This window comes from Mustela nivalis, assembly GCF_964662115.1.
Source record: "Mustela nivalis genome assembly, chromosome: 2".
In the NCBI taxonomy this organism is placed as follows: Eukaryota; Metazoa; Chordata; class Mammalia; order Carnivora; family Mustelidae; genus Mustela; species Mustela nivalis.
Window position 1 is genome coordinate 174,149,093 of NC_139021.1, and position 70,717 is coordinate 174,219,809.

General features: G+C 50.4%; 1 protein-coding gene across 2 annotated transcripts; it reads left to right on the top strand.

The window, feature by feature from the left end:
* The first annotated feature begins 24,738 nt into the window (after nt 1-24,738).
* On the top strand, nt 24,739-31,895 carry EMX2 (empty spiracles homeobox 2). Of its 2 annotated transcripts, XM_082719571.1 has the most exons (3): nt 24,748-26,036; nt 27,964-28,148; nt 30,353-31,895. In XM_082719571.1, exons 1-3 carry the CDS (start codon nt 25,628-25,630, stop codon nt 30,518-30,520), a joined length of 762 nt encoding a protein of 253 aa, XP_082575697.1. In that variant the 5' UTR covers nt 24,748-25,627; the 3' UTR covers nt 30,521-31,895. The 2 variants fall into 2 exon arrangements, with proteins under 2 accessions (XP_082575698.1, XP_082575697.1); XM_082719572.1 differs by lacking the exon at nt 27,964-28,148 and having other exon boundaries at nt 24,739-26,036.
* Nucleotides 31,896-70,717: the final 38,822 nt, after the last annotated feature.

Here is a 70,717-nt window from a genome sequence, read left to right on the forward strand (position 1 = left end):
GGGCCACACCTGACTACCTGCACGACCCGCTCCCCCTCTCTCCCCACCCCTGCTGCAACTTCTCCCCGCCTGAAAGCCCACCGTTCCCCCGTTCCCCAGTGCCCAGCCCAGATGTCTCCTGGTCACCAGAAGGAAGAGCGAAAAAAGACAGGATGCTGAACCTGACGTTTTATCTTCTTTTTTAATAAAATAAATGAAGGATGAAGTGAGTTGGTGGGAAATACTCTCTCAGCCCACGTTGTTGTGCGGGAAGCCTTGGAGGGGAGCTCGGGGCAGGCGCTGAGCTGTATGTACGTTGCGTGTACAGACGGACCGACGTTCAGATGCGGCTCCACCCCGGCTGCAGGTGGCTGACAGAGAAGACGGGAGCATGGAGCCTGCCCTCCTTTTCGAATCCAGGTCTGCTCTGGGGGTGGGGAGTGAGGGCTGGAGTGGCCAATGGGTCTGCCTTCTCACCTCCTTCAGGTAAAGGAAATGCTTGGTCCAGCAGACATTTTGAAACAGACAGCCTTACCAAATCTGACTTACAACAAGGTCCATGGTCTTGTAGCTGCCCACTCAGTATGTCTTTATTGGGCACCCACTGGGTAGTGGGCTCTGTTCTAGATACTGGGGATTCCGTGAGCAAGAAAGACACGGTCTTGGCAAGGATATTAAACCACATCTGATCCTGGCGCTCCTTTAGTAGACTAACCCTGGACCGGGTCTCAAAAAACACTTTTCTTAAGGTTCTTAAGGACCATTAAATCTTTAGAATAGGGTTTCCAGATAAAACACAGAATGCTTAGCTAAATTTTAATTTCACATAAACAACAAATACTTATTGACCGTAAAGACATTCCAAATATTGCATGCGCCATGCTTTTACTAAATAATTGTTGCTTACCTGAAGTTCGAATTCAGCCAGGTACCCTGTATTTTTATTTGATAAATCTGACAACCCTACTTTAGAAAAAAAGATACAAATCGATGAGGGGTTAGCATCTCCTTCTTGCATGTTAAATACTGACTTTGGAGGAAGGTAATCAGCACATGACCTCGCACCAGGCCCCTTTACCTATGTTCTTTCATCTAGACCCCACCATGACTCCAGGAAATTGGTTCTGTTGTCATCCCCATTTTGCTTATGAATAGATGGTAGCTCAGAGTGGTTAAGTCACTTGGCTAAGGTTGCCCAGCCTGGGCTTTTTCCAGGGCACCCCAATTCCAAGCCGATGGTTATCTTTGCAGAGTTCTTATTTTCCTAGCTTGTCCTGGCTTCTCTCAACTTCTTCCTTTTTTTCCACAAACGTTCAAGGAAAGATTCACTCCCATCAGATCAATGTCAGTGCCCTAATGAAAACCACCGCCCAAGCCCATGAAGGACGAGATCTGTCGAACCCTAATGAGAATGGTTCCGATTATGCAAAAAGCAACCTCATGGTTATTCTAATGTTACAAGTAAATATAAAACATTTAGAAATACTTGGCTTGTGCTGTTTTTTTCAAGTACAGATGTCTGACTCCCTGCCAGTTTGTTATTAAAAATGCTATGGTGGTTTGGGTACAAAGATTGCTGTAAAAATAAAAGCCGATGCACTTCGAGCGCTTGTTTTGACTTTGCAGGGCAAGTTAGCAACGGCGGGGCTGGAGCAGATGGTGGCCAGTGGAGGCTCGATGGTGGGTCCCTCAACATTCACAGCCGGGCCGCTCTCCCGCTTAAAACCCTGCAAGAACTTCCCATGGCACCTCAAATCCTGGATCGACTCCTGCCGCACTCCAGTCCACCTGCTGCCTCACCCCTGGCTTGCTGGGTTCTTCTAGTTCCCGCACTTCCACTTGCTACGTCTGTCCTCTGCCTTTGTGTTTCTCCCGGGCTCCTCATCTCGCTGGTCTTTTTCAGCCTTCCTCCTTCTGGCCGGCTCTGGCCACCTTCGCTGACGTGGGGTGTGCTCCTTTAGCCTCCCAGGATTTGGCCGATTTCTTTTGTTTCCATCTCACTCTGAAGTTACTGTTCCCTGTCTGTCTTCCCCACCAGAAAGTAAGCCCCATGAAGACAGGGATCCTGTTGGGCTTCGTTGACTCACTTTGTGGCAGGCAGATAGAGCAATGTTGGGGCACACAGTAGTTGCTCAATAAATATTTGTGGAACAAAGTAATGAGTTTACTGAAGTACCTGACGCCTGCGTAGCTGAGCCCCCTGCTGGGTCCATGGGCCAGAAGGAAGGAAAAGGGGCAGCTTCTACACATTTTAATCAACTCATGGAAAACACCGAAACTTGGGAGAATCCTAGACCTCTGTGGGCAATGGTTTTGAGGCCGGCAGGGTTTTCCAGGACGGTTCTACCAGTCTCAGCAATGGAAAGCTTCAATTTTCTATAGCTGTTGCTTACATGTAGCAGGGGATGTGTAAAAGAGATGGAAGATGGAGGGGGTTCAAACGCACCAACATCAATATCGTCACCCCAATAATCTCACTATTCCTGGTAAATGCACCACGTGACGGGAAGGATTCTGAAGCACGCGAGAGGAAGCCCTCCCTGGAACCCTGGCACCCTAGCTTGACATTCAAGACCTCTCACGTGCTTGCTTTAAACTCCTCCTTCAAGTTCTTCTCCTGCCTCTCTCTGTGCAGCCTCTGTCCCATGGGTCCTGAATTATTTGTCATGCATCCCATTCCCTGCGTGTTTTCCCTACGCCTGTCCCTTGACTCCCAAGGAGCCCCTGACCTAGACTGCTCCTGACCCACCTTGTAGATCCAAAGCCTACTCACCGGTCAGGGTCTGGTTCAAAGATAATCCGCTTCTCAGACTTTTATTATGTCTACCCCACGTGGCACTGATCTCTCCCTCCTCTGAACAACCTGGGCCCCCCCCTTTTTTTTCTCCTTTTTCTCATCATGTTCAGCTCAATATCAAGCCTGACTTCATGCCCCATAAGGGCAGGAGCTTTGCTTTATTTTTTGCAATGAATGAGTTCATGACGTTTCCTGGGCACACAGCCTCACGTCATTAGCTCTGCATAAGAATGGGACAGTGTCAGGAAACTATGCTGAGCAAAATCCACAACTTAACTTCCTCTTAGACTGGGGAATCTAAACCAGTGCCCACAGGACCCTATGTGTCCCAGTCGAAAGGTCCGGAGAACAGACTGAACTTTCCCCTTTCCACTCAGATGTTTTCCTGTTGGGTGGCCAAAAGTCTGAAACAGCTGAATTCCTGGGCGCTCTACAAACCTCTCCCATCTCCAACTTTCCCAAATAGTTTATTCCAAAACTCTGTCCAAATAAAAAATCCCTAAAGAAACACAAGTGCTAACACTGAACACATGAGTCCGAGAACCAGAGATCCGAGTGGAAATAAATACCCTGTTTTTGCCAGGTACATGTTGTCAGATATAGGAACATGCAAATATATTTATCTCTGGTGGATCGTAAACAAAGCATGCACCTCCCGCGGGGTCCAAGTTCACTTACAAAAAGATGGTAACGGGTTTTGGAGAATCTCACACGCATAAAGCCAAGGATCCTCCCTTTCTGCGTGATCCAGGGGATTTGGCAATGTGCTGCGAGCAATGTGGTTTTAAAACGAAGCCCAGTACAAGCTTTTGATCTATACAGGACACTGTGTGCGTGTGGAACCTTCCTGAATCGACAGGCTGAATATAAACCTTCCTTTCGCACACAGAATCGGGGTTTATTAGTTTGCTTTGGGACACACACATCTCTTGCGTTTCCTACATAAGCGACACGTGGAGAGGTGAGGCAGCCGTCCCGTCCCGTCACTCACACCCATGGGTGGCCTTGGCAGTTTCAGGGTCACTGTCGTATTTTCCACAAGTGATTGCCATTAGAGGGTGAGCTCGTCGAAATGTTCCCCTGAACTCATCGTGAATTGTAGCAGGAGGAAACACTCCATCACTGAGAAGTGACACTAATGTATTCTATTAGATTTGCTTATCATGTTAAAGAGCATATTAAAAGGAAATGTTTGGAAAAGAGATGCCATAACGTGGTATGATGGATTGAGAATTCCTAATTTGGAAAAAATGTGCTAAGACAACATGATTGATGTGAGTGACCTACTTTATTTTATAAGAAAGTATGAGTTGCCTCAGGCTCATTGGTACACATATTTGGAAAAAGTTGTTTTTTTTCCACATTAAGTTTTTATTAACATTTTCAAAAGAGCAGAAACACCATAGAAGGATATAAGTTGTGACTTGTCAATGCAGATGTGTTTGTAGTCATTTGCTGCTTAGAAAAACTTATCCCCTGGCTGCAAGGGTTTCTGGATTAGGAGTTTCTTGCCAACTGAACACCTGATGGGGAGAAACAGGACACCTTTTTCATGGATTAAAAAAAAAAATGACAGGGAAGGGGCATTTTTATTTGCAGCACAAATGGATCTTCTGCTAAGTAGCTAGTGATCTTCTAGAATGATTAACATGTCATGGAGTCCCCTGGCCAGCTTCCATCAGCAGAGAGCGAAGGAAATCAAGGTGGAGTTAACCATTTTATTTCTCCTTTGTAAACTGGAGCCCAAAGCTGGGGTTCCTCATTGTCACACGAGGGGGCTTGGTGTGGAAATTGGGAACTTCTTGGGTTTATCTCAGAATCGGAAATGCAGGGACTCCGACAGAGGGCTGGTGGCTAACAAAACATTCTGTTACCATTGAAATGACGTTGCCAGCGAGATTAAGACTTGAGAAATGCCTATAGTACCATGTTTACTGAACAAAGGGGGATCTGAAGAAGAAAAAGGTATTGGAGAGTGGAAGTAGAAGAATCAATTGGTACAAGTTTTTGGAGGGCAGTTTGTCAACTTGTCACCAGAGCCTTAGAGTTCTGCACGTCTGTGGACCCAGAATTCCACTCTTAGAAAGTTCTTCTAAAGAAATAATCATGAAATTCACAGACCTTTAAGTAATGAGAGGTTCACTTTAGATTTCTAATATAAAAAAATTGACTCTAATTTTTTCTAATATAAAAAAATTGACTCTCTAAATGTCTGCCATTAGGGGTTGCTTAAATAAACTCATATCTTTAATGTAGTTGTTGATAATGTAGAATAGTAACATTGTGGGAAAAGGTTTGTGATGGTTTATTAAATAGGAAAAGTGGGTTAGAAAATATTATGCATGTATGAAGCTGTTTAAACAACTCTGTACACATGTATTGTCTTAATTCTTAGAGCTATGTATTATAACCCTCAGTAGATGTATGTCAATGTCATATAAATTACACTGTTTTATATGTTTGTGTATATATATACACGAAGGTATATAGCATGTACAGTATATGCATTTATCTTTTTTGGGGATGGGACATTCATCAAAGTGTTAAGAATAACTTTTTCTAAACTGGATTTTACAGGTACTGTTTGTCCCTTCTCTTTTGTGGGTTTTCATGTTCTATAATAGACATGTTTTCCTTTGGTAATAAGTAAAGCAGTTATTAAGTGGAAAATCCAAGAGACTCAACAGATTACTTAAGAAACAACAAGAGAGTTTGCAAGGATTCCCAGACACAAACTAGTTTTCTCATATAATAGAAATAGCAAGTTGAAAATATAAAAATTATTCCTTTCCTTACAGCAAAAACAGAACAAAACAAAGCATAAATCACCATAAAACTGAAAACACACTAACTTATGTAAGAAATATCTAAGACCTGTTTAGAAGCAAGTTTGATGACACTGAAGAAAACCTAAATAAAATAAAGAACTGTCTTTCTGCTTGGGATGTCTAAATATTGTTAAGATCTCAATTCTTCCCCCAAGTTAGTTTATAAATTGCAACTTCAATAAAATTTCTGATTAGAAGAACTGGCAAGTTGACTTCCAATATTATCCAGGAGGAAAGATCCACGAGGATAGACAATTTCTGTAAAAGAAGAAAAATGACATGGGGCTTGCCCCATTGAATTTGAAAAGATACTACAAAAGTCAGAATAATTAAGTGGTATGCTAATGTTATAAAAATATCAAACAGATAAACAAATAAAATAGAATGTAAGGGCACCTGGGTGGCTCAGTGGGTTCAGCCTGTCTTCACTCAGGTCATGATCTCAGGGTCCTGGGATCGAGCCCCACGTCGGGATTTCTGCTCAGTGGGGAGCCTGCTTCCCCCTCTCTCTGCCTGCCTCTCTGCCTACTTGTGATCTCTCTCTCTCTCTCTCTGTGTCAAATAAATAAATAAAATCTTTTTTAAAAAGTAGAATGTAGAATAGATTAAAATAGGCTAATGGAGTAAAGTGTAAGTTATGTGATAAAGATTGTAATTTGGGTTTGCCGAGAAAGGCTACACTGGTGCATCAGTGGTGCTAGAATCATCAGTTATTCCTTGAAGTGGGTCTGGACCTCATGCCACATTCACAGAAAAAGAAATTCCAGATGTATTCAAGATGCACACTTTTTTAAAGTGACAAAAGCTGCAAAAGAAACCAGATACAAATAATTGCATAATCTTGAGACTGTGAAGAGCCTTTCTTGACAACAGATAAGCCTCAGAATCCATAAAGGAAAAAAGCTAACAATCTGGGGTGCCTGGGTGGCTCAGTGGGTTAAAGCCTCTGCCTCTGGCTCAGGTCGTGATCCAGGGTCCTGGGATTGAGCCCCGCATCAGGCTCTCTGCCTAGCAGAGAGCGTGCTTCTTCCTCTTTCTCTGCCTGTCTCTCTGCCTACTTGTGATCTCTGTCTGTCAAATAAATAAATAAAATCTTTATTAAAAAAAAAAAGCTAACAATTTTACCTGCATAAATATTCAAATCTTTGGTATGGGAGATACACACTAAAAACACATGACAAACTAGGGAACTAACGTAACATATGACAAGCGTTGATTAAGAGCCTTGCTATATAAAGTGCTGCTTTCAGATAAGAAAATGATTATTGTGCCAATAGAAAAATTGGGAGATGTAAGAAAGATTTTTACAGAAGAAATACAAATAGCCACTAAATGTACAAAAGAAGATGCTCAGCCTCGCTAACGAGCAGTTTAAAATGTGAAGAAAATAGTATGTATTGAGGATGTGCAGAAATATTTTTGATCCAGTCATTTCATGCCGGGGAATTTATCCTATGGAAATGTCACAAAATAGCCCAAGAGATGCTGGAGCACACTGCAGGAGGTTAAAGGAAGGAGGCAGACCTACTTACAAAACCGTAGGGAAAAAAAAAGTCCAAGAGACAAGGTAATTTTGTGATTCCAGTTTCTGTTCAAGATACATAAGTACCTATTTCTGTGTTGAGAAGAATTTCTATAGCAGACGGTCATCGGGAAAGGAGTCGGGGAGGCATCTTTAGGGACGCTTTCCTCTTCTGTCACTTTTACATTTTTTATAATCATGTGTCACTTTTATAATAAAAAAAAATGCCCATCTGACAGCAGTGCCCAGAGAGGTGAGGCGACGTGCCCAAAGTTAGCAGCACGTGAGAACCAGAGGTGCTGGCTCCCTTGCTGCCCCCATAGTTCCTTGTTCCTGCTCAAAAAGAGCATCTCCCTCGGGGTGCCCATGAAGCACCCTGAAAACGCCACTTGTCGCCACCTGTCGGGCATCCATGGCATTGGTTTAATGGGTTTCAGGGTGGGGCCTGAGCCCGCAGTAGAAACGGGATGGCTCAGCCAGGGCCAGGGCCGGTTTGGCTTGTCTACTTGGCTTCTAAGGGAAATCCTGGGAGGGCATCTGTGGGTTCTAGAAAGACCCCTTGAGCCAATAGCAGGAGCCTGCTAGGGATTCCTGCTGCCGCCCACATGAATGTTCCTGCATTCGCTACATGGGAAAACCTCACACAGCTGGTGGCCGAGGGCCTTCCTGATGGGGTGGTGGAGGGGGCTGGGGGAAGCCTCAAAGAGGATGGCAACACCTGCTTGTATGGTGAAGTGCTTTGTAATTTCCTTTTCCATCCATGACCTCATTTGATCTCCAGAATCATCTGAAAGAAGAAGAATCAGCAGGACTCTTATCATTCCCATTTCACAGAAGAAACAACTGAGACTTGAGAGGTTGAGCCCCCCGGCCAGGTCACACAGCTGGGAGGAGGGAAGAAGGAATGAGAGAGGTCCTGCCCATTCTCAGCTCCTGCCACACGTCTGGGAAAACACCATCCGCCCTCAGTGCAGGGAAGCAAGTTCCGCTTGCAGGAGACTGGCCTCGATCAAGGGCACTGCGGAGTTTTCCGCACAGCCTAGGATGACTTCTGACCCCTAGCCCCTTTTAGACCCAGTGTCTAGCATGCCTCCTCATGGTCTCCTCTGGCAGCTTTTTGCTCCTTGGCAGCTAAGACGGTTAAGCTGACTGTTTGTGGGGGGTGAGGGCTGCAGAAGGGCACGGACCTGAATGTTCTCCAACAGAGGATGTCAGCCTGCCAGGAAAGACTTCTAACCATAGAGCTTGGTCTGGAAGCTCCAAGTGCCCTTGATTCATACCTGTGCTCCTACAATCTAGCACAGTGCCAGGCACACAGCGAGTGCGCACTAAAGATTTGCTGAGCCAACAGACTAGCTGTAAGGTCCTGGGTCCCTGCTCCAGTTTTTTGGATCTCACCCTGACCTCCGGCTATCCCTGTCCCCACACTGAGACTCTTGTTCCCCCGCTGTAACACAGGTGTGGGCCAGTCTCAGGGATCTGAAGCAATGCCTCCTGGCTAGGGGTGCGGCCAGCTGCCTTTCAGAACAAAGGGATTGGAGGAGCAGAGGCCAGCTTAATGCAAGAGATTTAGAGCCAGAGGCTGGACAGAAGTGCCGGAGGGTCTCCAAAGGGCTAATTGGAGTCCACCTCTCCAGTGGTTTCATTGGCTTCAACTTCCCAAAGCCTTTGAGTCCACCAACAGCAACCCCTTAAAACCAGAATCCTTGCTTTTCTGCTTCTGTTTGTCCCCAGCACAGGGCAGGTGCATGTGAATGAACTGTGTAACAGTCTCTTGTAACAATTTGCCCCCATAGAAATGAGAAGTGTGGGAGTATAAATAACATTATAGACCACACAGGCCAGCTGCCTCCTTTAGAGACCCTGAAGATCTGCCCACGGTCCCCGGTTGGGTGGAGTGTGTGGGGGTGGCAATGGAAGAGATCTGGATGGCATGAATGGGCTGGGTTTCAGAGATCCGCCAAAGCCAAGGCCAACTCATGTGGCTTGGGTTGGGAGCCAGCGGAACCTAATTGGGAGTCACCCAGCACATACCAGAACCCCCACATTGGCTCCAGCCAAAGCTCAATTGTTGCTGGGACAGGCGTGATGCTTTCACAATGAGGACATATCTATCAAAAAGATCCTTGAGGCTACTTACCTGTGAAATAATTACAGGTGTCTCAGAACTAGGAGATCAAGCATTTTTATCCAACATCTCATGATGCTCTTAAAAAAGGGTTTCACTATAAACTGCAGGTGGGATGGGGAGAGGCAAGACGTCCGAGCCAGGGCACCATGTTTTCATTCCACCTTTTATGTTTTGGCTTCCTCTCATCTATGTGTATATATCTCTCTATAGATACATTAAAACATTAAGGGAGATTAAAAGAGCAACATCTGTCATACATAATCCTATTGCTCTAACTCAGGTGTACCCACATGCATACACCTTGTTTAATTACACAAGCCACACACCAATGCGCTTATTGCCAGAACTGGAAGAAGCAAGAAGTATACATTGTATACTTGTATACTGGTCTACACCATTCCCCGACCAGCTCCCTCTGCTCCCTTGAATGTGCATTTGAAGTAGCACTGTTGTCACTTTGTATCTTTTCAGAATTTTTCTCTAAGACCTCATTTAAGTATATACACATCACTGTATGTTAGCCTGTGAATAAAACAAACAGGCAAGTGTTTGTGATCATATTGTGTATTGTTCTGGAACTTGCTTTATCTCCCTTTAAAAGGTCTTAGAGATCTTCTTGTCATATTATAGAGAGATAGCTCCTCCTATCTTTTTATAGTGATACAATTTTCTCTGTACAGAAGTAACCCATTTTTTTACCAGTTCCCCATTAAAGGACACATGGGTTGTTTCCAGTTTTTTCAATATTCTACACAGTGAATATATATCTTTGTTCAGCTTTATATATAAAGCTTTGTTATAATATTAAGCTTTGTTCAGCTTTAAGCTTCCTGCCTCTCTCACATGGCTGATGGGATTTTTTTATTCGTGTCAGCAGACTGTCCTCTTGGGGAACGTCAGCTCCATGAGGGCAGAGATCTTGTCTGTTTTCTTTACTGTCATGTTCCCAGTACCCCTAACAGTGCCTGCTCAGCAGAAACGCACAGTATATATTTGTTGAATGAAAAATTGACTGGCAAGGGGAGCGCACAGCTGAAAACCATTTTAACGATTAATGCTTGTCTAATGCCAGAACTTGACAAACACATGTTTACTTCCTAATCACATTCTGTCCTCAGAACAACTGTGTGAGGTCAGTAGATCTTGCATTGTTATTACCCCCAACTTGCTGATAGAGAGGTGTCAGGAGGAAAAAAACATAGGGGATTTTATGTCTGGGCACATTAAATAATACTTACCCAGTTCCCCAAATAATCCTTGAGGGCAAGGATCATGATCCACTAGATCTTTTAACCCTGTTAATTGCTGGTCAGTTGCAAATTTCCTCATAAATGGTAAAGGCTCTGTGTTGGTTGAATGACTACGTGATCCCCCAAATACTATATGTGATTTTAAGTGGTGCCCTACTTCTGAGGGCACAGTCTACTAACCCAGTCTGCTTTTCAGAAGGCAACCAAGCTATCCTGTCCCAACTTCACCATCCGGTGACTGGTGTGGGCAATGGCCTTTCTCTCTTCCTCAGTGTTGGGGGTTATGGTTTTTCCTCTCACCACTAGGTCAAATTTACCTCTGACAAGACTTGTCCAAGGTTTATATACCTCCTAAATTTTTGTTCCTTTGCTCTTTGGAATTTTAAGTACCTCTACTCTACTCCCTTCAAATAATTTGAAAGTCAAAGCCAACCAACCCCAAACATGACTGAGAAGTCCAACTGTCATTTCCAATTCCATTTCCTGGGTGGCTCAGTCAGCTAAGTGTCTGCCTTTGGCTCAAGTCATGATCTCAGATTCCGGAGATCAAGGCCAAATTTAGACCTCCTGCTCAGCCGGGGGTCTGCTTCTCCCTCTCCAACCTCTTCCCCTTTCTCATGCTCTCCGTCTCAAATAAATAAATAATATCTTGGGGCACCTGGATGACTCAGTCGTTAAGTGTCTGCCTTCAGCTCGGGTCATGATCCTAGGGCGCTGGGATCGAGCCCATGTCAGGTTTCCTGCTCAGGAGGGAGACTGCTTCTCCTTCTCCCTCTACCTGCTATTCTGCCTGCTTGTGTGTGCTCTCTCTCTCTGTCAAATAAATAAATAAATAAATAAAATCTTTTTTTTTTTTTTTTTAAATGGAGGAAGGGGTGGAGGAAGATATACATTTTATAGTAACATCAGATCTAGGACCACTGCCATTCAAAGTGCCCCAGGACGTTAGAGTCTCTCCATAGTTTCACCTAATTCCTTGGCCCAACAACTCGCCCCACCTCAAAATGTATACATTCTCCCCTGCCAACTAACATTCACTTCTATTTTTCTGTTTTCTTTAATTACGACAACCTCTATCACAATGCCTATGAATCTTAGTGCACTTACATATTTACAAGGTCTTCCTCTACTAGACAGTGAGTTGCTTGGGGGAAAAGATCACGAGATTTTGTCGTTTCTGAATCCCAAATGCTAACACAGTGTCTGGCAGATAGCAGGTACATTTTAGAGGCGGGGAGGGGAGGAATTTGCTTTTTGTGGCACATAGCCAGTATAACCCTTATATTCCTATCAAGCCTATAATTCTTTATCTTAGGAGTAGACATTTAATAGATTTTGGGGGGAGGAGAAACTGGAAGCCTTGAACATTTTTAACGTTGTCACTGTGAGAGACAACATTCTGAGTCCTAGACAGCGATGAAGACAGAAATTCTTGGAACCGAACCTATTTGAAACGTAAGGCTTTCCAGCTTCCTTCCTGACTCAGCACAGATTTTTGTTAGGTTCTGAGGGACACCCCGCCCCTACCAGGAAATGCAGAGTCTGACTAATGGGGAGGAGTCACAGCATCGGAGAAGAGAGTTTGGTAGTCGGTGAGCCCCAGCAGGCTCTCAGGACTGCATTGGCCTTTTAAGGATCCAGTCCTCTTGGACTTAAGTACAGGCCTGCCACAGGGAGGTGCTGGGGGAGGCCAGTATACGGAGCCAAGCCTGTATCCCTCTCTGTAAAGCCCTGGGTCTGTGTGTCCTTGTCTTAGTTGAGCATCTTATGCTTTTTTTTTCCCCCCCTTCATCCCCCTGCCCGGCTTGGTCTTTGGCTATAATATTTGCCCAAGATTCTCCCTTTTCCTTCTTTTTCTTTATTGAAGTATAAAAATTTACAGTCAAACCCACAAGTCTTAAGTTCAATGAGTTTTTGCAATTGTATACCTACGTGTTACCCTAGTCAAGATAGAGGACATTTCTAGCTTTTCTAGTTATCTTGCCCTCCATTGTAGCCAACACTCTGCCGGAGGCAACCACTGTTTCAACTTCTATAACTACTTATGAATTTCATATAAACAGAACTACAGAGCAGGTTTCTTTCTTTCTTTACTAGAACAACAATAACGAACATGTGTAGACATAATAGAATTTCTTTTCTTTTCCAAGGTGTCAAAAGTTAACATTCCCAAATGTTTGACAGTGGTGGTCTCTGGCTAGGAGAAATTCAAGTGACTGTTACTTACTTCTTCACACATTCTGGTCTAGTATGAAAATATACATATAATTTTATAATTGTATGAAAATATACATATAATTTTATAATACGAAATAAAGCTTTCCTTGGACTGGAAAGACATGGCTCTTGTGGAGCAGTGAAGAAGTGGGGTTCAGTTGGGCACAGAGATGGAGCTCGGGCTGTCTGAAGGCTCTTCTCGATGATAGGTGTTTGGTACATCCCCTCCAGTTAGAGACCTCTCTAGCCAGTCTCGGTCTGGATTCCTGATGATGCTTTTGGATATGGGGCCATTTGAGCAAAGAATTCCTCCTACCTCACACTCTCCCCCTTGGAACTTAGCAAACAGAAAACATTGTCTAAAGCAAGGGTTAAAAATTCCATTAAAATCATAAAAAACACATAAAACTTCAAATCCTTGATGACACATTTGCATTTTAGTGATGACCATAAAGCAAATGGCTACAGGGCCACATATACAATCGTAGGTAAAATCTCTACACTCTGGTCTCTGAGTATCACTGAACACAGAAGAGGGGTAACTCCTTGTTTTGTTTCCCTGAAATCCCTGCGACACAGAAGAGCGTGTGGTGAAGAAGGAATGAGTACAAGAGGGGCATACGTGAAGAGAAAGTTTTGAATCCCCAAATAAAATTTGCAGGAACACTTAAAGGGAAAACAACCTAGCAATTTCACAACAGAGTGCAAGGCCTGACTCTGTTGGTTAAATGGTCCCATATGTGGTGTGCGGAGCCGGGAGGCTTGGAACCGGCTGGCCCAGGCCAGTGCCAGGGCTCTGCGTGGACTGGCTGGGCAGTGAACAAGTTGTTCAGCCTTGCTGAGCCCATCTCTGCCTCTCTAATGGGGTAACAACAGCACTGGCCACCTCACTGGGTGTGTGGGAACAGGCTCTGTGTGACCCACACCTTCTATCCACATGCTGGCTCTCGTCTCTTCCAGACCTAGAGAACGTGGGATCCAGGCTCTGAATTCTGCAGTCATTGACTTTGGGGGAACTCAGAGCTGAGTGTTGTCTCTTTCCTTACACTATGGGCCCTGACTTCCTCACTGGGGGGAAGGGGAGCGTTCTGATAGGATGCAGGAGTTGGGGGGGAAGAGGACAAGTGGTTGGGTCAGACACATGTGGGTTGGAAGCCAGACTCCTTCACTTACTAGCCATGCGTGAGTGACCTTGGGGTGAAACCCTTTACTTCAGAGTCTCATTTTTCACATTTGGAAGGTGGAAATAGATTGAGTACTTCCATGGATTTCTGAGAAGATGGGATAAGCTAGAACCTGGTAATAGACGCTTTGCCCAGGTGCCATCAGAGATAGAAATGAACTGTCTCTCACACAAGATGCCCAGCAGCAAGTGAGCGATGAAACAGACCCTATCTTCTTCCCAGCACACCTGAGCAGCCGCCCCTTAACCATCAGCGGGGCTCAGAGCAAGGGGCAAAAATAGAGAACTCTCATGCTTCCACAATGAGAATCAAGTTTTGCAACTGCGCTGGGCAGAAGCAAGATGGATCACCTGGATGGAGGCAGCACTACAGATGGGCCAGATGTGCCAACGCCCATCTGGGGAAGATCCACGGCCACATGGTTGGCACTGGGATCCCTTCTTCATCTGGAAGGCTTGGCATCCTGTGCGCGTTCAGACGCCTGGCCCTGCAGCCAGGCCTGCTGACGGCAACCGCTGGGGAGGGGGGAAGTTGGCTGATTTTATTTTTAGCAACAGAAGACTTTCTCCCACTTTCCAGTGGCCAGCTCACCCTAGGACTCCCCTCAGGGTCAGAACAGGGAGGCCCCTGCGGTCCCCACCCCTGTGATGTCGGAACCGTTCCCCAAGGCTGGCAATTGGACGCAGATCGGAGGTGAGCTCGGTCTCGCAGAGCTCAGAGTTTTTGCTGGAAGTGGGAAACCCAAACCTCTTGGTGAGGGGTTGTTTTTTTGGTTTGGGGGTTTTATTTTTCCCTTGCAACTTTCACTGTTTTGTCCCACAAGACCAGGTAGGCAGTGAGGGGAGGAGTTCTTTTTAAGAAATAGCCCACCGCCCCGTGGCAGTCTCTGAACCGCCCCCCTTCGCTAGGGCTTCCGGGACCCCCTTTCCCCCCAGCCCCTCTTCCCGACTCCCAGGCCTCAGAGGGGGAAGGAGCCGCGCGTCCCGTCTCCCGGGCTGAAAGCGAGGGCGTTTCTCATTTCTGACGCTGTCTCCGGCCGTACCTGACTTCGACCGTCAATTCCTTTTCCCTCCTCCGCCCTGCCCCCACTCCTCCGCCCCCGCCATCAACTGGATCTCTCGCGCGGTTCTTGGTTTTGAAAGGGACGAACACGTGCGTCCTGGGAGATCCCGATTTGCTTTTCTTCGGGCCACACCGCCCCGGCCTTCCTGCGGGAGCCGGCGAATACCTGCTCATTTCAGCCCTCGACCCGCAGTAGAAGCGGACTGCAGTCGACAGCACCCGATCTGCGAGCGCTCCGAGCCCCGGGCCGCTTCCCCGAGCGCGGGGAGGAGAGGCCGGCGGCGGCTGGAGCCCGGAGCGCGGCTACGCGGCCGCATCGAACGGCGAGGCCCGAGCCCGCCGCCCCAGCGTCTGGAGCCCAGAGCCTCCGAAAGGCCTCCGCTGCCCGGCCAGACGCCTTAGCCGAGCAGATGCTGCACTCCCCAAATTCATTTTTAATTCATGACATCAGTTTAGGGACCGTCAGAGCCTCTAAACAGCCTCTCTCAAAACCAACACAACCACCGCAACGCGAAAGAAAAAGGAGGCGGCCTCCAGGTCCAGAACGTGGGCTCCTCTGTTCCGGGGAAGGGCCATTTGGAAAAGCACTTTCCAGAGAGGGACCTGCTGTCCCTCCCGTCAGAGTTACCCCCGCCCCGCCTTTCCCTGGGGCCAACATTGGACACCAGGGTTATTTGTCATAAAGACAGAGCTGGTGCCAACGTGGTTTCGATCAGGACTTTATAATGTGTTAAGCAATCAAATATATACTTTCAGGGAGATTATAGGCTCCCCCAAATACTTCTGCACACACAACACGTACGTGACAAATATATGTATATGTACACATACATCCAGAACTGTATGCAGCATACAATATGTAGTGCATAATTAATTAAACATGTTATGTGTTAATAAGTAATATAATACTGTAATATAGGAACTAGATGTTAAATATGTCAAACAGCATATAATATGATAAAACTATATAATACATGCTATATGTTAAATAATATATAATACCTAATTATATATAGTATACAGCAAATTATATAAATAATACCAGCAGGCCATACATAATATGATACATTATAGGTCATTATATTAAACAGCATGTGCTCCTCTGAAATATCCAAGGGGCCGGGTAGCACACAGCCCCAGGGAGCCTGAGAAGGAGGCAGGCACACAAGGGTCCCCAGGTGCTGGTGGCACCACCCCAGTCCTTGCCCCACCCCAGCTCCCCACGGGCCCACGTGTCTTGGGACAGACATAAATATTCCAAATGACTAGCTAGCTCCTCACTGGAGTCATGAAGTTAACCGACTATCTCTTACAGAGGTCAGTCTCCAATGAGGGACGTGGGGAGACACAAATTTCCTCAATGAGACCCTAGGGCATCCTTCCCCACGTCCACTGCAAGCCCTGAACATTTGACGTTTGGTCCCCCCCCCCCTCAGTGTAAACCTAAGTGTTATGTCTCAGACATATAAGACAACTTAAAGTGCCATTTTCCAATGTGGGCATTTAGAGGCAATTTGGAAATTGAAACGAATCTTTATATGCAAGACCTGACGTTTCAGAGGCCCTTTAAAGCTGCGGTTAGAAGAGCAGTTAAGAAACCCGTGCATGGGCTGCGAGGAGACGACTCAAAGCAAAGCAAAATGCACAGCTCGAAATTCGATATTAACCGCGTCCTTCCAAGTCATGCAGTTTCATGATAATTGCGGCGTTTACTCTTCTCGTGCTGGAGTAGTAGGAGAAACGCTTTGACAGAGAAGTTACCCTGAAGAGTTTCATCTTTTTTAAAAGGGGAAAATATCCCAAAGGCCGCCGTTGGCTTCCTGGCAAGCTAAAACAGGGTGTAGGGGAGTCAGTTTTGCTCCAGTTACCTAGAAGCGGGACCTCAAAACCAGCCGTCTGGAAGAAGGGAGTGTGTGTGTTAAGCGAGGGCTGTTTCCGATGGGAACGCGCGGGGCCCCCTGCTCAGGGCGGGCTCCGGACACGGAGACCCTGCCCCGAAGCCCGCTTCCCCCGCCGCACGCCCGGGCGCACTCGGCGGAGAGCGCACTGCTGCGGGGCCGTCCGCGGCCCGGGGGCGCGCCGCCGCGCCCGCCGCTTCTGTTTGCCGTCCCTTTAACTTTCCATTTCTGGTTCTCTTGCCTCCCGAGCGCCCTGCCGCCGAGTGTCAGACAAGCTCTGTCGTCTGTGGGCTCTCACCTCAGAGTCAATATTATCTCAGATGGGCACAATAGACTGGAATGAAAAGCTAATATTGAACCAATGAGGTCCCTGCCCGCGCCGCCGCGATGCCACCCTTTGTGGCGCTGCTCCGGGTGAGCCGCGGGCGGCCGGCTAAGCGGAGGGCGGCTGCGGTCGGGCCTCTCCGAGTGGGGGAGACGGGAGGATCCGGCGCGGAGGCCTCGGAGGCCCGATCCGAAGGTCCCCTCGGGCCCCGCTCGGCCTCTCTGCCGGCCGCGGAAGCTGGGCGCTCGGCGTGTCCACGCGCCCAGGAGCGGAAGGGACTCAAACAGGGGAGCGGGGCCTGGCGCGTCCAAACCCCAGACGCTAGGAGCCCCGGACTGTGCGTGTGGTGGGCAGGGGTGCAGCTGCGTGGCCCCCACTGGTGGGGCTCCCCTCAACCCCCCGGTTGCCCTGGAGGCAGCCTGGCCGCTGTCTTTAATTAAAGGCCGCCGGGCTCCAGGCTCTGAGAGGAGGTCTCATCAGGACGGGGGCCGGGGGAAGACCACGTCTGCGTGCCTCCTCGGAAGCTCCCTGTCCCTGTGCACTCTCCGTCTCCAGCTAGGTCCCCGCAGGGTGGCCGAGCCAGGGACGCACAAGTAGCTGCACGAGGGGCCTTCGGGCCGCCCTGCTGCCGGGGAAGGGAGCTCGGACCCCCTCCACTTGTTCCGTCCGCAGGCGCAGGCGCTGCTCTGCGGGTTCAGGGTCGCTCTGAGTCACCCACGAGAGCAACGCCGGGTTGCGGGGCCACCGAGTCTCGGCCGGGGCTTCCGAGTACCCAAGCCACCGAGTGTTGCCCCGCCGGCTCTTCAGCTCCCTAGCCGAAGTTAGGATGGCCCTCTTGTCCTAAACCCCGGGCTTGAATCCGCGGGAGGGGCGCGGGGAAAGAGAAAAGGGGTGTGGGGCGAGGCCTGTGGACGGAAAAGGTGGCCTGGAGAAAGACCGTGGGCAAGTGGACTCCAGGCTAGCGCCAGAGTTCCACTATGCGGGGCCGCCTGGATGAACCTCGATGCTAGCGACGGTTTGGGCGCCCCCGTCCGCCTGCGGGGGCTCTTCCCTTTCTTTTCTCATTGGCTCAAAAGTAGGCGTTTGGCAATACTGGAGGGGGGGCGGGGCCGTCCCAGGGCCCCTCGTGGGATGCCCACAGCAGGCACAGCCAGTAGGTGAGAGTGCGTTGTGTTACCTCTTTGAGCCTCAGTTTTCTTATCTGGAAAATGGGTATTATGTATGACTCCTTCGACATCAGATTCTGAATTTCACTGGCATCAGGAGTGTGAGCAAACGGGCTTTTAAATCCCACAGTTTCTTCTAAACCTTCCAGTCATCCTCTCCAGGTTTCAAGGAGACCTGCAGCCTCTACGAGAAAGTCTCCAGTTTCTTTCTTTCTTCAAGTGGCCAGGATCCACTTCTAAGCCCTAGCCTGGCCCCCAGCCACCCCCCCCACACACACAAAAAAGAAAACAAAAGGAAAAGTACTGAAAGAAGAAACAATTCAGTTCTTGAAAGAGGGGCTGGTGGGGCACCAGTGTTTCCGAAGCCATCACCAGGTTTGATGGCTCCTTAGTGAAGACAATCCCAAGGAGCTCCTAAAAGGACTGAACCCCAATTTACAAAGTTGCTCACAGGTGGCAAGAGCAGAGTCTCTAACGAAAAGATGCTAAAGAAGGTAGTAGGGGAATCAGAAGGTGTGTCCCCCATCCTTCATGCTGGTTCTGTGGCTTGCTAGACATCTTGCCCAGCCTCTCCGAGCACCTGGCAACAGTCACTGCTCTTGGGGCCCAATGGAGCTATAGTTTTAGGGGTGGGTGTGGGAGAGTGTGACAACACTGCCTAGGCTGGGAGGGGCGAGTGCAGGAGAGACAGAACTCTCTCCACCTGTGGAGCCGTTGCCTGAGCAAGGCCAGTGGTTCCTAATTCCTGCTTGCCTGTGTCCATCAGTCTGTCCCTCACTGATCTTTGCTTTGCCTTAGACTCACCTGAAGGCAGCTGAGGGAGAAAGAAACAGAGGCCTGCTCTGATTCTGTGTCTTTGCTTTCAGTAGTGAATCCAGACAGCCTGTGTGTTGAGGGACTGATGCGTTTCAACGTGATGAAGGAGTTAAAACTCTAGGGTCACTTCCTGCCTATAGCTCGAACGGGTCAGTGCCAGTTCCTGGCTCTGATATGTTAGGTATAAAATCAGACTGATCTCGGAAGCCCCAGGAATTCACAAGCTCCTGCTAACATCCAGAGAAGGACAGGACCAGTTTCCTGCAGTCACCTGGGAAAGCAAAGACTCAGACTAGGGTCCAGACACTCCTGGGAGGGCTTGGCCCGCAGGTGGACGCTTTGAACAGTTACCTGGAGGATGCCACCGCATTTCCAGCAAACCTCGAGAGGATTCCACGGCCTCACTTCAAGGGAGAGGCTAGCCTGCCTTGAGGCAGATGGGGTCTGTGGGCTCCAAGAGGAAGGGGACAGTCACCGGCAGTGGCTGCCCAATACCCAGCTCAGCAATAACCACTAGAACATTGGCTGCTCAGGAGGGGGCCCAAAGCTGGGAGAGCTGGGCTTGATCCCCAGCTCCTCTGACTCCATCCCACGCGGGGCAACTGGGGTCCATTCCTTGAACTACCGTGGCTGGAAAGAGGGATCTGGGACCTCAGGCATGGATCTGTGGTTGCATTTGCGCGGTAGCTGGCCATCGCCCTGGCACAGGTGATCACAGGGCCACCTAGTCATTTTTAGAACTGAACTCCTTCCTCATTCCTTGCACTCCGGAGAAAGGAGCCCGACTCCTACTGGGGCTGGGATTCCAAGAACTGATGGGAGTGGGGGTGGGGAGGAACGCATTTCCAAGTCGTCCTCTCTACTCTGTAGTCAGTGAGCCTCCATAGACTTCCTCTTCTCGCCCAGATTGCGGTCACCACAAGAGTTTGGCTCTGGGGACACCACCCCAGCCCTGCGTACCGAGCTCAGGGACTCCGCGGCTATGCCGCCGGCTCCCGCCCTCGCCACTAGGCGCCGCTGCGCGCACGCGGATCCGGGCCCAGGGAGCTGCCTCCAGGGAGCACGCCAGGAAGGGATTTTGCTCTAATAACAATTAAAAAAAAAAAAAAAAAAAAACATGTTTTAAAGATAAGATTTTTTAATTTTGTTTTCCCATCCTCTCCCTGCGCGTTCGGAGAGGCCGGGTGACTAGAAATCACAGTGAGTTGGAGGAATTCTTAACAGACACCCCGGTCTTCCCATCCCCAAACACCTTTCCTCCTTTCCTCGTCTTGGGCCGCAGAAAGAGCTCCCTCTTTGCTGACGTCCACGCTCCCCACGCTTCCCGGAGGGCTCACAGTTCGGGCTCACGGTACCTGCTCACCAGAAGGGGCCTGGATGTGGCGGAGTGCACCAGGGAAACGGGACCACTGTAATATTTGATGAACAGGGACTATGCCAAACATGAGCTCAGTCGCTGCTCTCGACAACTGTTAAGATATTGATATTTCTTTTCCACCGATAAGAAAACCGAGACTCAAGAAGGTGGCGGCAAAGGTAGTGACCCCAGGGAGCGCCTAGGCATCTAACCTGAGTTGCAGGAGGCTGTGAATGTGCCCCAGGCAGGAAACTCAGAGCAGAGAGTTATGAGAGATCCTGCCACATTTCTGCCCTTCGATGCCTCCCACTAGCCAGGAATCCATGCTTCTCTCCCCTCAGCACCTGCCCAGGAAGTCCTGGGCCTTTGCGGGGAGCACGGAGAAGCTAGTGGCAGAACTGTCAGACAAGGAATAGCTTACGATCTCTGTTGTTCAGTTTTGAAGCCCAGCAATGAGCCCTGGAAGTGGGCAGATAATAACAACAGGAACATGGGAAACAGGAGCTAACCTTTATTACAGTTCATTATGTGCTAATCTAACAGTCTAAGCACTTTTCTTGGCGTATCTCCTTAAACAACCCCAAGGGCCAAGATATTATTATTGATCTCCAGTTCACAGAAGAGAAAGGCACGGAGAGGTCAGGCAATTTGCTCAAGGTCATCCAGATCTCCAGATCTAACCGGCATTTTTGGGGTGGGGCAGGTTCATTACCATAGAATATACAGTGAAATTCACCCGTCTCAGTGCACAGTTCTGTGAGTTTGGAAAAACGTTCATAGAGGTGTAATTACTGCCATAACCAAGAAATAGAAGAGTTCTATCACTCCTCAAAAAACAGGCCTGACTTCTGCCCTCCACTGCCTCATGGGCAGCATTGGCCAGATTTTTACAAATGACAAGATGAGGTGAGGAGAGGTTGTGGCATTTGCCTAAGATCGCTCAGCCAGTAAATGACAGATCCCAGATTCAAACCTTCATCTTGGGTCTCCAAGGCCAGCTGCCTGTTCAATGCAGATTCCTGAACCTACAGAGCCCAAAGAGAGGTGATTTGGGGTGTGTAGGAGGGAGGGCCCTTGCTGTAAGTTGGAGCTCCAGAAACCCCCTCGCAGCTCACTGCCTGCTCCCCTATTTAACTAAACACCCATCCTTCTAGGGCAGCTCAGGAACAAAGAGGGGCCAGATTCTGCAAAGGCCTAAGACACAAATAAAGTGAGGGGCAGCTCTAAGGCACAAGGAGCAGGGGTAGAGTTGGCCCAGGGTCTGAGTCCAGACCAGAGTGCCCAGTACCCAGAGCCTCATGCACCAGTCTGGTTAATGAGTTACTGTCCTAGTTAATTCTCCTGCATGTAAGGGGCCCAGTTCGAACCTTCCCGAGTTCCTCAGGTCCCTGGCCACATGAATTAGCATAGATTATCTGGCTTCCAGAGCTTCTGCGTGGCCCAAGCCCGTTTCTTTCTGTCATGGGCCTGAGCGAGACTTGGGGCTGGCAGCACTTGGGGCAGAGGAAACCGACCCTGGCGATCCCTCACCCTTGCCCACCTGCCAGCCACAAGGCGCTTTGCAAGGGGCGGATGGGCTGCAGACGATCTTGCAGGAAGGGAGACAAGGCTCTGAGCAATCTGGGCCCTTTGCCCCGGCCAGACTTTCCGGCCTCTGGCAGGAAGAGGAGGGGATCTGGGCTCCAGACTGTTGCTCACCCCCTTGGGCACTCTGGACACTCCCAGCCAAAGGCAGGAAAGGATTTAAGGGCGTACCAACAACACTTTAGCGCCCAGCCTCTGACTTTTAAAAAAGGTTGAACTCTGTTATGTTCTAGACACCATGGCGGGGTTCACTACACCTCCCAGACGCTAACTGGATCTCTTTGCCCTCAAGGTCATCTGCTCTCATGTTCCCGGCCAAGATCACTCATACTGGGAAATAAATGGTCATTGCCCACCCTACAGCCAGGGCAGGGGTTCTAGTACCCCTAGTTTTGACCATCCATCCATCCATCCATCCTGGAGAGCCTTTCAAGGAGAAGAACCTTTCCCTCTGGTTCCAGGATCCAGGATCCATGATCTAAGCCCACCTAAATTGGGTGCTTCTTTTTGGCTTTGGAAATGAAGGTCTGCCCTGCACCACCTCCCCAGGCTGGCCGATAAGCAACAGCCAACCCCTTACCGGGTGGCCTCAGGTTCCCTGCCAGCCGGGGCACCATGGGGCTTGTGTCCCTACAGCTTAATGGAGGGAGGGATTTCTGAACAGGAGCCAGTGTTTCTGGAAGTCAGCGGTTCAGGCCACTGGGAGGTACATCTCTAAAGCCACCCCACCACAAGAGGCTGGACTAAACACCCTGCATCCTTAGGCCTGGGAGAAAGGATGGGGGGAGGGGGGATTGCTACAAAGCAAGACCACAAGAACCTGGGAAGGGTGAAAACCCAGCCACCACCCAAGCCCAGAGCTGGCGTCAGAGGTCTGAAGCTTGAGACAGGGTCAGGTTTCTCCGGGCATGACTGCAAGGCCAAGGCCCACACCTGTCTTGTGTGTGAATGTGTATAGGTGTGCACGCTCTGGGAAAGTTGAGGGGGGCGGTGTGGAGCTCAGCTGATCTCTGTTAGCTCAGATGATCTCTGTTAGCTAGGGTCAGGTGCCCAGACAACCCCAGAAAACACATTTCTAACCTTTCTTGCCTGGAGGGTTTTCCTAAAGGGTTTCTCCTCTCCACCCCCAAACAAATTATGCCTGGAATAAAGAAGTTGAGAAATTGATGTGTACAGAAAAATACATCAAATGAAACCAGAGAAGGTCAGGGGAGACCCCCAGGGCAAGAAGGTGGGCAGCTGGGCAAGCCGGGGCATATGTCCAAAGACCCAGACCGTCCACTGAGGAAGCTAGTGGGGGAAGCAGTCTGGCTCTCAGACTTCGCTCTTCTCCCCCCTCCCAATCGACTTTTCTCGGGTCTCACGGCAACCTAGTCACCAAACACAGGCATTTCTTCCTCCTTAAGAGAAATGGCATGGACCTCTAAGTAATAGATTTAAAGGATGCCAGATTTTTTCCCTCATTAATTGTAAACGTGCAAAATACCTGCTGGTACTTCACTTTAGAAGAATGCAATTGGCAAGAAGAAAAAAAAAAAGGAGAAAAAGAAGCGGCTGATGAATAGATAATAGATCTTTAACCACCAATAAACAGAGAGCAGCGCCAGCAGCCTGGGGGACGTGATCATAATTATGCTGCTGCGTGAGCCAATAGGGACGAGGGAACTGGGCCCTAAAATCATCCCAAAACCGAAGGCGAGCTCGAAAATGCGGACACGGCCTGGGACCGGAGACGCGATCTGCAGTCCCTAGTTGCAAGCCCTGCACAGCAACCCGCCCCTGGGACGACAGATGGCGGAATAATAATAGAAATAATAATAATAACAACAACAGCAATAATAATAATAATAATAATAATAATAATAATAATAATAATGACAAAATCAACGCAAGTCCTAAGGACAGTGTAACGGTAATAGGAACACCACAGCTACCTTTCCCCTGACCTTGGACACCACTTATCCCAGATTCTACCCTTAGGAACAGTTTGGGGGAAGGAGGTGAGCGCCCTCCCAGAGAGAAAAAGCCCGGAGCCTGTGGGTCTGGTGGGAAGCCCGTGGCCTGGGCAGGGTCGTTTACTCGTGCCTCAACTTGCAAACGAACAAACTGGGCCAAGAATCGCGAATGCAGCAACCCTGGAACCTCGACGCTACGCGTGGTTGGATGACCCCCCCCCCACCCAACCCCAACCTCCAGCCCAGGCTCCATCCTCACCTGGGAAACCGCCGGGAGTTCTGCCGGGGGGTGGGGGTGGGGACTCATGAAACCGAGCGGCTCCGTTAGCCCACGCCCGGAATCCACTTACCCTCGCGGTGCTCGGGGGGCGATCCCAGCTTCCCGGACGCAGGGCCACAGGGGCAGCAGCGGCCGAGAGCTAGGCGCGAGGGATCTGCGGGTCCGTCTGTCCGTCTGTCCCTCCAGCTCGGGATGCGGGGGGCCGCAGCAGAGGCGGCGCGGGCCGGGGACTCTGCAGGGACCCGGGTGCCCCGGAGGGAGTGGTGGTGGTGAAGGAGGAGGCGGTGGCAGAGGGGGAGGAGGTGGGGAAAGAGGAGGAGGAAGAAGAAGAGGAGGAGGAGAAGAAGGAGGAAGAGGAGGAGGAGGAGGAAGAGGAGGAGGAAGAAGAGGAGGAGGAGGAGAAGGAGGAGGAAAGGAGGCCGAAGGAAGAGGAGGAGGCGAAAGAGGAGGAGGAGAAGCCGCGGCGGGCGACGCGGGAGCGAGGGAGCTAGGAGCGCGGGGCGAAGGCGCGGCGAGGCCAGCGGCCCGGCGGGCACGGGAGGCTCGGCCGAGGCCGCGGCGCCGACTCCGTTCCACACTCGGCCGGGATCCAGGCCTCCGGGTTCCCAGGCGCTCGCCTCCCTCTGACGCACTTTAAAGAGTCTCCCCCCTTCCACCTCAGGGCGAGTAATAGCGACCAATCATCAAGCCATTTACCAGGCTTCGGAGGAAGCTGTTTATGTGATCCCCGCACTAATTAGGCTCATGAACTAACAAATCGTTTGCACAACTTGTGAAGAAGCGAACACTTCCATGGATTGTCCTTGGACTTAGGGCGCCCTGCCCGCCTTTTGCAGAGGAGAGAAAACTTTTTTTTGCCTCCCCCGAGAAACTCCCCCCCCCCCGCCTCTAACTCCGATCCCCCCACGCCATCTCGCCAAAAAAAAAAAAAAAAAAAAAAAAAAGAAAAGAAAAAAAAAAAAGAAAGAAAAAAAAAAAGAAAAAAAATTACCCCAATCCAAGCCTGCAAATTCTTCTGGAAGGATTTTTCCCCCTCTCTCCAGGTTGGGCGCGTTTGGTGCAAGATTCTCGGGATCCTCGGCGTTGTCTCTCCCTCCCCCCTCCCCCCTCCTTTCCTTTTCCTTTCCTTTCTTTCTTCCTTTCCTCCCCCCACCCCCACCCCAAACAAACAAGTCCCCAATTCTCGTCCGTCCTCGCCGCGGGCTGCGGGCGGCGGAGGCAGCGTGCCGCGGTCGCCGGGAGCCGGGAGCCTCGGGCGCCCGCTCCTCGGCGCAGCATGTTCCAGCCGGCGCCCAAGCGCTGCTTCACCATCGAGTCGCTGGTGGCCAAGGACAGTCCCCTGCCCGCCTCGCGCTCTGAGGACCCCATCCGTCCCGCGGCGCTCAGCTACGCCAACTCCAGCCCCATAAACCCGTTCCTCAACGGCTTCCACTCGGCCGCCGCTGCCGCCGCCGCCGGCAGGGGCGTCTACTCCAACCCGGACTTGGTGTTCGCCGAGGCGGTCTCGCACCCGCCCAACCCCGCGGTGCCCGTGCACCCGGTGCCGCCGCCGCACGCCCTGGCCGCCCACCCCCTGCCCTCCTCGCACTCGCCACACCCCCTCTTCGCCTCGCAGCAGCGGGACCCGTCCACCTTCTACCCCTGGCTCATCCACCGCTACCGATATCTGGGCCACCGCTTCCAAGGTACGTGCCACGTCGCGGGGCTGCAGCGCGCCGCGTCCCGCACTGCCCTCGGCCTGCGTGCCGGGTGGGCGCTTGGCAAGGCCTGGGAGGAGGTTCCTCCAGCTCGCGGGCCCGCGAGTCCCGTTCGGAAACTGGGCGGCGAAGGGCCGGGCATGGTGCTGGTCCCCAGTCTTTGAAGCTGCGGCCGCTTTGGGGGCTGGTCTGGGGCCGCTGGACCCCTTAAAGAGGGACGCAAAGGGAGAAGTTGTCCCCGAAGGCTGGGTGGAGACAGGCTGGGACAGCCTTCTCTGAGCGCCAGCCGCCAAGGAGTCCCGGAGCCCGCGGGGTACCCAGGCTCTCCGTCTCCTCCGCGGTGCCCTGGTTGCCCTAGCTCCGAGGGGCCACGGCCAGGCCACCAGGTTCGCCTTTGCATAAGACCCTGTTCGCCACCCACTCTTCGTCCCTTCAAGCCTAGCCCCGCGACTTCTCAGTTACCGACCCTCTTCGGGCGGCGAGGAGACCCTCACGTCCCCAGAGCGTAGCCTAGGGGCTTGTTTTCCCTTTTTTTGGAGGCCTGGGGAGGGGCCTGGAACCCTCGCGGGTAGTAACCTCCGAGGCTCGGCACGCTCGCTAAGACCTGCTCAAATGCGGGCAGAGTGTTCGCGGCGGGAAGGCAGGTTCTGTCTGGTTTTTGTTTTTGTTTTTGTTTTTGTTTTAAAAGAAATGAACCCTATCGGGAGACGGGCTGGACGAAAAGATCTAAGTGTTTTCCCTTGCCATTAAAAAAAAAATGTGTTTGCTTTTTTTTTCTCTGAGTGGGGGTAGGAAGAAAGTTAAAAATCCAGAAAAGCGGACGAGTAATTAGTTTAGTGGTCGGAGTTTGGGGGAAAAGACCTACCTCCCTCGACAGCCGATCAATACTCAGCGGCTTGTCCATTCATTAACCCTTTGCGTTCCTATCAGGACCTAAAATCCGGTAGATACCTCCACCCTCCCCAATTACAAACAAAACAAAACAAAAACAGCCTTTCATCCTAATTCTGGGACCGGATTTACCTCCATTCTCTCCTAAACACTCGGTTTGTTTTTCTTTGTTTGGGTTTTTAGTGAATCGACTTCCCACCCTCCTGAGTGAACCCGAAACTATTCTGGCTTTGCTCACAAAGTTTATGGCTCCTTTCCTCATTCTCTGTCAGCTACGCCCTTGGTGCCCCCACCAGGCCCGAAGTAGCCGGGATCTTCTGGGCCCGCGGACAGCCCAACAGGGCGCCGGCAACTCGGCAGCCCCTGCGTTTCGATCCTTTCGTTCCCGTCTTCTAGTTCTCTGGAGCGGGGCAGTGCGGAAGCCGCGTCCTCGGGAGGCAGTGGCTGCGGAAACCCTGGGCACCCGGCGGCGAAATTTCGACCCCGGCCGGGCCGCAACCACACACCCAGACTCTGTACTTTCCCGGAGGGGAAGAGACTTAATACAAAATGAAGTTCCCGAGAAAACTGTGCAGAGCGGCCCGCCGCCTCTCCAGCCCGGGGGTTAATGTTCCCGTTCCCTGAGGTCAGAAAAAAAGAGAAAGTTTCTCTGGATCTTGGGCGCCAATCCCGGGGCCTGGCTCTGCTGCCCCTCTGCCCCGGGGGCCCGGGCGAGGGGGTGGTGAGGCCCGTGGGTGCAGGGCGGCTGCGAAGCCCGCCGAGGTCAGAAGCCTGGGGACTTGTCCCACCCGGGCAGCGTCTGGGTGGGTTCTGCACGGGTACGGGCTCCGTGTTCCCGGGCGGACAGCTGGGTCGGCGTCCTCTTCGCCCACCTCCGGAGGGCCCCGCGTTCCCACGGGCCCAACCGCACAGGCAGCGCGAAGGCCATGAACGATGAGCCCCGCCAGCCCGGCTCGGGAGAAGCGCGCGGCCCCGCGGGCCAGAGCGGTCTCCTCTAACGGGACTTCCGCTATGTCCCTGGCAGGGAACGACACAAGCCCAGAGAGCTTCCTTTTGCACAACGCGTTGGCCCGAAAGCCGAAGCGGATCCGAACCGCCTTTTCCCCATCCCAGCTTCTGAGGCTGGAACACGCCTTTGAGAAGAACCACTACGTGGTGGGCGCCGAGAGGAAGCAGCTGGCGCACAGCCTCAGCCTCACGGAAACTCAGGTGAGGACTGCGTGCACCCCGCGGTCCCATCTCTGGCCCCGTGCAGGCGGCACGCAAGTGCGGAGCTCCGAGAGGGCCTTTGGCAAAGAGCCCGGGAGCTGGTTCCACGCTTGGGTTCAGAATGAATCAGTTTTGAGGTGGTTGGCTTCCTTGGGTTCCAGCAAGGGATTGTAGGAGCCCACCCACCCTAGGCTCTGGGAGACCCGCTGAGTAGCTCCCTCTTGTCCGGCTGGGCATGACCTAGAGTTCCCGGTTAAGACACCTGTGTGCTTTTGGTTAGAGTCTGGGGACTCGGGGCTGGGTGCCTGGAGAAGGAGAGCACAGAAGGGTGAGGGACAAGGTGTTGGATGCTCGAGGCTCGAGTCTGGAGATGTCTGGGAGTGGGTTAAACTGGAGTTCTGTGCCACGGCAGACCCAAGGTTCACACCGACAGCTCTAGTTACTTCCCTTGAGGGGATCAGAGAATCAGAAGGCTGAGAGGCCTGACATCCTAGGTGTGTCTCTAAATCAGCAAAACAGAGCTGGAAGGCTGCAGGGAAGGGCTGCCACGGGGGACAGACCCCTGCGGCGCAGCGGGGCTCCGGAGGCGGGTCTGGCTCCCGCTTGCTGGGGTCGGGGAGGGGGCTTAGGGCTACAGTAGGCGCTACTGTACGCAGAGCCACAGGGCGGGGTCAAAGTTCCCAGCGAACAGTAACGTTTTGGGGCAGATTAAGTTGTAACACTTTTTCTGGGAGGCGCAAAGAGGTCGAGGCTTTTGTTTTAAAACGTCCCCCTGGACAAAACCGAGGAGGGCCTCGCGGGTTGGTGCGGGGGCCCGACACAAGGCGCGGCCCGGCTGATTTCTCCTGGATAGCGGAGGCCGCGGTGGTCTTTGTCCGCCTCGCTGCCCACGCTGCCTGGAGTCTTTGTGTGCGTGTCAAGCCCCGAGCGCACCGACGCGCGCCTTGGGCGAGCGCCGGGGAGAAATGAACCGTCCTCCCCCTCAATTAGCAAACTCAAAGCAAATTAAACTCAGCCTTGTTCCAGCTCGGCTTTTTCATGGGGCACTTTGGGGGACTGGGGCATTGGGGAGAGCAAGCCGGGACCTGGGCCGGCCTTAGAAAAGGAGGGAGTGGGGAGGGCTTCAGGGGCCTGGGCTGCTGCTTTCAGGAAGGGACAGGCCTGGGGACAGGGGAGGTGCTGTCACCCGCATTTCCCTCACTGTACAGCACTGCGGAGAAGCTGGGACAGTGTTGGTGTCTCCTATGGTGGCTGAATGGGGACCCACTGCCCAGCACCCCCAGAGGATGATGGGGATGGCAGCCCAGCCCCACATCATTGCTCCCTGGACCTCTAGCAGCTGCTCTGGGGAGATGAGGCCTCCAGTCCAGCTCTGATGGGAAATGGTGTGACCAGCGTGTGAGCCTGGGCCTGGTGGGTCCTGGGGCTGGTCCGCAGGAGGGAAGGAAGGGAGCTTCACTCTTTCCTCTTTCTTAGTTTCTCTCTCACTTCCTCTTTATCCCGTGGTTCTTTCAGAAGCTTTCACTTTTGAGCTTCATTTCCCAGCTGGAAAGGTACAGGTGGGCTGGTCCCCAGGCCTAGGCGTCCTACCATCCCGCAGGTTTCCTCCAGTACTCCCCCGCCCCCCAACTCCTCACCTGCAGGAGTCCTGGGCGAGGAAGAGGAAGCTCAGGCAGATCCTGACTGCCTACCCAGGGCCGAGGCCTGGCAGAGGAGGCGCTATATTTAGGCAAGGCTGCGGAAACAGACAAAATAGAAAGCACATTGGGCCTTGCACCAGAAAGCTGCCACAGCCGACGGCAGTAAGGTCTCCCCTGCACTGACGAGGTAGAGGGAGTCAGGGACTTGTCTCTTTTTATTTTACTTTACTTATGATTGTTGTAGTGGTTTTCCAGGGTTTGCAAGGCTTTTGCTCTCAGCAGGAGGTGGCTGTCCCTTCCAGGGCCAGGCGGGGCAGGGGCACTGTGCCCTCTGGGCCACTTGGTCTGGGGGAAACACCCCACCAGGGCCCAGAAGGGTAGGGAGCCAGGCTTCCTAGCTGACAGCACTAGGAGCTCGGCCCCAAGAAGGGAGGCCTGGGGGAGCCCAGCCCTTTTGCTGTGCCACTGGGGGACTGGGCTCTCTCGAAGGCACCGCCTGGAGGAGGAAGCAATAGGAGGGCGCTGTGGAGGGACTAACACGCCCCATCCGCCTCTTGTCCACAGGTAAAAGTATGGTTTCAGAACCGAAGGACGAAGTTCAAAAGACAGAAGCTGGAGGAAGAAGGCTCAGATTCGCAACAAAAGAAAAAAGGGACGCACCATATTAACCGGTGGAGAATTGCCACCAAGCAGGCGAGTCCCGAGGAAATAGACGTGACCTCAGACGATTAAAAACACAAACCGAACCCCACAGAAACGGACACCACGGAGCAAAACAGACAGGGAGAGGAGGGGTAGAAGAAAAACAAAAACAAGCTACAAAACAAAAACAAACCGCACACACACACACATACACACACACAGTCACCGAGAAGAGGAAGAGGGAGTCAGAGAAAGTGTCGGCGCTTCGCGGACTTTGGGCAGCGAGGGCGCGGGGTCCTGATCCCAGGCTGCACGGAGATGGCAGAGGACGCAGGCTACTTGATCAACAGGCACCCCTTGTCTAAAGAGGCAGCTGAGAAAGAGAGAGCGAGAGAGAGAAAGAGTGAGACAGAGAAAGAGAGAGAGAGGGAGAGGGAGAGAGATCCAAATGTGGCACCGTGGAAGGCGCTCTGAACAAGGGAAGCTGTCAGTCAACGCCAGCCCAGCGAGACAAGATGATTGGCAGGTATTCCATTTATCGCAGTCCTGATTTTTTTTTTAAATAATAATGGTAATAATAATGATGGTAAAAGAAAACCCCAACCAGGCACAGGACTTTTTCTTTTGCACTTCGCAGAGTCTCCCCCCCCACCAATCTTTAAAAAATAATTAGTAATACTAGCAATCGAAATTCCGTATCTAGCCCCAACCCACACCTGTTCAAAAACTTAAATTGCATGTTGCAGTTGTTGGGCGAATGGTGTCTAAAGACAGAAAATGAATTGTAATTTTCTTTTCCTTTGAAAGACAGGTTCTGTGTGCTTTTTATTTTGATTTTTTTTTTCGAGAAATGTGCAGTCTGTAAACACTTCTTGATACCTTCTGATGTCAAAGTGATTGTGAAAGGTAAATGAAGTAGGCTCCGCGATAGTGGTCCTCTTACGGAGAAATGGGGAGCAGGATGGGGGGCTGGGGGTGGTGGGGGAGGGTGCCCACAAGAGGAGTCAGGACTTGTGCTGGGAAAAACAAAAAACAAAAAAACAAAAAAACCCTAAATTAATTCTATTTCTTGAACATTCCCTTTCCTAACATCCCAAAGGCTTAAAACCCCGAAGTAAACTCCTTTTGGTGGTTGGAGAGGTTGGCCAAATTCAACCATTCACTGTAAAGGCCATTCCCAAACTTTAAATCTATCTGTTGCAAAAACTAAAGGACTGTAGTTAGCGGGGAGGATGTTAAGTGTGGCCAAGGACATGGCGGCAAGTTTTCAAGCACTGAGTTTCTATTCCAAGATCATAGACTTACTAAAGAGAGTGACAAACGCTTCCTTAATGTCTTCTATACCAGAATGTAAATATTTTTGTGTTTTGTGTTAATTTGTTAGAATTCTAACACACTATATACTTCCAAGAAGTATGTCAATGTCAATATTTTGTCAATAAAGATTTATCAATATGCCCTCAGAGTAGTCGTTTTGAGAAACTGAAGTGAGTTTTTTTTTTTTTTTTTAAAGTATCTATAATTTGAGTGTGGTCCTTCTCCAAGGAGGCTCAAGAGACCCAGGCTCCTCACCCACAAAAGGGCCAGACGGATGGATTCTTGGGCATTTTAAAGAGAGATGAGCGTGGAAAAGGGAGAGGATTAGGAAAACTTAAGTCCTGCAGAAAAGGGGTGGGAGGAAAGTTTTCCAACCAGACCTTGGCCATTGCAAGGCTCCCTGAGGGAGTTTAGTTTGAATTTCAGGTTAAAAAATGCTTACTTCTCTTAATTTCTAGTTGTTGTTGTTGTTGTTGTTGTTGTTTTAATCTGGGCACATAGTTAGACATTGAAGAATATTCCCCTAGGATTGGAGGAAACACTTAGCGGAATCCGAATCCTAAGACTTTTAAACTGTGCTGCTGACTTCAAACCCAGAAGTACAGGCTCCTCCCCCCCACCACCAGTTTTTTCTTTCCTTTCCTTCCTTCCTTCCCTCTCTCCCTGCCTCCCCCCTCCCCCCTTCCTTCCTTCCTTCCTTCTTCCTTCCTCTCCCCCTCCAGAGCTTGCTTGCTTCCTTCCTTCCTTCCTGTCGGGACCCAGTCTGAGGGCAAGCACAAGGCCCTCAGCAGCCTTATAAGGCAAGCTTTCCGAGAAACCTTCAACTCTTAATTTTAACGTTAAAGAAAAAGTTGTAACCAGTCTTGGAGGAAACTTAGCTTTTTTTCCCCTCCTCCTTCCCCCTTCTGGGGGTACGAGGTTGTTTTTGCATGCTTCATTTGCTTCTTATCCTGATAGGCTGCATTAATCAGTTTTATTTCCATTGATAGAGAAACCTCGTCTGTTCTGTTCGAGCTACAAAGCGTCCTGCGAGCTTTTGTGAAAGTGCAAATCAGTTTAAGCAATTATCATACCAGGAATATGAAGGGGAAAGAGGAGGCCTTGCCCAGTGGTCTCCTTTAATCTCTTAATCCACGGATCCAGGGGGGCCGCCTGGACATAATTTAGGACAATCTCCCCACCCTTTACACTGTGATAAGGCCAAGTTACAATGCAGGGCAAAAATACAAGCTTTGTTAACACCCTGCCTTGAAAAGTTAAGATTAGACATTCCGTGCACGTGTGGGGACTATAGGGCACTATGGAAATTTTTCTTTCTTTCTTTTTTTTTTTTCCCTTCCCCTCTTCTCTTCTAAAGTAGAATTCATTCTTGGTTTCTCTCCCTCTCTCTCTCTCTTTTTTCTTTCTTCTTTATCTCTGCCTGTCTCTCCTTTTTTCCTCCGTCTCAGTTCCTCTGGAGAACCCTGGCTGTCCATGGCACGTTTTCACGCAGGCTGCCCTAGGAAGGTGTACGTTATTTGGGGGGACACTTGCCTGCAGGACGATGCTGGGGGGAAGCAAGCTGCCGGGAGAGTTCCAGGCTTTCTTCTCAAAGGGACAGGTGCTCTCTTGGGTATCCTGGAAACTGAAGTTGGCTTTCCAGCTGCTTTGACAGAGAGACCTCCCTGTCGGATGGCTGTCCCGAGTGCGCCGCAGTCGCCGCTACAGAACCACAGAACCTCGTCCCTTTTAAACAAGTTACCTTTTCCTTCCACTCATTCCCCCAAACGGAGAATGCCTCAAACACGGAGCACAGCCATGTCGAAATTCCAACTGGCCTTTCCAGAAAAAAAAAAAAAAATCCCCATCTTAATAAAAGGCTTATTTCTGCAGAAACTATGTACTTTTTTTAAGTACAAGAAAAGGGAGAGGGTGACCAAGATTTTTTTTTCTTTTTTTCTTTTTTGGTAAACGTCCTATGTAGTGTAACAGCAATAAAATCATCAGAGAATACTATTAGCTTTGAAAAAAAAAAACTAAAAGCTTTATTACAAACCAAGCTTTGAAAATAGGGGGGATTAGGCGGCTGAAAGGGTCCCACAATGGTAAGAAGAAAAGGTTTCATGCTAATGAGGTTAATGCCCTTTGTATCTCAGGCCTCCACATCTTCATTACGCGCTATCTCCGGCTGCACGGAGCGGCTCAGAGAGCCGCAATCCACTCCAACGCCCCCCTTCCCGGCCCAAAGAAGGATTTGATAGCAGCTCTGTTCAAACTAGATAATTATATCTTTTCAAGTCGGAATTAAGATAAAGAAAGTGAAGCAGAGGCGGCTCGCCTTGATCCACTGCAAACAAATTTGGCGCACTTTCGAGTCCTTCCCCCGCCTCAAAAAGGCAGGACAGTCAGCTTATTAGCCGCTCGTTTGCTTTATTAATTCATCTATTTAAAGTGGCAGGATTAGAGCGTCTAATGTGGACGCGGGCTGCCGTGGCGTTGAGGAATATAAATATTTGCGAGATGCCATCCCACGATGACTATCTGGGCGCGGGGCGCAGGGCGCGGGGCAGGGTGCGGGGCGCGTGGCCCTCGCGGCTGCAGTGAGCACTCCGCAGTGGGCGCACACGGGACTGGAGCCTTTTGGGCTGGGGTACGTGGAAGCTGTGTGCCTCAGGTCTGCGTACGCCTGCGTGGTATATGGGTGCCAGGCCTAGATGCCCCTGGAAGGGCTCTACGGACATCGAGGGGCAGGTCCTGCATTCTTCCCTGCACATGGCGGAAGTGCACGAGTGTTGCCTTGTGTCCCGCCTGTTACCCCGAAGGAGGATATTGGTTACGTTTGCATCCTGCTCCCTTGTTGATTACTGGTGGGCCTTTCCCGTGTAGCCCCCCTGTGCCAAGTGGATTTGGGGTGGGTTGCGTTACCCTGAGAAAGTCAAGTGGAGTGTACGGTGCCAGTGTGCGCCCTAGTTTCTCCCGCCAGGTATCCGTGGACTCCATGTGCGTTTCTTGCTAGGGGTCCTACTCCTCCGCAGCCAAGGGTCCCATATGCAGGCGCGGGGCGGGAGGGGACGGGGTCGGGCTTGGGCTATTTCAAGGCACCAGAAATTCCTGGGGTGGGGGAAGCTTTGGGACCTCCGGAAGGTTCCCCCTTTCTGCTTTTGCTTCTGGGTGTCCGGTGCTCCCATCTCCCTCCGTCGCTGCTCCTGGCAGCCGAGCCGAGCCGGAGCGGGAGCGTTGGCGGCGGCCCGGAACCTGCCGAGCCACTTTTGTGCTAGGGGCGGATTGTGGCAGGCAGACAGCCACGCCAAGTGGGCCTGGCAGAAAGGGGGCTCGGGCCTGCGTTCGGCTCTGGAAACCTCGGCTCCTCCCCGTCCCCGCCTCAGAGTCGCAGGAAACAAAGTCTCCGGTCGCGCAGGCCGGCTGGGGAGGGACCCTGGCGGCTCGGCCCCGGGCCCCGCTCCGCGGTGGGGGCATCTGGGCTAGGCTGCCCGCCCGTGCGCAGTTTCAAGTCGGAATAAGCGGGTGGAAGTCCCTAGAATGAGAGGCGAGGCTCGTGTGTTTGTGTAGGTGGAGCGCCTGAGTTAGGTCCGTGGAACAGTTGTGTTCGTGCGGAGATGTGATTGAGTGTCTCTGAGCCAGGACTTAAGTCAGGATATGATGTGTAGGTGCTGAAGGTGCTAAGGGCATGTTCGAGGCCGAAGAGCTCAGCGCTGCCCATTGTGGGTTGTGTGAGCGTGTCAAGGTGTCCGGCTTGCCCTGGGCATCGAGTTTATATCGAGGTGGGCCGAGGACGGGCAGCTGCGTGGCTCTCTAGTCTACCGAGGTGGAGAAATGCACTTTCTGTAGGGAGCTTGTGTGCCAGCGTCCGCTGGCAGAGTGCGCATCTGGGAGTTCCGCTCTAGTTGTGGATCGCAGGCAACGGGAAGGCCCCCGGCCTGTGTGTGACCCGCGGGAACATTTCTGTGTGTTTGGATGGAGGTCCCCGAGCGCTGGCGTCCCTATCCGGCACCGGGGCAGTTTTTGTACGCCTCGCAATCTAGGCGCGTGTGTCCCGCAGAAGCCTGGGTTCACGTACTGTTCCCACAGCGCACCCCTCGCTCCAGAGTTTGGTAAAAAAACAGCCGGTTTTTTGGGATACCTGCACATTTTTCTAGGCCGGCCTTTATTATTATTCCCGCAATCAGCCTTAGATGTCCTTGGGTGCCGCCTCGGGGCGGCGGCAGGCGGTGGCAAGGGGCCTGTGAAGTCGGGGTGCGGCGAGGCCCGGCTGCGGAGGCCGCTGGTGTAGGCCAAGGCTCGGCCGCCGGATTTACCTCCCCCAACCAAACCCGCAGCGAGGGGAAAGTGGGAGTTTTGAGAACCCGCTGACCCCAGCAGTGACCCCGCTCCGGGAGGCAGCTTCTCCTGGAGCGACCCTGTACGCCGGGAAACCCGAGGCGGTGCCACGCTTGAAAGCGAAAGGTCCATTCATCAGCCGCGTCCCGGCGTCTAATTGGCCTTTTGTTCATTAGTGCCTATTGCCCAGCGGGAGTGGGAAGGGGGTTTAGGAGGGCCCCGGGGGCTGCGAGCAGGGGTGCTTGGCGCCCCGGGCCCGGGGTCGGGGGAGGGCAGGGCGCGTCGCACTCCTCCGAGGGGGCGCCAGAGCGCGCCAAAGATCGCGCGCACGTGCGAGGATGCTCGGCGGGAAGCGGGTCTTCTAGACTCGCGGCGGGGTCCTCCAAGTTGCCGGAGGCCCACCGTCCCTTCCTTGCCCTCAACTCCACCCGCAGACCCAGCCCACATCTTTCCTCCGCACCCTCGGGATTTCAGACAGGCCTTCCTGCCTCTCGAGATTTCCCAACTCAGGCACTGACTGGCCTTGGCGCTGGGCTGGGCTCACGTCCTGCCTTTCTTCAGGCTTCTAGAGTTCTTTCGCCCTGGTCTTGCTGCCTACCCAGAGCGACTCTGGGTTCCCCTCCCTCGGCACCACCAACAACACAGCCCTGTCGGGCGTGCCCCGCTTCTCTGGATGGGAAATTGAGAGAAAATTTTGGCCAGGCAGGGAGTTAAGAGTAACAATGCCCCGGTCTTCTGGGATCAGATGGAAGAGGAACCCCAAGCCTCCAGCGCTCCAAATTCTAGCTCTTTCTCCAAATCACACCTTACCTCTCGCTTCCCATCTCCTACCCAGTGTCCACATCAAGCCTTAGACATCCTCCTCTCTACCCCACACCTACTATCCCTCCGCACACCTTAGGGATCCGAGAGGAAGCGCAGAGGTAAGGGCTCCTCCCAGCATGAGCCCAGAGGTCCAGACGCACCTGAAGGACCCGGGAAGAGCCTGGAGGGGGGATGGGGTAGCGCTTGGAAAAGGGTCCAGGGCCCCCAGCCCCATGTCTTTCCTCTTTCTCTGGGAAGACTGGGTTTCCTGGCAGGGTTCTGGCTGCCTGGTACCTCCCAGCTCCCGGCCTCAGCCTGGTCCCAGGCCACCCCTGCCCCCAGCCCACTTCAGGCCCTATATATAGCGTGGGTCTCCATAGCCCTCTGCTGGACCTGACGTCAGGAAGAACTTGATCTTTCTGCTTCGCTCCTGCTTCTGAAACTGATCCTTGAAATGAGAGAACAGACTCTACACAATTCCCATGGCCTTGACATAAGGTACAGCGATAAATATACACCACTAATGAGCAATTACCATATAATCACCTTCCAATTAGCTCGCATAATGATGAATTAAACATTCTAGCAGGCGGGATTAGGTTTCTTACTTTGTATATTATTTACGAAGGCTATAGCTTCTGCAAAGAACCAAATATCAAATTAGATGGGGAATTTTCACTTGGGGGTAATTATGCATTCAGGCCAGCGGCTGTGTTCTGGTCACTTGTCAAATGAGGCCTGCAAGGTACTGACCACTTCGTTTGGGCATTTATTTCCTCCCCTTCCTCTTCTCTCTTTAGGTGCAATCGCCTTTCCTTTCCCTTTTACCACCCTGGCCCGCAGGGTGGGAGGATGGGGGCTTGGGGGAGGGGGAGGCGGGGTTTGGGGAGGGACCTCGGGCTCGCAGGGATGATACGGCGCAGGCTTGCAGGCCCCCTCCGTGCCCGTCCCTCGTGTCTTGCCCCTTCTGGTCCCGGGTCCCCTTCGTCTCCGGCGGGAAAGGACTCTTGGGGCCTCGCAGCCGTCCGAGCTTTCGGAGATGAAATCGCACCGGTTCGGCGCTACTGCGGAGCTCAGGTCCGGGTTGCTGCCCTCCCAACCCCACGCGGGCGACCTGCTGCTCCCGGGGGCGCCGCGGCCGGACCTCCCGCAGCCCCCCTCGGGCTCTCAGTGCGGGGCCCCCGGCCTCCACCCGCGCCGCAGCCCAGCAGCCGCGGAGAAAGAATGTGCGCGGCTGCCTGTGTCGGGCGGGGTGGGGGGGGGAGGGGTACCGAAACAAACAACAAACCTCCACCCGCCCGCCCGCAGCCACCTCTCTTGTTCGGAAATGAATTTTGGCAAGAGATTAGCTCCTAATCTGATCTAACGCAGCTGACATTTGGGAAGAAGATGAAAATGGCAGCTCAATTTCATTCAGAAACGGGGTCACTTCGCGGGGCTCCGCTGTGCTCCCCAGAGAGTGTGGATGCTCCTCCCCCTCCCCCCTAAACCCGAGGAGCCAGCCTGGAGCTGGGGGGCCGGCAGGCGGCCAGGACCGCCCCCACCCGCCCCCCCCAGCAGTCAGCGGGTGGTTCTGGGCGGGACCCTGCCCGGTAGAGTGTTGAAGGTACGGGGCGGTGTCGCCTGGGGCAGCACCTTCCCCCCTCCCCCTGCCTCTCTTCAGGGTGCAGTGCTTGGACAGTGGCGGGGGGGCTCCGGGCCCCCATAAGGTCTCTTTAGGTCTGAGAGCCTCTGTCTTGCAGGGAGGCCCGTGGAAAGTAAGAAGTCAGGAGTCACCGTACAGTGAGGTCATTAAAGCCAGGCATCTCAAGGCCACCTCCTGTCCTTCCCCTGGGTTTCCTGGGCACACCTAGGGGCTGGGGGTGGGGGGGGGGCAGGGTTTGGTCAGACTCTGCAGCCTGGACAGAAGGCCTGGTTTATTTAGAAATGATGGACCTGGACGTAGCTTCCCCTCTGTTTGGCTCCAAGAGGCTGCAAGGTCTCAGGCGGTGGGAGTCAAGGCTTCCTGGAGACAGCTCCTCCCTTCCCCCCCAGATACCCCCCATGCACCTGCTGCAGGCCTACTCAGAAGGTGGATGGGGATGTCCTTGGCCACCTAGAGGGCCCCACAAGGCCCAGCCTCTCCCCTCAGCAAGGACTGTGCAGGCAGTGGCCTCATCCTAGTGCCAGGTAGCGGGGGACAGGTGGAGTCACTTGTGGGAGACCCTGCTCATTGGATCCTGTTCTCAAGCCAGGGTTCCTGGGGGCCTGCCTGGGGGTGCCAGGCCCGGGACAGGGGGTTGAGGGTATCGGCAGCAGCGGCACAGGACAAGGAAGGGGGGAAGGCTCTGGGCTTGGATCCCTTGGAGTGAACATAATAAGGAAGAGAGTTTTGTGCCCCAGTTTGACTGTGTACCCAGCAGGCCAGAGTGTCTGTACCTGAATGTGCTCACAGCACGTGGTGCACACACATGGATGTGTAAGTGGGCACGAGGCCTTGGGGGACAGGGGCTGTTGCAACCCACACTGTGTCTGCAAACTGAGGGAAGAGGCATCCCTCCTGTGCCTTGGAGAATGAGGTGTAAGCTGGATGTCAGGGAGAATTTCCCCACGGCCCCCGTCTTTCAGGCAGTGCACACTCTGTGTTCCATACACTTGAGTTTGGGCAGAGTTTCTGTGTGTTGGCTCAATATTATTGAGGGTGACTTTATTATTAAGAATCAGCTTTGTTCTGAGCTGTCCTCGCATCACTGCTGTGCACTTATCGGGGGACTGCCCCCCCCGCCCTCCGCCCTCCGCCCTTTTCCCAGCCTGGGGTTCCGGGTGCCTCAGCCTTGGGTCTCAACCACGATGGAGGTACTGCTCGCCACGCAGAGGGATGGTGACCACAAGCATGTTGTGTGGTGGGGCTGCTGAGTAATGAACTACAAAGGCACATGTGTGTGTGACTGCTTGGAAGTATAAGAGTGTGAACACTTTGTGGGTGAGAGCCTGCGAGAGTGTGTGTGTGTGTGTGTGTAGATGAGCACGGGGTTACCATGGCACGAAGGCATGACTAAGTGTGTGGGTGGGGACTGTGTGAGGGGTTGGGGGTGCAGCGGTCTTCACTGCCCTGGCTCTCCTGGCCTCACTAGACCCCCCGCTTTGGTCTGCCTTGCAGAGGGCTCACCCCGCACCACTTGTGTCCTGCTCGAAATGACCGCACTTAGGTTTTCATGGGAAACAGAAGGGGTCCGTTCAAGTGGAAGACCACTGCTGTGCAAACGGCACCCTGTTGACTGAGAGGTCACCTTTGGCACCTGTCATCTGGGGCAGTGCAGAGGGGACTTACTCAGTTCCAAGGACCTCCTGGCTGTGTGTGGGGGCTGGTCAGTGCTGAAATTGATGGAAGATCAGAGCACTTTCAAGGCCCTTCTCTGCCCACCCCCTGCCACCCAACACAAGCTGTTCCTGTTCCCCCTCCCCCGGCTTGAGTTTTCCCAGCTGAGAAGATTTTCTTTAGCATGAACTACAGGCCAGACCCAGTGGGCAGCCTCAGGAGGGCAGGAGTGGCTAGACCAGCCTGCACATGCGGGATCTGTGTGTGTAGACCCAGGAGCGAGGTCCTCACTTGGTCACCATCCATCAACTGTCTGGATAGGATTCTTCTGGGCGAGTTCAGTGTAAACCTCAGAAGAACAGCCCAGAGAAATTACTGGATTCTAGGTCCCAGGGAACAGGTAAGGCCAGGAGCCTCTGGGAGTTTGCAACTGGCCTTGATGCTTATCTCAGGATCCCTGACCCCTTCCGTGGCCAAAGGGCTGGATCGTAGGCCAAGTGTGAGCAGGGAGTGAGTAGCCATTGTTTTTGCTTCAAGTACCTACTATGTGTCAGCACCGAGAAGCGGTCAGCCTCTGCATTCCCTCTGCCATAGGTCAGGCTCGTGTTACTGGCCTCCTGCCCTTTGCTTTCTAGTGCAGACTGCCAGGGAGACAGAGGGCAGCTGGGGTGGGAGAAACCCTTGTGTCCTTCTTTTCCAGGTCCAGGACCCGCTCTCTCCTACCAGCTGAAGAGGCCAAGCTGGGGTGTTGCTGGGGTCACCCAAAGAGATAGGAATGAAGATAGCCCGTCCCGACCCTCTGCCCTTTCTGCTGCATCTCTGATTGTGCTTCTTACCCTTGTTTCCATTCTGTCTCCAAGAAGGGTGGAGAGCCATTCTCCGGAGCCCAGCCCCTTTCTCTAGGCAATTTTTTTTTAAAGATTTGATTTATTTATTTGACAGAGAGAGATCACAAGTAGGCAGAGAGGCAGGCAGAGAGAGAGGAGGAAGCAGGCTCCCTGCTGAGCAGAGAGCCTGACTCAGGGCTCCATCCCAGGACCCTGAGATCATGACCTGAGCCAAACGCAGAGGCTTTAACCCACTGAGCCACCCAGGCGCCCCTTGCTCTAGGCATTTCTTCTCTCCCTTCGTCCCTCCCTCTTTTCCTCCCTAAACCCACCCTCCCTCTCTTTCTTTCTTTCTTTCTTTCTTTCTTCCTTTTACTTACGTGGATTTATTCCACAGGTTTAATCATTCATAGGTGAAGTGATATATGTATGAGATTAATTAGTATTGTTCACTATAGGGAAATATTTGAAGCAATTTAAATATCCATCAGTAGGGGATTGGTAAAACGATTTACCCCAGAATAGGATTTATGCCACAGCTAAAAAGAGTGTTCTAAAATGGGAAGATCTCCAAGATATGTAAATGTCCACTGATAAGAGCAAAAAGAAGGCACATAGAATACCATTAGTTTAAAAGAATTACATAAAGGGTGTGTATATTTGTTTGAAGTTGCTTATAATCTTTTCAGGAGGATACAAAAGAAACGGATGGAAGTAGATGCCGCAGTCTTTTTTTTTGAATGCTACGGCAGGCTTTCTCCCTCCCTGAGCACCTGGCTGCCCCGCTGCAGATGTAAGGCTATAGCTCTGAGATGCTTAATGTCCCCTTTGCAGTGGGGTTCCTGGAATACAGCACCCGGAGCCAAGTGGTTCCCTTTAGTCCTCCCTAGAGTAGGACTCTGTCATCCTTGTTTTGGCTGCTGTACTTCCATCACTGTGGTCTAAGGCAGCATTGGCTTTTTGAGGAACCAAGGGTTGGAAGCCCAGCTTCCTCCCCGATAAGGACTCCTACAGTAGGCCCCACAAGTGGTCATGCAGCCCGAGTTTAGATGTTTCCAGAGTCGGGAAGCTCATGACCTTCAGAGTTGCTGTGTTTCTTCTGGAACAGATGGGAATGTTAGGATTTTCTCTGAGGCCTGGGAGAATAAATCTTCTCTCCCCAGAGGTCATCTGGTGATGTGACAATTGTTTGGAGCATCACCTCCCCATGTGCCCCTTTCTCCCATTATTATGAAAAAAAAAAAAAAAAAAAAAGTGCAGGGGTACCTGGGTAGCTCAGCTTTAAGCCACTGCCTTCAGCTCAGGTCATGATCCTATAGTCCCAGGATTGACTCCCGCATCAGGCTCCCAGTTCTGCCGGGAGTTTCTTTCTCCCTCTGACCTTCTCCCCTCTCATGCTCTCTTTCTCAAATAAACAAATAAATAAATAAATAAAATCTTTAAAAAATGCAGATTGATAGACTTCAGAGTGAGGAGTATAATGTATTACACACTCCATCTTCAAAAATTGAGTTGAATTTTGTCCCCTCCAAGTTCACATGTGGATGTCCTAAGCCCCAGGACCTCAGAACATGACCTTGTTTGGAGACAGGGGTCTTTACAGAGGATATCAAGTTAAAATGAGGTCATTAGGGTGGGCTGGTATTCTTACGAAATCCAACTTGACCGGCATTCTTATAAAAAGAGGAAATTCGTGTGTGTGATCCAGACACGACCCAGACATCTCCCACCCAGAAGGGAGATGATATGAAGGTGCGGAGAGAAGACGGCCATCTACAAGTCAGGAGAGAGGCCGCAGAAGCAATCAACCCTGTGGACATCTTGAGCTTGGATTTCTAGCCTCCAGAAGTGTGAGACAACAGGTTTCCTGTTGGTGGCACTTGTTACAGCAGCCTGAGCAGACTCATACACATGATAAACTCAAGGTCAGTCTCGTTCCAGCCTTCGTTCTCAGGCACGCCCCATTCCATTGTTATTTTGAGTCAATTCCTAACCCCATACCTTTCTTCTAGTAACAATTTCAGGATGTATCTCTGACAGGAGTCTTGTAAAAGCTTAACCACAACACTATGATTCCTTAATAATTCTACTCTCCATGAGGCCACACACTGATTTGTGAGTAGATATGGGCCTACACCTATGCTCCCAAGAGGGATGGGGGGATGGGCTCCCCGGGGGTTATGGGTAGGAGAGGCAGCCCATCTGGGACACAGGGCAGGCCTGTCTGCACACGCTGAGGTCCTCCTCCCATTTGGAGAATTTCTTTCCAAGAAGATCCCTGTGTGTGCAACTTGGGACGAAACGTGGGTGCCTCCCTCTTCCTTTGGGAGGACCAAAGATCTCCATGTTGCCAGGCTGGCTGCACTGCAGACATCAGCAGGGCTTGAGGGATCTTAGGAAAGGGCTCTCTCCCTCATCGGGGGCCTTGGGGCCTGCCCGTGGTCCTAGGCCTGTCACCCTGGGCATCATCAGACACTACTTTTCCTGCTATGTCGTAGCATGGAGTACCCCTGGGAGCCAGGCTCCAGCAGGGGCTACTAGGAGAGCTGAGCAGCACCTGACCAGAATTTACGGTCCCATTCTAGGGTCTGCTGTCACACCTCCTTGGAGGGGCCACTGGGCAGGGCTCCCCTGGGAGGGTCATCCCAGGAGCGGGGGCAGTTTTCGCTCTCTGAACACCTCCAGTTGGACCTTCCTGAGCTCCCTGACCCTCAGCTTGCTTCTAGGGAATAGCTAGGGCTGTTTTTTTTTTTTCTCTTCTGGCCTGCGGGGGTCCTGGGACCTGGAAACCACTGCCACGGGCCCGAGCCTCTCAGAGCAAAGCTGAGCCTGGCTTCTAACTTCCTCAGCCTGTGGTTGCATTGCTAAGGAGTGTCCTGGCAAGCCCTCCGCCCATGGCAGGCAGCTCATTTGCACCCTAAGCAAATTAGGTGCTGCTCAGATGGGGTCATGAAACAAGAGCGAGGGCGATTTGGCAATGACAAATGCCCCTCCTCACCGGTGTAGCAATCAGCGGCCCAAACGGGAAGACCTGCTGGAGGCCTGTCTGCTTCCCCAGCGCTCCCTGCTCTCGGCCGAGGCAAATCGATGCCTCGCAGCCAAGTTCTGTTTGATTTCTAAATATTGGGGAGAACCTTTGGATGTGTCAGGGTGCTAAACATAATTAGCATTCTTTAGGAACAAAATAGACAACAAACCTGCTATTGTTTCCTTAATTATATGTCTTCTGATATAAAACAATCCCTCGGTGTTGGTGATGTGTTGATTAATTATCCCCAACAGTTCTTTTTGAAAGTTAGGAAGTGTGTCTCCTGACCTCCTTCTCCATTTCAAGGGAGCCGACCTCTCGAGTTTCTTCAAGAGCCCCGTGGTTCCCTGTGCTGAGAAGGTGGAGGGGGAAATGGATATCTGGGCTGTGGTGCGGCTGGGCTGGCCTGGGCGGGGCGGGGGGGCTCGGGGGGCCTTGCGGGCCTCAGGATGAGCAGAGCTGGGGGACTTCTTCGGCTGACCCTCTGGAGACAGATCTGCTGTCTCTCTCCGTGCCCCAGACACGGGGAGGGGTGCGAGAGGAGAGAGCCCTTGTGGTGTTTGTCTGGAGTCCCTGGACCCTCCAGGCAGGATGTCTCGGTGCCTCGCTGAGCAGTGTCTCCCCACGGCCACCCCAGGGTACCACCCCTCACTTTCTTCCACCTGTTTTGGTGTTTTGAGCCCCCCCCAGAAGCCTCTGAGAATTAGGCCAAGGTGGCAGCTCTAGGAGGCCTGGCTTGAGAAGGCCTGTTGGGTCACCCCGGGAACACGGGTCTAGGAGCTTTGTCAGGTGTGTGTGGATGACAGTGTGGGAGCTGAGGGGAGGGAGAGGTCCCTTCGGAGAGCTGTGTGTGTGTGTGTGTGTGTGTGTGAGAGAGAGAGAGAGAGAGAGAAATGGGGAAAGCATAAAGAGTTTCCCACAGGGGATTCCTTTATGTTCCTCATTTCAATCTTTGCTTACAAGGGCCCAAAATGCCTTCCGGTGTCCCCTTACTGTCCCATCACACCTTCCTTGAGGTTTTAGGGCAGGTTCCAGGTCCTCCCCCTCCAGGAATTCTGCCTGGATTTCCGAGCCAGCCCTCTGGGGCCTCTCCGCACGCCACCCTTTCTCCCCCTGCTGCCCTGGATGTGTTCCTCTGTCTAAGTGAGTGAACCCAGTCTCTGCGATGGGCTCTGCGATGTGAGTGCGAGCAGGGCTGGGCCTTGCCCGTCTCAGGCTCTGGCCCGAGTGCCTGCCTCTAGCCCGACCTGCTCCGTCTCTCCCCTCATTAGTCCTCCCCTTGTCTCCTTCCCTGTCACTTCTGCTGGTGTCCGTGGGTCTGTGTGTCTCATGACAAAAACTGTTTGACAGTTAAGCTCAATTCACGATACATATGAAGTACAAACAAATTATAATATAAAAATAAAGCTGTAAAAAGTCAATACTTTTTATTGGGAAAGCCATAAATTCATCATCTATGACTCACGGGCCACCCTTTGTCATCATTGGTGGGGAAGCCATAAATTAAGAGTCGAGACCAGGGGGACGTTAGAACATGGACGTGCTGTAAGATGATATCATGGTGTCTGTGTTAGCAGCGATGCTTATTAAACGTGCTCTGTGCTGGGCTCAGAACTTCACGTACCTTATCTCCTTGAATCCTCTCAATAATGACCTCAGATGTGGGGACTCTCTTATCCCCATTTTACAGGTGAGGGCACCTGGGCTCAGAGTGGTTCAGAGTCTTGCCCAAGGTCACACAGCCAGACAGGACAGAGCAGGGATTTTAGCTGAGGAGCTATGTGACCTTGAAGAAGCCTGTGTGCATCTTGTAATCCTGCACAAAGGAGGGAGGGGCTTGGCCTGGAGGGGAAAGGGGCAATCAGGGGAAGGCTTGGGGAGCAGGATGTTGGGGAGGGTGGAGAGGAAGGTGGGAAGAGGTTAACCCCGAATGACCTAGAAATGTCCGGAGGGAGATGAGGATCAATGAAGGGAATAATGGAGTAGGGAGGGGGAGAAGAGAGCGAGCAGATCCAGCCAGAGGGTCCTCAGAGGTGAGATCCCACCTGGCAGGAGGAAGCAGAGCCCCTTCCCCCCTCCCCACAGGAACGCTTCTTCCTGGAGAGGAAAACCAGCCTTGTCTTGGGGCACACCTGCTGCCCCACAGGGCCAGGCATTGAGTTTCAAGAGCGCCTGATAACATGCCCTGGGCAGTCCCCTGGGGAGGGGGCTGTGTTCTGCTCTCAGTCCGTATCCAGTCCCCTTAACTGGCTGCCCACCAAAAAACTACTTACTTTCCTGAAAGCAGGTATGTACACAGTACACCTGTGTGGTGTCGGGGGCGCTGGGACAAATGGCTGCTGAATTAAGTGGCCGGCCAGAGCTGAGGACAGTGGGAAGATGGGGGCGGGGCATGGGGGACTCGGAGGGAAGAGCTATTCAGAAGGAAAGAGGAGAAAGTGTCTCGTCTCAAGGGGCGAGTTGCAAGGCAGGGCTTACAAGCTAGAAACACGATCGTTTCCCACCTCCTGTCTAGGACGTGAGTCTTGGAAAATCTCTTAGTGAGGTGGGTTCAAAAGTCTTAGCGGCAATGAATGACCTGGGCAAGAGGAGAAGTGGCCGGGAGATGTAGCCGCCTTTGACTTGGAGAGAGGAGGTTTGGACCCTGGGGATTTGATGATGGCCCCTCTTGATGGGTCCTCCCTCACGCGGGCCATGGAGGCATCTGAAGAACAGACTACGGGGCACAGTTTAGTAAGCACGAGGGGCCCAGCTTCTGACCATGACCAGGGTGCCCACTGCTCACCCAGCAGCTGTGAGACATGGGGCAAGTTTCTCGGCCTCAGTTTGCTCATCCATAAATTTGGACAGTAATAACACTTCCGACATGGAGTTGCCGTGGACATTAAATGAGCCCAGCACGCAGTATGAGCAGAGCTCCGTGAATGCCAGCCACTATTAGGGTCATTTCCGTGGTTTGGGGATGGAGTGGCTGCTGTCGATTACTCAAGAGCTCAGCTTTCCCATGACCGAGTCTGGCTGTCAGAGAGTCAGTGTATGCAGGGGGAGGAGCCCTGGACTTGAACCCAGGAGCCCTGACTCGAGTCCCAGCTCTTTCTCTGATGGCTGTGTGTAGCTTTGGGCAAGTCCCTTCCTCTCTCTGGGCTTCAGTTTTCTTGCCTGGGCTGTGAAAGAGCTGGACCAAAGGATCTCCTCAGCCTGACAGGCCTGGGATGCTCCTTGGCCAGCAACTGTAGAGCGGCTGGGGAGGAGCTCCTGAGCAGCCCTCAGAGGTGGACCCCGTGGGGGCGATCCTCAGCTTCGAGGTTTAAGTCCATGTGAAAGGGGATAGGAAAGTTCTGGGGAGTTTTCCCCTCTCCCCCATGCTTTGTTCAGAGATGGGTGGAGATGGTCCCCCCCCAAGTTGAACAGGCTCATACCTGCCCACACACAGAGCACACTCCCAGTGGGCTTGGGGCACGCACACACACACACACACACACACAGAGCTGCTCACATGCTCTGTGTAGAAACCACCCCCTTTGGGGCATGTGGGTGGCTCAGTCGTTAAGCATCTACCTTCAGCTTGAGTCATGATCCCAGGGTCCTGGGATCAAGCCCTGCATCAGGCTCCCTGCTAGGTGGGAAGCCTGCTTCTCCCTCTCCCACCCCCTTTGCTTGTGTTCCCTCTCTCGCTGTGTCTCTCGCTGTCAAATAAATAAATAAAATCTCTTAAAAAAAAAAAAAAGCAAAAAAGAAACCATCCTCTTTGCCCTCACCCAGGTTGTGGTGCAGTGTGGTTCGTGGTCTCAGAATGCCTGGCTCCCCAGGGTAACATTGCCGGATTTAGCAAATAAAAATAAAGGATGCCCAGGAAAACTAGGAACAGAGTTCTAAAAGGGCTGAATGTTCGTAATAGGTTGATAAAAGCCAAATACTGGACGCAGAGGACATCCTGAGGGCCCATGCAAGGTGAGAGGCGTGTTCAGCAGGTGGACGAGGTCGGGAGGTACAGGGCGCCCGGCAACCCTATCCTGGGGGCCCCAGGGTTGAGACAAATTGGACTGAAGACACTCTGGAGAGCTTCCAGGCTTGGAGACAAGCAGTTCATCTGGAATGTTCTCAGACTGGGAGCCTGGGGGAAAAGGGTTTTAGAAAACACAGAAAACCATCCAGGGCATTGCTTAGCACTTTTTCGGGGAACGGGGGGCTTGGCTGCACAGTCTTCTGAGATCCGGTTCCCTGAGCAATGTCCAGCGCCTGCTCACCACGGTGCTGGCCTGCTGTTGTGGCAGTGGCTGCCCTGGGTGCTGCTGCTATTCCAGGGTGGAACAGACATAGAGAAAGAAGGGACGGTGGGGATGACCCAGTTTTGATGCCATCTCAGCCTCCGTGGGTGCCTAAGCTAGCATTTCTCATTCTTTGTTCATCAACCCTCTGAATGCACACGGACCCTCCCACTTTGCAGGTGAGTTAATTGAGGCCCAGGGAGATTCTGCCCTGGCCTCTGGGATGTTTACTGGGGAACAAGGATGGGGCCACTGACGTCTCCTCTCCTGCGGGGTTGTAGCCTACCCGTGAGGGCGGGAGCTTCACTGAGTTGGCACCACTGTGTGCAGGAAATCAAAATGAGTGGTGTGGCAAACCGAGGCCTGGGGAGGGAGCACTGCCAACCCTCCACTCTATCTTCCCTTGTATCCTTCTGGATCAGAAGAGAGAGGGGGCTGTTCTCAACAAGGTACCTCAGAGGTACAGCAGGCCTCCAGTCATACACCGACAGGAAGTGGTGTTTTGAAAGATTTGGCTGCAAATTCCTGCTTTATTTCCTTCTTTGGGCAGGTCATAGTTCTCTTCTCCGTCCTGTTAGGTGGGAGGAATTGCACCTGATAGGGCTGTTGTGGGATTGAGTTCATGCGGTTGAAATACTCGGCCCTGGGTGCCTGGGTGGCTCAGTGGGTTAAAGCCTCTGCCTTCAGCTCAGGTCATGATCTCAGGGTCCTGGGATTGAGTCTTGCATCGGGCTCCCTGCTCAGCAGGGAGCCTGCTTCCCCCTCTCTCTGCCTGACTCTGCCCATTTGTGATCTCGCTCTGTCAAATAAATAAATAAAATCTTAAAAAAAGAAAAAGAACTACTCAACCCTGTGCACAGCGCATAGTGGATAGCGGGGGAGATGAACTTATCAAATGTCTGAATGCTTATAGCCTATCCAAGTGATGCTACAACCGCATTCTTCCCACATATCTACAGAACAGCTTTAATAAACCAGGGACTGTGCTAAGGACCAAGGGGGTCCTCAAGGCAAGTATCAAGTGCTTCTCCTCTCCTAGGAGTTGCCAACAGTCTGAGTGAAGATCTTTGCAAACCGCACACGACATATTTAGTAAGCAGGACAAATAGATGCGGAGTGGGAAGTCGTGTGGCTTGGTCTTAAAGTATGGAATGACTCTGAAGGAGAAGACTGTGGTAGTCAGGGAAGACTTCCTGGAGGAGGTGAGGTTCAGACTGTGGTCCCGGATGGGTCTTAGTCCAGTGTGTCCTGTTCAGTGCCCCGTGCTTGCTGGTAGGCCTCGCAGGAATGTGCTTCTTGTGAGTGGCCCTAGCTGAACAGTGCGCTGAACAGAGGCTGAAAAGAGACTCCCAGGAGGAGAAAAGGGGACAGGAGCATTCATGGTGTGGATGGAGTTTGGAAGAGCTGGGGAAACTTCAGCTCATCAGCTATTCTACAACTTCCTGAGGCCCAGCAGAGAGGAGGCAGGTAAGACCCGGGTGTTTGCCATCAGGTGGTCCTGGCTGGGAGGCCGCCCTGCTGAGAAGAGGAGACGCGGCCTCTCCTGGGCCACAGTGATCCTCCGTGCCCGCCTTGGACTTTGTCCTACTGCTCAGGGATGGGGAAGACCCTGTCTTCAGCTCAGGAGTCCATCTGGTTTTTATTTTCATGTGTAGCAGTGACAAATGTTACTAAAAAACAGACTAAGGCAAGAGAGCCATACCTTCTCCCTAAACGGGATGTTTCCTCGCTTCCTGTCCATGCTGCCTGATTGATGGGACTCGACATTCTGAGCTCATTAGGGCAGGCGTCCCTTACAGCAAGCAGCTTGCCATGGGGATGTCACAAAGGAGCTTTAACTTGGATGTCCTGGAGAAATCTGGCTCCCAGACAGAAGCCGTCTGGCCAGACTGACCTCCACTCTGAGGCTTCCCCTTCCATTCAGCAGAGGCATGGTCCAGCCGGGTTCTGCGTCTCCTTCTCTGGTCCTTCCTGGGTCCTGGCGGCCACCCTCCGCCTTGCATCTCCCAGATCAAGACCCTTGACTGTCAGAGTTGGAAGAGATCTCAGCCAATCCTGCTCCAGCAATTTACACATGGGGAAACTGAGGCCTAGGGAGTGGAGGGGGATATGCTGAAAGTCATAAGCATGTCAGGGACAGAGCCGTTGTGGGGTAGGTCAGAGGATCTGGGGGCAGAAAGACGAAGCTTCGAGCCTCTGAGCCTTGCACAGCTCCTCACCAGCTGCGTGAACTTGAACAGCAAATGCCCTCCAGGATGGCAGCGGGGGATCGAGCTCTTGACCGAAGGCACCCAGCCCTGTGCCTGGTATCAGCTCCCTACTGCCATCCTTGTCATTATTGTCATTAGGCTGGGACCTGCTGATTTGCAGTGTGGCCCGTTAGCTTGCGAATTCCTCTGTCTTGGTGAGATGGCCCGCAAAAGTCCCATAGCAGTTGGGTGGAGGACCCCCAGGGGTGGCTCTGCTCAGGCTCTGTCCCGTGGCCCAGGACTAAATGGTAGAAGTCCTGCAGAGCAGACCCCAGGCCGCAGGGAGGCCAAACTGCAGCAGGAGGGAAAGTGCTCCCTGAGGGTCATGGCGGCTGTCATTATTGTCGTCACGCAGTGTGGCTGTGCTCCAGAGTGCGATACTGAGCAAATGAATGATGGAATGCTTGCCTATTGATTTCTCCAGACCTGGGCCACCCACCCACTCTGGGACTTACCTTTAAGGCAGAGAGAGCATGAGTTTTGGAGCCAGCTGGCTTGCTTTTTCATTGGCAGAGGGGTGATATGTATCCCACGGGGCTCGCTGGGGGAATGTGTGCAGAACCTTTGGCAGGTGATTCTGGACTGGAAGCTGCTGCTAGGCCTCCTCCCGCCTCCACCTGCACGGACAGTCTCCTTCTTCCCTGGCGTGCTGATAGGCGACGTCTCACCCCCACTGTGCAGGTGAGAACACTGAGGCCCTGAGATGGGAAGTGACCCACACAGGTGGTCCTCAGCAAAGCTAGGGAGGGCCTCAGGCCAAACATCTGGGCTCCTGGGCCAGTCCTTGTGCTGTGGTGCTGTTTCTGGGTCAGCAGGCTGACAGACAGAAGGATAAAATGGACCAAGTCAGCGGTTTCTCAGTCCTCTTCGCCTGCTTTGGTGAAGCTGGTGCCTCTTCCATCGCAAGGCATAAGCAGCCCTTTGAGTTGATAGTGCATTGGATCACCGCCCCACATATCTGGGACAGCTTTAGGAGGGCTCCAGGGAAGAGGGAGGAGGTCCCTAGCCGCCGGATGGGCAACATGGAGGGGGACAGCCGGACCTCAGGCGCGGGCTCCTGTCTAGGCTGGCTTCCAGGTCAGGTGTGCAGAGTTTGCTTCCTGAGCACCTCCCACACCACCATGGACAGGCAGGCTTCACCCTCCGCCCCTGGGCTGGGTGTCCCCACGATCAGGATTTAATGAGCTGGCTGTAGAGAGGTCAGCGATCTGGGGCCGTCCTTCTGCCTCTGTCCTAGTTGGAGCTCTGAGTTTTGTGTTTCAGGCCAACCTTCTCCTTGTATTTCTATTTGGAACCAGCAAGCCCTCCAGAGCATTTTATCGGGTTATTTTGAATTAGGAGTTTTAACAGCCTGCAGGGCAAACATAGAAGCCTTTAAGGAGAGAGAGCGAATGAAGTCAGCAAGGGGGAGCGCGCTGGGGAGAAGGGAGGAAATCCCAAGCTGAGTTTTGGATCGGAGCTTGATTATGTTGGTGACAGCAGGCTGCATTTTGCAGGACAGGAATCTAGCCCCCGCGGTATGCAACACACTTTGCTCCACATAATTCTACTTAAGCCACACAACAACATGGAGAGGTAGCGATCGCTTGTTTGCCTTATTATCTTGCTTTTATGTTCTGAAGCTCAGAGACGTACCAAGTCTGCAAGATCACACAGCAAAAGGAGCAGGTAGAGCCGAGGTTTCCAGTAACACAGGATCCCCCCGAATTCTCTGTTTTCCATCCTCAAGTTAGCGATCAGTGGTGAAGCGGCAGGGGGTGCTGCGGGCATTCTGCCCAGACCCGTGGGGCTCCCTTTACGCTCTGTGTCTGACCGCCTGCCTGCTTCTAGGCACCACAGCCATTTGTCCAAGCACAGTGCTGAAAACGCCTGGGAGTTAGCATCCCCTGGGTGGTCCATAGCCAGTATTTGACTAGAGCGGGAGGATGGAAGCCCAGCTCCCTCGCCTGGAGAAAGGACAAACTCCAAAGCAGGCTTCATTCTGCAGAGCTCCCGTGGGATGGAGCTGGTGCGGGGACTTCACCTGGAATGGCACCCTTGCCTAGCTTCCCTCTCTTCCCCATCCTGCCTCACCTACTGCTGCCTCCGCTTTCTCCCGGGAGGACCTCCTTAGTAAATCCCTTGTAAATGAATTTTCATCTCAAGGTCTCCTTCTGAACCTGACCTCACACAGGTCTGAACAAGACCACGGATCAAGACTGGGGAAAGAAACGGGACCAGGGAAGAAGGGGAGGGGGTGGCATATTCCTTTGCTAATGTCCAACCTTCGTGGGGACCACTTAGTGAAGCTGTGGCCAGCAAAGAGGTCATCTGAGAATGTGCTAGAATCTATTGGAGAATGGACAGTGAGCTTAGAGGACTGAGATCTCATCCACTCTTCCAAATGACGGAGGTGGGCAGCTGGGGGATGGTCCTGGCTTGGACCGGGGTACAGACATCTGGGTCTTGACTTGGGTCTGAAACAGAGGTGAGGCAAGCAGGACCTCTACTGAGAGAGCTCTGGGAACCAAACCTACAAAGGAGCGAGGAAGGCAGGTTTGGGCAAAGGGAGACGAGCTGCGCTACAATCCTAACAGAGTCCCCAGCCAATCCTATGGGGATCTCTGGAGCTGGGCTGGCCCTTTTGAGGTGGCCCGAATCAAGGCTGAGAGTGGGGTCTTTAGATACCTATATAGAGGGATCCTGGGTGACTCAGTGGGTCAAGCCGCTGCCTTTGGCTCGGGTCATGATCTCAGAGTCCTGGGATCGAGCCCTGCATCGGGCTCTCTGCTCAGCAGGGAGCCTGCTTCCCCCTCTCTCTCTGCCTGCTTCTCTGCCTACTTGTGATCTCTCTCTGTCAAATAAATAAATAAAATCTTTAAAAAAAATAGATACCTATATTGTCTGGTCCCTGGGCACTGGCTGGTTCTTATGGCCGGTTCATCCGATTTTGGAGTAGAGACGTTGTAGGAAGGAAACATGCTTGCTTTCTGTTCCACTGAAGCCCACGTGATTTCTAGAGCCCTTCCTTCAGTTTGGGCCTTTATAGGCACTGTGGGGGACTGACACAGGGAGAAAGCAAGGTCTCTGTCCTCATCAAACTTCCACCCAGTTGCTTAGACATGGCTTTTTCCTGCAAAATGTGAAACGACAGTTCAGAGGAACTGCCGTCATCAAGATCAGTGAGCTTACTGTGAGTCAGACATGATGCTAAGTAAGTACTTTCTAAGCATTTCTTCACTCTCTCAAAGCAATTCCTGAGTCTTAGCCTCATTTCACAAATGGGCTCATTGACTGTCCCATGAATAGCTCGTAAGTAGTCAAATCAGAATTTTTTTTTACAGTGTATTTATTTAGTTAAGTAATCTTTACACCCAACATGGGGCTTGAACTCACAACCCTGAGATCAAGAGTCACATGCTCTTCCTACTGAACCATCCAGGTGCCCTTCCAATAGGAATTTTTACCTCAAGCATTCTTACTCTAAAGCCCCATCTCCAACAAACCACCTTCTATTGCCTGTGTAGGAGCTGAGAAGATGCTGGAATTCCCTGTAGAGTATGGTAAGGAATATTGGAAGACTGCCTGGAGGCGGTGGCACTGGGTCTGATATTGGAGCTTGTGTGTGAGGGAGTGGGATTTGCTTCATTGTCTTATAGAGAGAAGGTAGTCTCTCATCATGCAAGTGGTTTACGAAATAAATGCTTTTTCCTCTGAAAGATCTTCCTATATTAATCAGAAGTTTAGTGGGTTCATGGTTCCCCTACTCAGGAGTGGAGGAAGAACTTTCCTGTTCACTCTTCAACACCTACAGTGGCCTCTAGGTTCCCTCAGCTATACCCCATCTCTGTTGCTACCCAGCGATGCACTGGTCCGTGTTTAGCAACTTGCTCTCTGGGGACGAAACCGAACTAAACCAAACCAAAATAAAACAAACCCCCCCCAAACCAAAACGCCCTGACTTGCAGTGGTTGCCAATTCTATGGCGTAAACATTTCCACTGCGGCCACTTCATGCTACTGGAGTGATGTCACTGGTGGCAGAGTTGGGAAGAGGTCCCCAGGTGGCTCTTGTAGGGAGTCCTAGGTCTCTTACCAGAGTGGGACTCTAAAGGTCCAGCTTGTTCTGGGAAGAGAAACGCTTTCCTGGGTCCATTTGGCTGTGGCCCGGTGGGGGGTCACAGCTGATAAGCTGAGGACACGGATTTCATTGTGGAATCAGCTGTTTCCACAAAGCGGACCTCTCCCCACCCCCACCCTGGGACATTTTGCTGCCCATCCCCCCGCTTCTCTCCACCCCTGCTCTGATGCCATGATAACATGTGGATAGCACTTTACAGTTTGCAAAGCGATTTTCACTGCCACTTTCTCACATAGCCCCCCAACAAGCTCTTGAGATAGGCCGTGTGAGTGTGATTATCATCATCCGACAGTTAAATAGTCCAGGGTTTGGGGAGCTTCCAAGGCTTGCTCAAGGCCACACTCCCTGGTAACTGGTGGCAGAGCAGGACCAAAACCCAGGCCTCTGCAGCCCAGCTTAGCACAGTTCCATCTGTTTTGGGCAGATGGAGCGTCATGAACATTCCAGAATGCATCATAAATTAAAAGTTGGGTTAAAAGCCGCCATGGCCGGATTTATCCTTTTAATGTAGAAATATTCATTCTAAGTTCTGCTAACTTTTAAAAAAAAGATTTTATTTATTTATTTGACAGAGAGAGAGGGATCACAAGTAGGCAGAAAGGTAGGCAGATAAAGAGGGGGAAGCAGGCTCCCCACTGAGCAGGAAGCCCGATGTGAGGCTTGATCCCCGCACCCTGATATCACGACCTGAGCCGAAGGCAGAAGCTTAAGTCTCTGAGCCACCCAGGTGCCCCCAAATTTCTGCCAACCTAGACCCATTTTTTTCCCATCATTCTTCTCTTGGTTTGCAGTAGTAGGTGAAAATGGGGAGAAATCTTAGGGAGCTGGCGGTGGAGAATGACACTGTGGATAGGTGATTCCTTTGTTCCCCTCCTGGTTTCCCCCAAACCCCGACACGGCAAGAGCCCAGGTGACCGCACTGAGTGAGGTGAGGGCAATATTTCAGCCCAGGGCATTTCAGGTAAACAACTTCTTTGGTCAGGATGACAAAGGTATTTATTACAGGAAATCCCTGGCAAGGATGATCTATGCTTCTCCAAGAAATAGCAATAAAGGCACTTTTGCCCGGAGCATGGGGCTTCTGAGCCTGGTCTGAGAGCACCTGACTGGGGCGGCGCTCACATTCCTGTGCGATCAGGAAGCGGTGTGCAGCCCGCACCCGGGGTCCCGCCAGGAGATTTATACCCGTGACTTAGCTGACCGGCTCTGGGAGGAACAGCTGCCGCGTCTCACCAGACGTTCTGGAAAGATAACCCTGCCATCCGGCGGCCACACCTACCCTCCGTGTCCAGTCCAATCTTTGTTTTCTCCCAGGGCGGTGGAAAATGTTACAACCTGGATGCATGTTTCCGGAACTTGTCCGATGGGGGAACTTGTTAAAAAAATACAGATTCCCAGGACCTCTGCAATCTGATTTAGTAGGCTGGCGGGTGGTGTTAAGAAACTGTCCGTTTAACAAGATCGCAGGCTATTCTGGTGATTGGCTCTGCTCTGCAGGAGCGGTGGGGCGCGTCTCCCACTGCGGGCAGCTATGGGAATCAGCCGGAGCCCTGACCTTCTTATCTGGGCCTGAGAATTTGCATTTTCGAACAAACCCCCCGGGGGGATGTGGATACTGCTGGTGTGTGGAGACAATGGGTTGAGGGCCACTGGGTGCATGTCAACAGACCCTGGAGGTGGGCTGAGGCTCTTTAAACCTCAGTGTCTTTGTCTGCAGTGAGGCTTTGGGTCTGTAGTGTGGTACTCCCTAAGGGTTGTTATGAGGATTGACTGAGTTGTATTTGTAAAGTTTTTAAATTAAAAAAAAAAATTAAATAAAAAAATTAAAAAAAATCATTTTAGTTTTTCATTTGAGAAAGAGAGAGAGAGAGAGAGAGTGCAAGAGAGAGCAAGCAACTAGGGGGAGGGGCAGAAGGTGAAGGAGACTCCCCGCCGAACAGGGAGCCCGATGAGGGGCTCGATCCCAGGACTCCGGGATCGTGACCTGAGCCGAAAGGAGATGCTTAACTGACTGAACCCCCCAGGCACCCCATATTCGTAAAGGTCTTAGAGCAGTGTGTGGCTCATGGTAAATCTGTATTATGTAAGTGTCAAACAGATAAAATACCGATGTGGGTTGTAGGTGTCTATCCATTCATGCACTCAGTGATTACTAAATGACACTCATCCCGCTGCTGGAACCCTCATAAGTATACGACCATACAGGGGTGCAGAAGGCAGACCCAGCCCCATCTCACTTTGTGATGAAAAGCGGCAAATTTTCTGGTTACGGCTAATGCATTCTTCCAGCACGCCATCTATCTCCCCAGACCTTGAGCATATAATGCTGTGATCAACATCAAGACCGCATCCCAGCACCCCGGACTTCGTCTTCCCGGTGCCCATCCCGACCCTTAGCCCCACATCCAGCTGGGCCATGGTGTATCAGCTGCTTCCTTGTGGATGGCAAGCTTGGTTAGGATGGGCTCTGTCTCTGTGACTCGTCCCTGCTGAGTCCGAGCACGCCGGGCAGCGCCTGGCACATCGCAGCAGCTCAGTGAACTTGTTGAATGGATGGGTGAGTGAACTCATGGTGCATAAGGGTCTGCCTGGGTCCCTCACCGGCCTCTCCCAGATGACTACAGCAGTCAGACCTTCCCACCTGCATTCTTGACCCCTTTCATCCATTTCCCTCAACTGCACCAGCAAAGATGATGTGCATCTCACCTTTGTGAGAAGGTCTGACCTGCTCACTTCCCTTTTTAAAACCTTTCACATGATACTCTTAGTAATTTTCCCCTATGGGCCATGTATAGACTAAACTTCACAGCTTATGAATTTACAAATGATCATTTACAAATAATCAAAGCCACATGACTGCCAAGCAGACCCGTGATTAACAGGAGATATGAAGTGCTAATAAAATTTCAGCTCAAAGGAAAGAAACTTACTAACCTATGCAGATTTGCCTTGGGTAAATGTGTGTTTTCTGCTAAACTTCTAGAACTGTTGAAGAAAGCTCACAGATACCCCCTTCCCATCACTGCTGGCTCAGACTCTCAGGGATACCTGACGGAGAAACCATGTGATTAGGGGAAAAATGCGAACTTTTTATCCTGGAGCCTTATAAGGCTCACATACTTGGCTTGATCCTCCCTATCAAGTTTTATGTCTTGCCACTTCCCACTGGCTGTCTCTTGGTGGGCACCTCCTTGACCAGGCAGGGGCTCCCAGAGGGCCAGGATCTAGCCCAGTACAGCACGTGCTCAAAAACTGGAATAAATGAACCATGTGCCATATTCTTTTCAATTTCCCTTTAAATGATCTCCCCAGATTATTTTTCTCATAAATTGAGGGTTTTAAATTATAAGGCACAGGTGACCTTTACGAAGACTCTTTCTCTAGCTTCCATATCTGGGAATTCGTCTGCATGTGATAGAACGTGAGCTACTCACCAGGAAAGGAGTGAACGAAAGAAACCAAGACAGAGCATTTCTTTGAAGGGAGTAGTTGGAATGTTGTACCTTTTCCCATTTCACAACCTTTTCTGTCCCTGTCCTACCCCCTGGCTGCTCCCTGTGTAGTATTTCCTCCTCGCTTCAAGCTGAGGGAGACAGGCTAAAGAGGGACCACTCAGAAGCCTTGACATATGTCCCATAGAATTGGGACCCTTGGTGCATGAGCTTTCCCATGAGGCAAGGGGACGTGCTATTGGCTGGAGGAGGGGGGACACGAGACCCCAACTGTGGACATCAGAGTGGGGGAGAACTTTGAAGGGCTGGGATGTGCTAAGTTGCAGGAGAAAGAGAAATTCTTAGCAGGAGAATCTTACACAAATCCACGAAAAGCACCCTCCTCCCCACCGTCTCAAGAGGATGAGGGACCTTTGAACATCTGGCAGCACGTGGGTACATCGGAACAAGGAGGTCGTCTTCTCCCTCCTCTCCTCTACACCTGGGGGGCTCCTGAGCAGGTGTGCGTTAGGGGTAGAGATGCTCAAGGCTGCGGCATGGAAAGGCTACCCCATACTCTTTGCCCACAGCAGGCCTCCCTGGACAGAGCTGGCCTGAGATGGTTGGGGGAGGAGAGTGAGGGGCTACACTTGGCGAGGGTAGGCAGTGAGTGATTATGACCCTGGGCCTGACAGTTTAATTACCGAAATGGGATTGTGCTTGGGACCAAAAGTGACTACAAGACTTTTTTTTTTTTTTTTAAAGATTTTATTTATTTATTTAGCAGAGAGAGAGATCACAAGTAGGCAGAGAGGCAGGCAGAGAGAGAGGGTGGAAGCAGGCTCCCTGCTGAGCAGAGAGCCCGATGCAGGGCTCGATCCCAGGACACTGGGATCATAACCTGAGCCGAAGGCAGAGGCGTAACTCACTGAGCCACCCAGGTGCCCCTACAAGTTTCTTTTTGAAGAGTGACCAGAGACAGATGGCATCTGCCAGAGATTTTATCCCCAGGGCAGGGGAGGACAACCTGCAGAGCTGGTTTGAAGGGACAGTTGGACTTGGTGGGGGGAGGCTGGAAAAGTTGTTTAGTATAATGACTGTATGACCACATTTACAGAGATGAAGGAAAGCGTTTACAGAAATATACATATATAACACAGATTTATATCAATATACGTACATGCGGATTTAGCCATATATGTAACACCTGTGTCCATATATAAAAACTATCATTTTTTGACAATCCATTAGTGCACATGCTCTAGGCTAGACATGTTTACCTATATTAGCGTTAATCCTCAAATAGGATAGATACTGTCCCAATTTTTAGATGATAGAACTGAAGATCAGAGACTTGAAATATTTGATGCCCAAATCACATAGCAGGGGCAGAGGTCTAATTCACACCTCATCCAGACCATGTCTATGGCTCCTGTACTACGTGCTACCCCTCAGCTGGGTTTGTCTCCCAGGCCCATCTTTCCCACTATATGCAGTCTGGAGACTTTGTCAATTCTTGTGTCTCTATATGGAGATCACTCTGGTTTTTTTTCTACATAGATAGGTTGTGATTACTTTTAGGCTCTTGGCTTGGGTTAAAGGATTCCCCCTTCCTCCTAGCTTGGTCTGGTCTTGGGTGGCTTCTTCTGGACAACACAGGTCACATGTCTCAAGGACATGAAGAGCGTGACTGAGTTGTGGAAGGTTTTTGGGAACCAAAATAGTGCTGGGGCAAGATGGGCACTGTGCAGAGATCAGACTCACAGCTGGATTATTCGGTAAAACAGATCGTCTTGCTGACCCTGCCTGAATTCCAGGGTCAACACATCTTCCTTCTTCTTCCCTCACTGCCTTCCCTGCACGATGGTCATTTGGTAGAGCCAAGTTCTTTATCCCTCGAGCAGTCACCTTCTGGGACTGTGCACAGCACATGCATGGCCATTTATCCCATCTCGTTTGGCACTGTTTTAGGTCTCCCTAAATCTGGTCTCCCTAAAGCAGGCTGCCATTCCATGGGGCTGGGCTCAGGGAGGTGGGAGGGAGCTGGGGACTCGGCCACATGACCCATTTGCATGGTTTTAACACTCTGCTGCCATTGTCTTAATATTCTTTGACCAAGGTACCCCGCATTTTCATTTAGCACTGGGCCTTGATAATTCTGTAGCTGATTCTGGAGGGGGTCACCTTTGTCTGACAAACCCGTGGATCCCCGACTGCACCTAGCACAGTGCCAATTCACCCTGCACCATGTTGTATGTGAAACCATTCAACAGAGACAGGCCTAAGCTGCCGGTGTTGTCAGAGGAGTGTGGCCTGGGCTGGGCAAAGATTTGTGGAGGTGTTACATAGGAAAGGATCTGGTTTACTACCAATGGCAAAGAAGAAAAAATTCCACTACTAAATGAGATCTCAATCAGGAATTCACTCTTCTCAACTAAAGGAAAGAGAACAAATATTCCCCCCATTCCTCTACCAGAGGTGACCCCCAGAAACTAATACACAGAGCCAGCCATCTGGCCATAAAAGCTTGAAAACAGAGAGAAGCCAACCCCTTGGGTAATAAGTAATTAGCAGCAGGTATTTTACAGAAGGGTCGGAGGAACGCAAAGCTTCCCCAGCAAAGCGATTGATAGAGAACTGGCACTTACACTGGACTCTGAACAAGCACGCAGGCAAAGACAATTAATGTTCTGCAAATCCCAAGGGTACCACATACCAGGTGACCAGCCACCTGTGCGGTCAGGGGCTGACGGGGAAAGCAGAAACCACGTCAGGCATTTATAACAGAGGGAATGTAATACAGGAATTTGTAACAAACAGGGTTCAGCGAAGAAACTCAGATTAGTCGGGGCTGGAAGCCACTTCTGTGTGAAGCTGGAGAGACAAAGGGAAGAGACCCTGTTCCTGGAGCCCAGTGCGATCTGGAATCAGGCAGCCCTGTTCAGCGAAAGCTCGAGCTATGGCAGAGCAGCTACTAGAGAAGACATCCCAGGTGGAGAGATAGATGGAGAAATACCCGGGCTTCTTCCTTGTCCCCGCCCTCCAATTCCTCACCGGTGCCTCCCATTGGCTGGCACTGGAGTCCCGGAAATGCAGCCTGCGGGGTCTGTTTTTTTCCCTACATAGATAGGTTGTGATTACTTTTAGGCTATTGGCTTGGGTTAAAGGATTCCGCCTTCCTCTTAGTGATACAGAGCGGGGAGTGGATGTAGAACGGATCTGAGGGCAAATAGGACCACAGAACGGTCGGAGACTCGGCACACTGCCAGACGAAAGGAGCATCAGAAAGTCTGGTAGATTTAACAGTAATAGTAACCTCAGTCAGTTATTGATAACATCATGTGCCAAGTGGTACTTGGTTCCACTGAAACTTTCATGACAACCCTGGGAGGTAGGTGGTCTTATCCCCATTTTATGGTTGAGGATACAGGCTCAGACAGTAAATAACTCGCTCAAGGTCTCAGCCACTCAGTGAAGGAGTGTGAGCTGGAGGCCAGGTGTATACCTCTCAAAGCTTTGCTTCTAACTACCACCATGCACCCCTCACTTAGCTATTCCAGGGTCAAGTGGGGGACAGGGGATTGGCAATATAAGAATCCCCTGCAAATCACTCATAGTTTGTGGAGACGATTATATTCAAGGTAACTGAACCGTAAAATGTCTAGAATTTTCATTTATGGATTGGTTCAGCAAATTCTTCTCCTTTTCAGAAAATTCTTGTGTTGATATCATAGTCTCAATGTTGTGGCATCTCCAGGGATTATTTGAGTTGAGTACCTAACCTGGGCTGGGCAGACTTCTCCTGAAAGTCTAACTGAGGTTCTGATCCCCAAAGTGGGAAGTTGAAGTGTAGAAGTTGACCACATCTTCTTTTGCATTGTCTTTCTTTTTTTTTTTTTTTCCCCCTTACATAGCAGTTCTTGTGGTTGTAACGTGGAATCTAATTGTACTTTTCATTTGCGTTTCCCTGATAACTAATGGTGTTGAGCATCTTTTCATGTACTTATTGTCCGTCTGTCCATCTTCTTCGGTGAGGTGTCTGTTTAAATCTTTTGCCCATATTTTTCATTGGGTTGTTTGTTTTATTGATTTATAAAAGTTCTTTATATATTTTGGATGTATATTCTTTGCTATATATATATATATATATATATATATATCAATCACATGTATATTCATATATACATATATATGGATCTTTTCTTATAGTCTGTTGCCTCTTTTTATTAATAGTGTCTTTTAAAGAGCAGAATATTTAGCTTTGATGAAATCTACTTCATCTTACTTTTTATGATTAGTGTTCTTTTCTTGTCACATCTAAGAAATCTTAGCCTACCTCAGGTCACAGAAGTTTCTCTCTTCTCTTTTCTTCTAGAATATTTTATTATTTTAGTTTTTTATATCCAGGGTTATAATCCATTTTTAGATTTTTTTTTGGTGTGTATAGTGTGAACTCAAGATCAAGATTCATTTTTTTCCCTCTATGGATAGTCACTTATTCCAGCACCATTTGTTGAAAAGACTCCTTTCCGCATAGAATTAGCTTGGTATCTTTGTGAAAAATTAATTGACCATTATTTGCAGATCTTTTTTAGGACTTCATATATTTATTTTTACTCTAATACTATACTATCTTGGTTATTATAGTTTTCATGCTGTTGAGTTTATCCAGTGAATTTTTTTTATTTCATGTATTATATTTTTCAGTTTTTATTATTTTATTTGGTTCTTTTTCTATTTTCTATTTTTCTTCTCATTAGGTTCATGTTTTCCTTTAAGTCTTTGAAATAATTTAATATAGTGGTTTTAAAATCGTTTTCTGCTAATTCTATCATCTGCTACTTGTGAGTCTGTTTTTATTGTCTTGGTTTTTTTCTCATCGGTATTAGTGACATTTTTCTTATTTGTGCTTCTTTGTTTGTCTTGTAATATTTGATTGAATGCTGGACATGTGATTATTATATAATTGAGTATGTAGATTTCATTCTCTTTAGAAGTGCTGTGTTTTATTTTCCAGACAGTTAATTTACTTGGAGAAATAGCTCATTTCCAGACTTGTTTTAAAATTTTTTAGAATTAAAATTTTTTTTAGAATAGCGTTTAGTTTAGAACTTCTTTAGCCCTATTCCTAAGGCATGGGCTTTTGGGGATCTCTATGATGGTTTTGATGTGGAAGAAATTTTCTCCAATCTGGTTTGTTGGTACTTACACATCTCTAAATACTGTGTGAGTTCCTTATTATTATTATTATTATTATTATTATTTACTCTGATAGTTGTTCTTTGCCTTGTTTCGTGGAGTCTCATTCTGTGCATAAACCACTTAGTATTCAAAGACTCAGGAGGTCTCCATGAAGATTTCTGGAAACTTCCTTTGCACGATTCCCTCTTCTTTAGAATTCTGTTCCACAAATTCCAGTTACGTTAATCTCTCTGAACTCCGATCTTTGTCTCCTTAACTCACCAAGTCCATTTTACTCTGCTTGGGCTCCCACTGTCTGTGCCACAGTATAAAAACACCCTCCACCCTGCCCCCAGGCAGGAAGTTGCTTTTGTGAAAGCATTCATCATTTTCATTTCTCTTCTCTCTGGGATCACTGTCCTATACTGTCTATTTTTCTTTTTTCTTTTTTTTTTTAAATTATTTAAAATGGAACTATTAAAGGAACTATTCAGTTCCTTTGCCTTTTCATGTAAATGTTATTTCATTATTTATTTATTTATTAAAGATTTTGTTTATTTATTTGTCATAGAGAGAGTACACACAAGCAGGCAGAGTGGCAGGCAGAGGCTTAGAGAGAAGCAGGCTCCCCGCCGAGCAAGGAGCCCAATGTGGGACTCAATCCCAGGACCCTGGGATCATGACCTGAGCCTAAGGCAGGGGCATAATCAACTGAGCCCCCTAGGCATCCCTATACTGTCTATTTTTCAATGTCAGAAAACAATTGTTTCAATGCAATTTTCTAATTGGCTATGAAGGGAAAAGACTAGTTTTTCCATCGTGGCAAAGAAGGAAATTCCCTCTTTTTTAAAACATCTGTATAATATTCCATTGTTTGAGTGTTGTCTCATAATTTGTTTAGCCAGTTTCCCATTTGATAGACATTTATGTAGTTTCCAACATCCTTTTGTAAACAATGTTGTAGTGTAAGTCATCATGCCTAATTAATTTCATATACATCTGAGTATATCTATAGAATAAATTCCTAAAAGTGTCAATGATGGGTCAAATGGTATATGCAATATATATATATATATATATATATATATATATATATATATACATATATATATATACATACATACACACACATACACATATACATTTATGAATGGTTATATCCATTATGTATAAATGTACGTATGCAACTGGCCTAAATATAAATATATGTATATGTATGGATATATTACATGTAAATATATATGTGTATGTATATATACATATATGTACACATATATTTATTTATTTGTATTTGTAGTCTAGTAAACATTTTCATAGTACTCTCATGGAATTGTTTTCATTTTTAAGTTTAAATTCAATTAATTAACACATAAAGTATTATTAGTTTCAGAGGTAAAGTTCAGTGGTTCATCAGTCTTATGTAGCACCTAGCGCTCATCATATCACGTGCCCTCCTTAATGTCCATCCCTTAGTCACCCCATCCCTCCACTCCCCTTCCCCAGCAACCCTCAGTCTGTTTCCTATGGTAAGAGTCTCTTATGGTTTTGTCTCCCTCTCTGATTTCATCTTGTTTCATTTTCTCTTTCCTTCCCCTATGCTCCTCTGTTTTGTTTCTTAAATTCCACATTCTCATGGAATTTTCTATTTATTTTTTCACCAAAAATGTAAAAACATGCATCTTTCCGACTTCTGACAACTTCTTGATCTTTAGATATTTGGTGGGTAATCTTCATTTCCCTTATTATGCATCAGGGTGCCAACTATTTACATATATATATGAACCATTAGTAGCTCTTTCCTGTGAAATATCCTTTTGTAACTTTTGCTCTACTTTCTGTAATTAACAAAAAAAAATCATATGAGGAAAATAGAAAGAAATAAATACACAAGGAAATGAGAAGGCTGGGTCAGCTCTTTTAGGCCCAACATGCTCTAAAATTTTAAAGTAAAACCAGTGCAGTGCAAGTAAAGTCAACAAAAAGGAAAAATAAACTCTAAAAGACACAAATGGATTTTGACACTTGGAGCAGGGAGTGGAATCAAGGAAGTTGAAGTATAACAGAGATAAGTGTAAGATTCAGTGTTTGGATTCATCTGCATGAAACCACCTAATGAGAAACCAAGGGAGTGTGCCTTATGGACATGTGTGAAACAGACCTAGTTGGCTGAAAGAAAGTCCAGTATAAGCCTGGGAGGAAATGCTGTTCCAATTTCTAACTGTGAGGATAGAAATGCCTTTGCTGGGAAGGGGGAGGATTTCCCTGACCTGGGCTGGTACAGGCTTACCAATGGTTTCTACCCTTCGCTTTTGGAACTATGAAAATAAGTGGAAGCCTGTTCAGAGATGAGAGATCAAGTTGCTGAAGGGACTTGAAGCCAGGTCATGTGAGAAGTGATGGCAGGGACTAGGGATGCCTGACAGGCAGACAAAAATGCTCAGGGGTCTTGTGGCTCAGTTGCTCAGATGAAGAAAGACCTATACTATGGAAGAGAAAGCCAATGGGTTCTGCTTGTTTCAAAAGGGGGAGATCAAGGATCTATGAGGAGATTAAGCAGGAAGATAAATTTCAGCTCATTCTACATAACGACTTCCCTACCAAACTGTTCAAACATGATAAATACTTCCCAAGACAGTGGTGAGTTCTCTGTCATCAGAAGTACTCTACTATAGGTTACATCTCCTGCACTGGGGAGGGACTTAAGGATCTTGTGGATGGTTGGAGTGGACGACCTGTAGGACTGCTTGTAATTCTAGTATTTTCTGATTTTTACACCTTTTCTAAGATGAAAAAAAAATCAGGCTTGTACAGAATGACTTGTCATGGACTCAATGACTGAAAAGTCAGAAAGCCAGGTCTTGAAACTAGGTTTTGAAAGTCACTGTGGGGGGCGCCTGGGTGGCTCAGTGGGTTAGGCCGCTGCCTTCGGCTCAGGTCATGATCAGGGTCCTGGGATCGAGCCCCACATTGGGCTCCTTGCTCGGCGGGGAGCCTGCTTCTCTCTCTGCCTCTGCCTGCCTCTCTGCCTGCTTGTGATCTCTGTCTTTCTCTCTCTGTCAAAAAAAAAAAAAAAAAAGAAAGTCACTGTGGAGTTCATTCTACGCCATCTCCCTCTATGTAACCTCGGGCAAGGCTAAGGAAGACATCCCTGGAAAGCTGGCAGGGAGGGAAGGCATTATGACAGAATGCACATGCCTGGAACCCGAATTCAGGAGAACTGAGCTCTAATTCTTGCTTTCACATTCTCATTGTACAAACCATCTTTCTCAATCTTAGTTACGTTACATACCAAACACTGATGAGCTCAAGTTGCACCCTCTCTGATCAACCAACTCAGAGGAGCTTCTTCTTCCTAAAAACTTCTGTAGGATTTGTCATTTATATCAAGCACTCTCTCCTCTTTACAGTTCTCTCAAACCTGTGTGCTCTGTGTTGACAAGGGTCATGTCTTGTCATTGTTTACATGCCTGACTCTCCTGGCCCTGTTCCTGCTACTTAGCAGGTGCACCCTAAAAATTTCATGTCTGACCTTCCCTCGACCTCAATTCCTCAGGCCTGGGGAAGCTCTATGAGCAAATGAATCGAATCTCCATTTACACATGTTAGAAGAAGGTAATAAATCAATAAAGGTGTTCAGCAAGATAAAAAGAAGATCAGGGCATCGCTCTGCCCAGGTGGTTGAAATCAGCATGTTTCCTGAGGAAGTTTTACCCAGTCACCTCAAAAATGTTCTGCTGTTTTAACTGTTAGAAGGAGTTTAATGATAAAAGTATGTCCTGGACACGAGTCTCTGTCAGATTTGGAGCTCAGCCAATTGCCCTGTATTCAGCCTTGACTAGAAGATGCTGGTAGATTCTGGATACCAGAAATGGTGACGTGTCACAATAGGGAAGATTGAGCATTTCTACCTTGATAAGGGTAACTCTGTGGCCTCAGGGCTTTCTCCTCTGTGGGAAGATAACACCTTATCCCTGCATCGTTTACTGTGGACCTGAGCATTAAGAAGCTTCAGGGAAAGGGCCGGGTTATCTGGCAGGCCAAGTCTGCCTGACTTGCTTGTTACCTGCAGCTTCGAAGCAACTGAACTGGGGTGGGGGAAACAGGAAGGTGGGGTGGTCCAAGATGAGATTTTGGTACATTACAAAACTGAATACAATTCTTCACTTCTGTTTAGGAGAATTATCCATCCACACCCTTGCCATGGCTTCCTGGTGGACAGGGGGTCTCGCCCTGCCCTTTGACTTTGGACTCAGGTATGGGACTTGCCTTGGCCAATGGGATATTCACAGATGTGATATGAGAAAGGAATGAAGTGCGACTGTGCTGCTGGGCGCTCTGTCTCTGCCCTCTGTGTGTCCTGGGTTGACTCTGCTCTTTCAGTCCTAACCCTGGAAAGTCACATGTGGAAGGGTGCAACCCCAGATAAGCCACAGACTTGCAAAAAAGAAAAACAGGTGCTCTTTGTAAGTTGCTAATATTTTGAGGTTGTTTATAACACAGGATTCTGTGTTGATTGCTGACTAATACAGAGGCTGAAAGCTGGCTGTGTGTGTGTGGGAAGTGTCACCTTAATAAGAAGTTCTAGAATCCTTTCTCAGAATTCCCAGTAGGCCCAACAGCTCTCACTTAGCTGCTTCATGTTCTCTCTGGCTCCCCTGGTGGGCTTCAATGCTCTGCTTCCTAGAAGAGTTTTTAGAATGTGGGCTCCATCAAACTTGTTTTGAGTTCCCTGATGTGGTAGGTTGTCAGAGTGATGGGCTCTACTACATCGAATGCCTTCTGTGATGATGCTGTTGTGTGGTTCCTTCCCAGAACGACTCTGGGCTTAGCTGTGTGACTCGCTTTGGCCAGTAAACATTAGCAAATATGATGTAAGCAGAGTCTTAAAAAGTGCATGTGCCTTGGGCTTGCATCTTCTTGCTGTAGGGAACTCACTGCCTTTTTGTGGAAAATTGAGGCTAGCTTTCTTAAGGTTAAAGGACCAGGTAGAGCGAGGGCCCAGTCATCTTAGAAGTCTCAAACATATGAATGAGGCTATCCTACGCCATCTGGCCCCAGTGGAGGCCCCTGCACCAGAGGAACTGCCAGCCAACTCCAGAACCATGAGAACTTATACATGTTTGTTGTTTGAAACCACAAAATTGGGAGTGGTTTGTTATGCATCAAAAGCTAACTAACACACCCAGGCAAAAGATGGTTTGGAAAACCAGTGAAGTGTTGTTCATGGATATATGCTTTCTGAGCCCTCACTGTGTTTCAGTGTGGTGCTATGGGTTCAAATGCAGAACCAGAGCACAGATGGGCATTGCAGGACCTTTGTCTAAAGTGCAATTAAGATGGGTTCCTTGAGTGGAGATCAGGGGATCTGAGGCAAAGAAGAGTGAATCCAGGAAACATGGATTACTATGAGGGCAGAGGTCCGAGCTGCAGGTCCAAGTTAGGCCAACTTTGAGCAGCAGCAGGTGAAGACAACAAAAGGGGGGGGATGCCTGTTTCAGACAGGAAACACTTGCTCCTCAACTGGGGTAGCGGGCTAATGAGAATAGGCCCTGACATCTGTGGAACACTCGCCTACAGTTTCTCCTATGATTCTCATGATCCTGGGAGTAAGTGGGCCACGTGTTCTGAGCTCTATTTACCAAAGTGGACTGAGGTAGAGTGACCTGCCCCAGGCCACATGGCCACAAAAAGGCAAAGCTGGGGGGCGCCTGGGTGGCTCAGTGGGTTGGGCTGCTGCCTTCGGCTCAGGTCATGATCTCAGGGTCCTGGGATCGAGTCCCGCATCGGGCTCTCTGCTCGGCAGGGAGCCGGCTTCCCTCTCTCTCTCTCTCTCTCTGCCTGACTCTCCATCTACTTGTGATTGCTCTCTGTCAAATAAATAAATAAAATCTTTAAAAAAAAAAAAAAAGGCGAAGCTGGGCTCTGTTTGAGTCTATGGCCAGCCCACTATGTGTATCTGGCCACTGCACTGAATAACCTTCCAGGACTTGGAGCCCAGCATGGGTCCCTCACTAGCTCTGGAAGATCCTGAGTATGCAGAGCTATGGGGGAAATAGCAAGCTTGGGGGTAAAATGGCAAGCACTGGGAATTGGTCAAGGCAGGGAATTAGGCTCAAGGGAGCTGGGTGAATGCAAAGGATACTGGAAGGCGAAATTGTGCAGTGAGCAGGAAATAAATGTAGCTTATTAAGGAACAAATCAACCTCTTTACTACCTATCCATCCAATCATAAACTAGCCATTCATCTACTCATCTACCTATCTAACTATTCTACTACTTGCTCAACCTATCCATCTATCCACCGACGTATTAACCAAGCACCCATCCCTCCATCCCTCCCCCCCACCCTCCCTTCCATCAACCAACTATCCGATCAATCAACCATCCTAATAATCAACAGCCAACCAACCTACCATTAGACAACCAAGCAGCCAACTAGTAACTAGTTCCCATTATGGGCTAATGCAGGCTGCTAGAAATAGGGGACATAAAAAAGTGATGCTGAGTCTTTCTTGACTCTTTTTTCCCTTTATCCTCCACATTCAGTCCATTAGCAAGGACTTAAAAATATCTACCCTAACAATATATTTCAAATTTGACTCTTTTCATCCCCATTGCTTCCTCCCTAGTCTGGGTCATCATCAGTGTTCCCTAACTTCTAAAATAACCTCTTTTCTGGTACTCTGGTTCCACTCCTGCCATCATACAGTGAGATGAATCAGTGAGCTCCCTCTCCTGATTAAAGCCTTGCAGTGGCTTAAAGTTTATCACACTTAGACAAAAATCAGGCTTCTTACTAGGGCCTTCAAGGCTTTCCATGGTGGCACCCTGGCTGTTCCCTCTGACCTCATCTTCTACCACCCTTCCCCTAATGACCTCACCCCACCCTCAATGGTCTTTCTATTATTCATACTCATAAGCTTGTTCTTGTCTTAGTCTTCTTACTTGCGTTATACTCTGGAATGATGTGTTCTCAGATCTCAACATGACTCATAGGGAGTCCTGCCTTTGGGTTTGGTCTCATCAGAGAGGCCTTCCCTAGTGCCTGCTCCAAAGGCCACTCCAACCTCCCTCTCTCATCATTCCATGTCATGCTTTTAATAGCACATGTCATTCTTGAGTTGATTTATTTAAACTCAATAATGCATTTTCTGGTGCCTAGAGCTGTGCCTGGCCTGTGGCAGGACCTCAGGAAATGGTAGTTATTGATATTACATTCATCCCCTGATTTCTCCTCACTGCCTGATTTCTTTTGGCTTAGAACGTACTGGTCAGTGCTCACTTCCCTAGCAAGGAATCCTAGTTCCTTCCAGAAGGTGTGCTCAGTTCTTTGTCATGCCCATGCCATTCATGAACATCCACACATGTGTCTACAGAGATGTGTGTGGACCAACTTCATTTTTAGCACCTGGTGGGATTTTGGCTTCACCCATTTCTGTGCAAGGATA

Coding starts and splice junctions, on each gene's coding strand:
- EMX2 (XM_082719571.1), top strand. CDS start 25,628: ATGTTCCAGCCGGCGCCCAAGCGCTGCTTCACCATCGAGTCGCTGGTG. Junction 26,037..27,963: donor TCTGGGCCACCGCTTCCAAG/GTACGTGCCACG, acceptor TGTCCCTGGCAG/GGAACGACACAAGCCCAGAG. Junction 28,149..30,352: donor TCAGCCTCACGGAAACTCAG/GTGAGGACTGCG, acceptor TCTTGTCCACAG/GTAAAAGTATGGTTTCAGAA.